Raw genomic sequence first — 72,089 nt, 5'->3', positions numbered from 1 at the left:
GCTAAATATCGCTCCAACGTAAATTCACTTCTTACGTCGCGCTGTGTCGTGTCGGTTCTGTCGCGAAACTTCGACAGGTCATAACTTCTTCGTTATAACTCGGATTTTGGTGTTCTTTATATGCACTGAAACCTCGTGACATATACTACAACTTGGTTAAGATTAATCCTTCTAGATAATCTTCCATCAAAAAGTCATTTTTGACGCTTATTGTCTCTAAATTGACTAGCCCTGATCTACGGGCGTTACAGTAAGCATAACTTACTTAATGGGGGTTTTAGCTAGGAGTCGGGCTCTGCAGGGGCAGAACTTCATCGCTGAATCTTTCAAAGAAAGATTCGTGCAACGCTTCAGCGCTCACCTTACTATACTTGTACTAACCTAATGTCGAAAGAACTCAACATTAGTCTTATAATGACCGCATCGTCGATACCTTTCTAATGATATATACATATGTATATATATGTGTACGTATATATGATTTATACTTTATTTTAATACGTAAATACGCTATTATAATTTTTAACTCGTTCATACGAACTCCGTTTTTGACGTTATTTATATCCACGTGTAGGTGGAGACGTACTCTACAACTTTCGTTTAGACTCCGTCGGCTAATTTTGACTTTATTTTTAAAGTTATATTTTTAACAGGCCGGGACATGATTGGTCCGTTAAAATCTCATAACTTCTTCATCTGATGTCCATTTTCATTTGTCTTTTAATCGTTACACTTTTAATCGGCTAAAAACCGCTCGATCTAATACTCGAACTTCGGGCTGTACACCGCTAAGCTGAAACTTCGAAAAATCATATCTTCCTCATACGAAGGCAGATTTGGGTGTTCTTTTTATGGACGCTCTTAGGTTAGCATATTCTATGACAATCATTTAGATTACTAAGGCTAAAATTCGCTCTATCATAAATTCACTATTTACGTCTTCCCGGTGTCGTGCCGAGTCTGGTCAAAGTTAGGCCATTGACTGGAGTTGACTTTCGTTGACTTTTAGGGTTTGGTCAACATTTGGACATTTGGACCATTGGTGGGGTAAAATGGTCTTTTCCCCTTCTGTGAGATTATAGTAAGGGTTTAGTCCAGCTTCTTGAGGGCTAATATTAATTAGGGATAATTATTATGTGATATGCAGGAGCTAGACCCAGGAGTAGAGATCACGATCCTGATTTCGAGATTTTCATTCATTAGCTTACGAGGTGAGTCTTCTCACGATACTTACCTTATGTGGTAAACCTTAGGTGTGACCAGAGGGTCTTATGTGCATGAACTGTGTAATGAGATATCCTGCTATTTACTTGTGTTATGATTTATGAGTATTATATTGTGATGCTGAGTTGAGGGACTGGAGGGTCCATATGAGTTGTGGGACCAGAGGGTCCCACTGAGACACATCGACCAGAGGTCTAACTGAGTTATAGTCCAGAGTGACTATTGTACTGTGGGTGGTATTTTGGGGAACTCACTAAGCTTTTATGCTTACCGTGTTATGTGTTATGTGTTTCAGGTAGTTCCGAGGATCGCGGCAAGGCACCGACATGATTGTACACACTGGCAGAATATTGTTTTTATGATCATGAGATTGTGTTTTCCTTTTGTTGACATATGAGAAATAAGTGTTTTGAGAATTATGATACAAGTTTTATTGTGTTAAAAATGAAAATTTTGGTTGAAAAATTACGTTGTTAAAAGGTGGTCTCAGAGCCTTGGTTTGAGGGATTCGGATACACCCTCGAGTGTGTTTGGACTCAAACTAGGGATTTGAGAAGGATTTACAAAAAAAGAGATAAATTTTCTAAAAATGAGCAAGAGTCTATGACAACCTGAAATTTCCATTCTGAACAAACCATTTGAAGCCAATAGAAGTAGAACAGTTACAGTGAAAACTCAGATTTCGAGTATAAGTTTGGCAGTTTTCAGGATTTTACACTTAAGGAGATATTAGGAGAGTGGATGCACTAGGGTTTTGTGCAACACTGTTATTCCAATACTCTAGGACATTAGAGTTCGTTCTAGGAATAAAAATATTTTCTGCCAAAAATATCTCAGGACTATAAATAGAATTCTGAACCAAATTGGTTCATTTGTTGAATTCCATTTAGAGAAAAGTCAAAATTCTCTCTCACGGATCTTCGGGTTTTTATCCCAAATTGTGAGTACTTCGATCTAGTTATGTTATATAGCTTAGATTGTGTCTAGAAACATCAACTTCATAACAAAACAACTAGACTCGGGAGTTTACCGCCCAAGAACGTTCTTGGGGAGTAAACTCCAATATATGGCTTAAATGCTACTTAGTCCTTTCCCCGTGATTTGTAACTACCTTAGACTTGTATGCTAGTGTGTATATGACTAGAAAACATCAAAATCGGATTAAGACCCCAAGATTTGGGAGTTTACCGCCTAAGAACACTTGGGGAGTAAACTCCATTTTAAGGTTCTAAAGGGTTCCAATGACCCTCAAAGCCTTAGAACTCAAACTAGAAGCCTTCATTACATATTTAGGACACCAAAATCAATTAGAAACAATGATGAAAGTGAGTTCACGGCCAAGGAGCTTCTTGGGCCATGAACTCCATGTTTAACTGCCAAAATGCTTAGAAACACCTCCTAAGGCTTAGGCTTAAATTAGGAAAAGTACCCTAAAGTGTTTAAAGCCTAGAAAACATAAGGAATCACATGTGTTAAGGAGTTTATGGCCAAGACAAGCTCTTGGGCTGTAAACCCCTATAAAGGGGTCAAATGACACCCTAACTCCTTCCTTATGCCTAGAACCCAACCTAGATCTTAACCTTGAAATGTTAGAGACTTGAAAACACCATAAACACCCTCCCAAGGGAGTTTACGGCCGTAAACTCCAAGGGAATATGGTCCCAGGTCCGTAAACTCCTTAAAGGAGTTAATAGGAAGCCCAAACACTTGATTTAGCCTTGAAACACTTCACCACTAGAGTTGTAGTAATTCTAAGCTTCATTTAGTGACCCTAAGGAGAGTTTACGACCATGAGTTTACTCCCCTGGGCCGTAAACTCCAAAACATATGGTCATTAGACCTTAAACTCCCATTAGAGGCCTTGCACTCCTTTGTTGCAACCCATTAGCCTCCTAGCACTTGACCAAAAGTGTTTTCCTCGCGTTAAAATGTTTATACTTGTATAATTAGTGTTTTAATCACTAATTAATTATATACATATGTCTTCATATGTAATTAGGATCATTGTGTGTGTCTAAAGTCTTCACTTGACATCAAGCACTTGTCCGATCCTTCCTTACGATAACAGTCCGTTCAATTCCAATCAGTTACTGCAGGTGAGTTCATACCCCTTAAATAATGTTTTAAACTATTTTTAAATGTTTTATGGGGGGGGGATACAAGTAGAATCATGCTAGTTATTATATCAATCACATGTGATTAATAAGTAGAATTATGCTAGTTATTATATCAATCACATGTGATTAATATGCAACATTCAAATGATTTACTACAGATTAACCATTTTACCAAACAGTTTCCTTCAAATGATTTTTATAAACATTTTATATGTTTTAAACTCCTTATTACACTGTACATTTTACTCTGTATATTACATTTCAAACTCATTTACAATTGTGTTTCAAACAAATGTTTCCTTATACTTAAACTGTTTTATCAAACCTATGCCTTAAAACTGTTTTATAGATTGACATCAAGTCGATCTTTTCTGAAGATAATAATTCTGTTCAAATGTTTTACAAAACTTATTTATGCTTTTATATTATAAATTGCATGCCTCTATATGTATAGTTATATAAGAAATGTTTAAAAGACTTAGGAAGGCTATCCACCCTATTTCCTTTTCGCGCTTGAGATGTGGTCTGGTGGGATATCGGGTACTCGTCCGAAAGTCGTTTAAATATTAGTTATATATCATGTGTACATATATAGTCATAAAAGGTCCTTCCAGTTCATCCCATGCCCTTGGGTAGCAAGGGTATACATCCATGTTCATACGTACCAGTTAGATTACTAGTAAACTACCATATGGGTAGTTTAGGAAGATACTAGAACGCGATATCATACTATGATTCAGTTCATTCATGAGTCAATACTTACTACTAGAAGAATATATACAACTATACTAGAAAAGAACATATTCAACTATACTAGACAAGAACATATACAACTATACTAGAGAAGAACATATACAACTATACTAGAGAAGAACATATACAACTATACTAGAAAGAGAACATATACAACGATACTAGAACGATTACATTCCTATACTTGCTAGGTAGGGAGCACGTAGATTACAGCTAGAACAGTTCATTACATTACATATACATGAATACGTTAATAATTGTGATCCACTGTATCGGAGCATGCCTTAAATGTCATGGCCCGAGTTGTAGCCAGAATTCTCTTGGAGGGAGAGCGTGAGTTTGCGTATAGATCTATACTGGATTGACTATCCTACACCTTGCTGCTAGCTACAGCCGGACCTGCAAGTCTGCGGGTGCCAAACGTCATTCCGTTATTACGACCATTCTTATGTCGTTGTTACCAGTCGATAGTATGGTGCAATTAATCACATGATGCCTTAATATAAATCCGGTTTAAGGTAGTTAGTACAGCAATAGTTCCTATAATACAACACTACAGTACTACGTTTATTTTCCCTTTACATATATTTAGTGATATTTTCACTTAAACATTTAATGTAAAAACTATATTTTATAAATGATAGTTATACTTGGGAAAATTACACACTTTTACAAGAGACAAACATTGAGAACAGTTAGGTCTTGGTAGAATACGCACTTTATATAATAGTAGGAAATCATAGGGATTTCTAGGGTTTTTCAAACGTTTACAGTTGTTTTACAAACATTTTCATACTTACAGATCATATACATTTTCAATACTTACAATTCATTTACTTACAAATTCTTACATACAAATTAAGACACTAAATACTTATGATCTCACCAGCTTCAAAGCTGATACTCGCTTTCAAAATTACTTGTATCCTCAGGTCATCATAGACAGGTACCGATGTAAGGAGAAAGGAAGATGGAGCTTGTTCAAGACTCATCTTTCATTTTGATATATGCTTTAGTGTTTATCAAAATTTGACAGAACACCTTTGTATAATAATTATATTATTAATGCAATGGATGATGTTGTTGCTTGTTTACTACTCTACATTGTTGTGATATTATACATGACGTCCTCCGCCCCAGAACGTTTCCGCCGTTCTTGGTTTTGGGGTGTGACAGATTGGTATCAGAGCATTGTTTATAGTGAATTAAGTATATCAACCCATAAAAGATATACTAACTATAAATACATAAGGGATTAAAAATACTCTGACCAAGAGTTTATACTTTAAATAATAAAATATTTAAGTAAGTATACGTGCTGCATTCATACTAAAATCAGTGTCACTAGGACAGTACAAAAGAATTACGATTGTTGGGCAACACAAGTGGACTTAGAGACATATGGTCAAAACTGGGAAGATATAGCCTGATCACCTATATTATCTGAGGGTTGACTTGCATGTGCCTAAGTGTAATTGTGTGGTTGCAACAATGCTAAAATCTTACCAACCCTACCACAATGAGAACAGTAGAACATAACATTAAAATTAAAATACTATAGGAGTATTTGGTGTTACTATAAGTACTTTATACTTGAGAACTAAAACAGGATCTTCATTACTAAGTTGATAGTTGCTAAGTGGATACACTAAGGCTATATGTAATTAGGATGTTATAGACTTAGAATCTGTGGAAATTTTACTTCACCCCTATTATGTGTGAATACGGAGTTAAGGTCACTTATTCGAAGGTCTATCCTGTTTAGATTACACATAGCTGGTATGCACTTCACAAATAGCGATGTAACTAATGAAGATTTTCTAAATAATTATCTAGATAGTTCGTCTAATAAATTATTCTCTTACCCTAAATTCTCGCATAGAAAACATAGTTGGACTCCATCCCCTCGGCAACCAGTATCTTCCGAACGTAGTCATAGCTGGTTGGTTTGGAGAAGAACTAGAGAACGATCATCCTATCCCCTTGAATGATCACCATGATGAAGACCTTTCGTATGATGCTAACTCCGAACCAGAGATTGAGAACCTACCCCGAGCAGCTCCCTTTCCAATTCCTAACCCTCGTCTGGCTTTTCATGGCGCGACCCCTGAGTGAGTGGAATGCTTGGAAACATGGAGCCAAGGACAAGATCAGCCCATGCCATTTAATGGATACCGAAGCTTTTACGACTTGAGCAATGGGGGCTCAGCAGATAGAGTCTTGCCAATTTGGTCTGCAGAGTGGCCCGAAATGAGATTCAAGGCAGGACAGCCCTACATCAGATTACCGAAGTTGTCGCTGATGCGAGAATGCATACCCTCCGCACCATTCGTCTAGAAGATGCTCACGAGAGATCAGAGCGAAACCATGAAACCCTGCTGCAAGCACTGGCTGAATCACGAGCTGAAGTCATAGAGCTCCGAGTACGCCAGAGGGTGTATGAAAGACACCTACTTGACTTGGAACATCAACTGGCTGAACTAAGAGTTCACCAGAAGGATGACCGTCGCCGGTGGTAGACACTTTACTTTATTTTCCTTATAAAAAGGAATCGTGTTTTTCTGTCTATGCCCGATGTGGCATTTTCTATGAAATTATCTTGTACCGTAAGTACTTTAGTTAGGTCTTTATGCTGTCAAGAACTATCTTCTCTGGATATGATGTAAGACCTTTACAAGGTCATTTTCCCGAATCTTTACGTCGTGAATATCAAAGATATTGACAGCCGACTAACTTCTGTGTCATTCTTTATTCAAGTACTCTTATCATACCCTCATTGGAGTCTATCTGAAACCTGCTTTAGTCAAGTCATTGGACTATAGCAAGTTAGATCCGGAGACCTTTCCAAGTCTCTTTCAGTGGTTGGATCTTGTTATTCGCCAACCCACGATACCTCGGCTCGAACGACAAACGTCTTGAGACCATTCTACGAACTTACTTCTACTCATTACTAGGACTGCATCATAGGGATGTAGGTCAAACCTTCACGATCATACTTCCATTCCGTACTAGGACTGCATCATAGGGATGTAGGTCAAACTTTCGAGAACATAGTCGTACTCTTTACATGAACAATCTAAGTACATCAAGGGTCAACCAGAATCGCTCCCAAAACCCTTATCTTTCGTGTTACAGAATAATGTCGTCATCCGGAAGCAATCAGTCGATCAGTGAAACCTCCGCTTTTTCCTATGGACGCCGCTACCTTTCAAACAACAGTTACAGCTGCCGTGGTGGCTGCCGTAACCGCGGTCCTTGCGAACCGTGGCGCTATCAGCACAGTCAATGCTGCTGATGGGAATGAAGTTTCCAATCGTGGTATCCATCCAGGAAGTCGCCAAAAAGTGACAGTCACAGGCTCGCAAAGCCGAAAAGCAGAGAACAAGAAACGAAAGCGTCAAGCCCGGAAAGAACGCAAGAGATCCCAAAAGCTGGCTATACAACAGTAGCAAGTGGAAACCCCTGCCGTTCTCGTACCGAGCAGGCCATACTAGGGAAAACTCCCGAAGTGTGATAAGTGTAGTTTCCATCATCATGGGGCTTGCCATGAGATGCAATGTTGCAATTGCCTAAACATAGGGCACCATGCTCGTGGCTGTGGAGAACCGACATGACCCATCACTCAAGTCCCTTTCATCGGGATTGACCCTACACACAAGATTAGTTATAACGCCGAACGATTTAAGAAGCATTTTTCAAAGTGGAGTAACGAGGAAGGCACTCGTGTCCACATAGCACTGGCTAAACACCGAAATCCTGTCACCAAAGCTAGTACTAGCCAGTCATGCCACCAATGCGGGGAGATAGGGCACTTCAAGAAAGATTGCCCGATAGCAAAGAACTTTGGCGCAGATGGGAGAATTCTTAGGATCACAGCTACAGAAGAGCCTACTCTGGAACCCCTCGTTAATGTAATTTAGGAGTGTTGTTGTAACAGACTTATAAACTATCCAGAACTAGTGCAACTAGAGTCTTACTTTTGCGAGATCTTGTCAGTATAGAGATTCTCGTGCTACGTATACTTGTCTTTTGTAGTATACCTTATTCGCAGCAATGGTCTTGTTGTAAGTCTAAAGTATTGTAACTCTGTTGATGGTTGCACGGTTGTGTTTTGTCTGTAAACGTCTTATGATCAAATCTGATGTCTTTAAGTTTCAGTATGATTTCGACATTATCATACGAATCGATTCAATTTGATCCTCACAAAAACAGCTTCATGCGTACGTCTCCTTTTCAGTAAACGCCTTTTCCAGCGAAACCATCATATCAGAACACCTAAGTACTCATGCCAGGAGTACCTCTTAGTTATTTTTCCAAAGAAACCCCCGAAGTACCACTCGTGCAGTACGTCAAGTTTAATCCAAGGATTCATGCGATTGATCTATCACTAAGGAAGGTATACATAAGAGTGATATATAATCAAGCTTCTACAGGTTTAGAATTGATGATTCCACTTTAACTTCTTTTTTCCCGATGGGATGTGAGCTTAAAGAAGAATCAGTTATTCGACTACCTTTTCAATCTTAATTATATGCGACTCGTATACCCGAAATTGTGATTGTGAAACCATGTATGAATTCTAATATGAACACAGGACAGAGAATTGCTTAAGTCTACGAGTAATCATATCATCATGTGAACAAACTTAGACCCCAGTACGATTCACGTAAACAGATCACCCTATAGTTTAAACAGCTACGGAGATACAAGAACAGTCCGGACAACTTAGCGAACTACACAGAAATAGAATTAGAAGACTAGGTTTCTCACCCTAGAGAACCCCGATCATATTCTTCCAGAGATCGACGGATCGCATTGTATGTTCCTCGGTTATCGAGGACTCCGTCAAGATTTTCATTAGAAATCGTTATCTCTGCCTCGCATAGACGAAATGGTTGAGCAAACGCAAGGAAAGAAACTACTTCCAGAAATGGATCTGGGATCCGAATATCACCAGTTCGAGTGTTAGGGAAGGATGTTCGGAAGACTATCTTCCGAACTCGATGCGAACACTTTGAGTCCGTAGTGATACCTTTCGGATAGGACCAATAAGCCCATAGTTTTCATGAGCTAAATGAATAGGGTACGTCTTTCTTACTTGGATCAATTCGTCATTTCTCCATGTAATGACTTACTTATCTACCCTCGTAGTAAGAAGAAAACCCATGGAAACATTTCCTACAGAGGAACTTTAGCGAAGTTCTCTAGGCACGAGTTTTGAAATTGAAGAGTCAAATTTCTATGACACACTGTTGTAATGTGGGAAATTTTGAGTACTCTTTCGATTTGTCAAAGTCGTTGAGTATTTGTCGACACCAGAGACGCCGACAGTTATTCGCCAAACTCTAGGTCTTACCGACCTACCATCTTAGTTCATTCAGAACTCCTCGCAAATTACAGAAACCCGTACGACTTTGACCCAGCAAGGGGTGGCCTTTGACTGGGAAGTTAAGCAAGAAAAGGAACCTTTGGAATTTCAAGTGAGTGACCAAGTTCTTTGGAAGAGCTCACTCTGGGAATGGCTTAATACGATTCGTATCGCGTGGAAAGCTAAATCCAATATAGTTAGGACCTCCAAGATTCTTATCAGGATCAGTCCTGTGCCTCGCACAAACTAGACCTACTCCGCGAACTCAGTAACGTACATCCTAGTCTTCGCGTCTCGATCGTGAAACAATACCTTTCCGATGGGACTCTTGTAAGTCCACTCGTCGAGATCCTCACCTTCGTATTAGGACCGTAGTGACCCTCGACCGAGAGGTCAAGCGGACGAAGCAACGCCGTCGCCAGTTAGTGAAGGTTCGTTGGAATGCCAACCGAGAACCCGATTTCACTTAGGTGCGCTAGAACCAATCGATTAGGAAGTTTCCTCCTCACGACTCGATCATTCGTGCATACTTCCTTGCCTAAATTCTAATTTCGGGACGAAATTCCCTTCAACAGGGGGATGATGTGACAACCTGAAATTTCCATTCTGAACAAACCATTTGAAGCCAATAGAAGTAGAATAGTTACAGTGAAAACTCAGATTTCGAGTATAAGTTTGGCAGTTTTCAGGATTTTACACTTAAGGAGATATTAGGAGAATGGATGCACTAGGGTTTTGTGCAACATTGTTATTCCAATACTCTAGGACATTAGAGTTCGTTCCAGGAATAAAAATATTTTCTGCCAAAAATATCTCAGGACTATAAAGAGAATTCTGAACCAAATTGGTTCATTTGTTGAATTCCATTTAGAGAAAAGTCAAAATTCTCTCTCACGGATCTTCGAGTTTTTATCCCAAATTTTGAGTACTTCGATCTAGTTATGTTATATAGCTTAGATTGTGTTTAGAAACATCAATTTCATAACAAAACAACTAGACTCGGGAGTTTACCGCCCAAGAACGTTCTTGGGGAGTAAACTCCAATATATGGCTTAAATGCTACTTAGTCCTTTCCCCGTGATTTGTAACTACCTTAGACTTGTATGCTAGTGTGTATATGACTAGAAAACATCAAAATCGGATTAAGACCCCAAGATTTGGGATTTTACCGCCCAAGAACACTTGGGGAGTAAACTCCATTTTAAGGTTCTAAAGGGTTCCAATGACCCTCAAAGCCTTAGAACTCAAACTAGAAGCCTTAATTACATATTTAGGACACAAAAATCAATTAGAAACAATGATGAAAGTGAGTTCACGGCCAAGGAGCTTCTTGGGTCGTGAACTCCATGTTTAAGTGCCAAAATGCTTTGAAACACTTCCTAAGGCTTAGGCGTAAATTAGGACAAGTACCCTAAAGTGTTTAAAGCCTAGAAAACATAAGGAATCACATGTGTTAAGGAGTTTACGGCCAAGACAAGCTCTTGGGCCGTAAACCCCTATAAAGGGGTCAAATGACACCCTAACTCCTTCCTTATGCCTAGAACCCAACATAGATCTTAACCTTGAAATGTTAGAGACTTGAAAACACCATAAACACCCTTACAAGGGAGTTTACGGCCGTAAACTCCAATAGAATATGTTCCCAGGGCCGTAAACTCCTTAAAGGAGTTAATAGGAAGCCCAAACACTTGATTTAGCCTTGAAACAATTCACCACTAGAGTTGTAGTAATTCTAAGCTTCATTTAGTGACCCTAAGGAGAGTTTACGGCCAGGAGTTTACTCCCCTGGGCCGTAAACTCCAAAACATATGGTCATTAGACCTTAAACTCCCATTAGAGGCCTTGCACTCCTTTGTTGCAACCCATTAGCCTCCTAGCACTTGACCAAAAATGTTTTCCTCGCGTTAAAATGTTTATACTTGTATAATTAGTGTTTTAATCACTAATTAATTATATACATATGTCTTCATATGTAATTAGGATCATTGTGTGTGTCTAAAGTCTTCACTTGACACCAAGCACTTGTCCGATCCTTCCTTACGATAACAGTCCGTTCAATTCCAGTCACTTACTGCAGGTGAGTTCATACCCCTTAAATAATGTTTTAAACTATTTTTAAATGTTTTATGGGGGGGATACAAGTAGAATCATACTAGTTATTATATCAATCACATGTGATTAAAGTATAATTATGCTAGTTATTATATCAATCACATGTGATTAATATGCAACATTCAAATGATTTACTACACATTAACCATTTTACCAAACAGTTTCCTTCAAATGATTTTTATAAACATTTTATATGTTTTAAACTCCTTATTACACTATACATTTTACTCTGTATATTAGAGTTCAAACTCATTTACAATTGTGTTTCAAACAAATGTTTCCTTATACTTAAACTATTTTATCAAACCTATGCCTTCAAACTGTTTTATAGATTGACATCAAGTCGATCTTTTCTGAAGATAATAATTATGTTCAAATGTTTTACAAAACTTATTTATGCTTTTATATTATAAATTGCATGCCTCTATATATATATTTATATAAGAAATGTTTAAAAGACTTAGGAAGGCTATCCACCCTATTTCCTTTTCGCGCTTGAGACGTGGTCTGGTGGGATATCGAGTACTCGTTCGAAAGTCATTTAAATATTAGTTATATATCATGTGTACATATATAGTCATAAAAGGTCCTTCCAGTTCATCCCATGCCCTTGGGTAGCAAGGGTATACATCCATGTTCATACGTACCAGTTAGATTACTAGTAAACTACCATATGGGTAGTTTAGGAAGATACTAGAACTATTACTAGAACGCAATATCATACTATGAGTCAGTTCATTCATGAGTCAATACTTACTACTAGAAGAATATATACAACTATACTAGAGAAGAACATATACAACTATACTAGACAAGAACATATACAACTATACTAGAGAAGAACATATACAACTATACTAGAGAAAAACATATACAACTATACTAGAAAGAGAACATATACAACGATACTAGAACGATTACATTACTATACTTGCTAGGTAGGGAGCACATACATTACAACTAGAACAGTTCATTACATTACATATACATGAATATGTTAATAATTGTGATCCACTGTATCGGAGCATGCCTTAAATGTCATGGCCCGAGTTGTAGCCAGAATTCTCTTGGAGGGAGAGCGTGAGTTTGCATATAGATCTATATTGGATTGACTATCCTACACCTTGCTGCTAGCTACAGCCAGACCTGCAGGTCTTCGGGTTCCAAACGTCATTCCGTTATTACGACCATTCTTATGTCGTTGTTACCAGTCGATAGTATGGTGCAATTAATCACATGATGCCTTAATATAAATCCAGTTTAAGGTAGTTAGTACAGCAGTAGTTCCTATAATACAACACTACAGTACTACGTTTATTTTCCCGTTACATATATTTAGTGATCTTTTCACTTTAACATTTAATGTAAAAACTATATTTTATAAATGATAGTTATACTTTGGAAAATTACACACTTTTACAAGAGACAAACATTGAGAATAGTTAGGTCTTGGTAGAATACACACTTTATATAATAGTAGGAAATCATAGGGATTTCTAGGGTTTTTCAAACGTTTACAGTTGTTTTACAAACATTTTCATACTTACAGTTCATATACATTTTCAATACTTACAAATTCTTACACACAAATTAAGACACTAAATACTTATGATCTCACCAGCTTCAAAGCTGATACTCGCTTTCAAAGTTACTTGTATCCTCAGGTCATCATAGACAGGTACCGATGCAAGGAGAAAGGAAGATGGAGCTTGTTCAAGACTCATCTTTCATTTTGATATATGCTTTAGTGTTTATCAAAATTTGACAGAACACCTTTGTATAATAATTATATTATTAATGCAATGGATGATGTTGTTGCTTGTTTACTACTTTACATTGTTGTGATATTATACATGACGTCCTCCGCCCCAGAACGTTTCCGTCGTTCTTGGTTTTGGGGTGTGACAGAGTCTAAGAGAAGTCGAGCTGGAGCAGTGTGTACAATCAGCCAGAGCCGAGCGGTGATTTCCCAAAATACCCTCATTTTGTGTTATGAGATATTTTATGTGATATGATGCATGCTAGAGAGTAGGCTAGGTGATTAATAGATTAGGACTAGGGTGGCCTGATTTGTGATGCCTTAGCCTAGGGATTTCTGCTATTAGTGTTTAGCTTGAGTATGAGTACCTAGCAGGTACGAGCCAATGAGAGAACTTCTGTGAAAGTAGATTGTGAGGCATAGACTACTTGTAAATTGGGATCCGAGGAGGAGGACTTGGGGTGAACACTAATGCGGTGTGGAAGGTAGTATTGAGCCCGTACTACTGGAAGCACCGGATCAGTGAGCGGCCCAAGTAAGCATCCTAGGGATGCTAAGGAACAAGTAGGGTCAGGTGATCGAGTGTAAGTATGCTCGAGCAAGTCTCTGATGATATTGTGTTGTGTTTCAAAGACATCATGGTGGGGACTCGCCACAACCCTGGGAGGAGTGGGAGTACCGATGAGGAGATACGGAGGATGATCCACGAGGAGGTGGTTGCAGCTGTCACACCCCAAAACCAGAATGGCGGAAACGTTCTGGGGTGGAGGATGTCATGTATAGCATCACAACCAATGTATAATAGCAATCATAGCAACGCAACCATTACATTAAATACTTAAATAAAAATGTTTACATCGATTTAGAAATTGTCTGAAACTTGTTTGGATTTCATCATACAGAATATATATAGAATATAAACATTAAACTCTTATTGCTCCAACTCCTCAAAAACCCAGTAGGTATCTGTCTACTGATTTCCTGAGAATACAAGCAGTTTAAAATATCAGCATAAAGCTGGTGAGTTCATAAGCAGTAGTTTGTAATCCAAACTGTAGCTAGCAGTTCGGGTGTGGGATTGTCAGTCCCGAATAGATCTATTCACAAATCTTACGCTCTCCCTCCAGGAGACTATGGTTATACTATGATAGGATTTATCCATGTACACCTAAGGGTACCAGTGTTCTAAAAGGCGCACCATGGCGCGCGCCAAGGCGCGCCATGGCGTGAGGCATGGCTCCGCCGTTACGAAAAGCCTCATAACGTTGAGGAGATACGGAGGATGATCCACGAGGAGGTGGCTGCAGCTGTCACACCCTAAAACCAGAATGGCGGAAACGTTCTGGGGTGGAGGATGTCATGTATAGCATCACAACCAATGTATAATAGCAATCATATCAACGCAACCATTACATTGAATACTTAAATAAAAATGTTTACATCAATTTAGTAATTGTCTGAAACTTGTTTGGATTTCATCATACAGAATATATATAGAATATAAACATTAAACTCTTATTGCTCCAACTCCTCAAAAACCCAGCATGTACCTGTCTACTGATTTCCTGAGAATACAAGCAGTTTAAAATATCAGCATAAAGTTGGTGAGTTCATAAGCAGTAGTTTGTAATCCAAACTGTAGCCAGCAGTTCGGGTGTGGGATTGTCAGTCTCGAATAGATCTATTCACAAATCTTACGCTCTCCCTCCAGGAGACTATGGTTATACTATGATAGGATTTATCCATGTACACCTAAGGGTACCAGTGTTCTAAAAGGTGCGCCATGGCGCGTTATGGTGTGTTATGGCGCGTGTTTTTTCGTTTGAGACATGTTTTTTTTCTCTTTGTTATGTCTTTTCTAATCGGAGATACAGGTATTGTGGTTTTCGTTAAATTTTTGTTACTAGTTATTGATCTAACACTTATAAAAAGTAGTTATATTTAATATAAATTTATATTTATGTGGTAATATAATTTTAAATTAATACAAAATCGCCGCCTTACATCACGCCTTGAAAAACGCCATGGCTCGCCATGGCTCGTTAAGATTGAGGCTTGACCATGCCGCCACGCCACGCCTCACGCCATTTAGAACCTTGAAGGGTACAGTAGTGAAGTAGCACCTCACAGTATCATACAATCTAGTTTACATGTAGTGTAGTAGCGTTCTACCGTAGTGAAAATCCGAATGTATATCGTTCGTAGAGATAATTATAGTTATGAAAAACGTGATAGAGTAGTGGTGCAAACTGTAAACTATTCATGTTCTTAATGCATACGTTTAGTAGCGAAAGTTTTTTATGCTTGTTATGTTTAGAAAATCCCAAACTATACCGATTATAGTTTGCATGAGTAACGTAGTGAATAGCGAATCCGGAAAACTATGAAATTTCAGTGAAAAACGACCCTTATGCTCAACATAGTACAAAAGGGTTAAAGTATGAGAATTTCATGAGTTTTGAAAACATTTATGTTTAGCTTGTATCCCCCCCCCCTGAAAACATTAAAAATACGGAAAAATGTAGGGGTATGAACTCACCTCGGGTGATTTGAATGAAGGATCGATACGGAATGCGGGATGTTCAAGTGAAGCCTTGAACAAGATTTGATCGTTTTTGAAGCTTTGGAAGGTTCAAAGTTGGAGAAACTTGAGAGGAAATGATGTTGTGTGCTGCCAAGGTGTTAAAATAATGAAAGGAAGGGGGTTACCCTTTATATAAGGGTAAAGGTGCTGCCCAAAAGTGAGTGTGCTTCCAAGGGAGTGGGTGTGCGGCCGCACACCCGTGTGTACGGCCGTACACTCCTCCAAGAGGTGTGTATGGCCCAATTTTTCACTATTCAACACTCCCACTCATTCCTAAACTCAACCTTGGTTATATATACAAGCTTAGAACACTTAAATGACCCCTTGAATAGCACTAGAAATCGACGAAACAAGTTGAATATTGATTGATTTGATTAATTGTACAAGATTGAAATTTCGGGTTATCACATCATCCCCTCGTTAAAGGGAATTTCGTCCCGAAATTCAAGGATAAAGTACAATCATGAACTTGGAAAGAGAAGGGGGTAGTTATGCTTCATTGAATCCTCACGCTCCTAAGTAAATTCAGGACCCCGCTTGGCATTCCAGCGGACCTTCACTATCGGGATGCGAATCTGTTTTGTACGCTTGACTTCCCGATCCATGATTTCAACAGGTTCTTCCACCAAGTGTAGACCGTCGTCTAATTCGATCTCGTCGAGAGGAATCACAAGTGTCTCATCGACAGACACTTCTTTAGGTTCGACACGTGGAAGACATGATGGATGTTGTTGAGCTCTCGAGGTAACTGGAGTTTGTATGCTATGGGACCGATCCTAGCAAGGATCTCGAATGGTCCAACGTGCCTTGGGTTTAGCTTTCCACATTTTTCGAAATGTATCATGCCTTTCCAGGGCGAGACCTTCAGAAGGACGCGGTCACCGACCTGGAATTCCAAGGGTTTTCGTCTCTTATCGGCGTAGCTCTTTTGACTATCCCGAGATGCTTTCAGTCGCTCTCTGATTTAAACGATCTTTTCTGTTGTCTCTCGGATGATTTCAGGACCCGTGAGAGTGCTGTCAGGGACTTGAACCTTGACTAACTGTGTGTCACCTACTTCAGCCCTGCATAGAGAGGATCTGCACTTGCGGCCGTAGAGGGCTTCAAACGACACAGTCTTGATGCTAGTATGGTAGTTTTTGTTGTAGGAAAATTCGACCAAAGGAAGATGAGTGTCCCACGACGCGCCGAAGTCGATGATGCAGGTTCTCAACATATCTTCCAATGTCTGAATTGTTCTCTCACTTTGTCCATCAGTCTGAGGATGATAAGCAGTGCTCATGTCCAACTTAGTTCCAAGTGCCTTCTGAAGCGATTGCCAGAACCTTGAGGTGAACCTGCTATCTCGGTCAGAGATAATGGATACAGGTACCCCATGAAGGCGAACTATTTCTTGCATGTAGATCCGTGTAAGTCTCTTCATCTTGAAGTTTTCTTTGATTGGCAGGAAGTGGGCGGATTTAGTCAACCGATCGACAATCACCCAGATGGCGTCGTGCCCACTCGGGGATCTAGGTAACTTGGTGATAAAATCCATCACTATCATTTCCCACTTCCACTCAGGTATTTCTGGCTACTGAAGTAAACCCGAGGGCTTATGATATTCCACCTTCACCTTGGCACAAGTCAAGCACTTGCCCACAAAGGTTGCAATCTACGCTTTCATGTTTGGCCACCAATAGAGCTGTTTGAGATCCAGATACATCTTATCTGAACCGGGGTGAACGGAGTATTTCGTCTTGTGAGCCTCATTCATGACAACCTCTCTGTACCCACCGAACTTTGGGATCCAGATCTAGTTCATGAAATAGTACACTCCGTCTCCCTTAACCTCTAAATTCTTGTCTATTCCCCTCAATGCTTCATCTGTCACTTTTTATGGTTTCAAGGCTTCCTGTTGAGCCTCCCTGATTTGTGCGGATAGATGGGAATGAACGGTCATTGTCAATGCCTTCACCTTTCGCCCGGAGTATTCTTTTCAGCTGAGGGCATCTGCTACCACATTTGCCTTGCCGGGATGGTAGCGAATTTCGCACTCATAGTCACTGAGTAGCTCTACCCATCGTCGCTATCTCATGTTTAACTCTTTCTGATCAAGGATGTGTTGCAAGCTCTTATGGTCGGTGAAGATAGTGCACTTGGTTCCATAGAGATAGTGACTCCAGATTTTCAATGCAAAGACAACTGCTCCCAACTCTAGATCGTGAGTTGTGTAATTGACCTCGTGTGTCTTCAACTGCCTCTAGGCATAGGCGATGACCTTTCCTCGCTGCATGAGCACACAGCCTAGGCCCTGATTGGATGCATCGCAATAGACCACGAAGTCTTCCGTCCCTTTGGGCAGGAACAAGATAGGTGTGCTACACAGGGCCTGCTTCAATGTTTGAAATGCATTGTCTTGCCTGACTCCCCAACTAAAGGTTACACCTTTCTGTGTCAGGGTAGTTAAGGGCTTAGCGATTCTGGAGAAGTTCTGAATAAACCTGCGATAATAGCCCGCGAGGCCCAAGAGTTGCCGGATTTCTATGGGTGTTTTAGGTGCAGACCAATTCTCTATCGCTTTGATCTTGGAAGGGTCTACGTGAATACCTTCCTTGCTAACCACGTGCCCAAGGAAATTTACCTTCCTGATCCAAAACTTGCACTTCGAAAACTTCGCGTATAGCTTTTCTGCCCTTAATGTTTCCAACACCTGTCTCAAAGTGGTGTTTATGATCACTCTCACTCTGTGAATAGACAAGTATGTCATCGATGAACACAATCACGAACTTGTCTAGGAAAGGGCGGCACACTCGATTCATCAGGTCCATGAATACGGACGGTGCATTGGTCAGACCAAAGGCCATTGCTACAAATTTGTAGTGTCCATAGCGAGTTCGGAATGTTGTCTTAGGCACATCATTCTCGTGGACTCGCAAATGATGGTAACCTGATATTAGATCTATCTTTGAGAAATAACTGGCTCCCTGAAGTTGGTCAAAGAGATCGTCGATTCTGGGTAAGGGATATCGGTTCTTGATGGTCAGCTTATTCAGCTCTCGGTAGTCAATGCACATCCGAAAGGATCCATCTTTCTTTTTCACGAATAAGATTGGAGCTCCCCAGGGTGAGGAGCTCGGCCTTATGAATCCTTTGCTGATCAGCTCATTGAGCTGGCTGGATAATTCTTGCATCTCTACTGGCACTAAACGGTAGGGATACTTAGCTACAGGAGTAGCTCCGGGGATTAAGTCGATACAAAACTCGGCTTGACATTCGGGAGGAATTCCTAGGAGATCTTCAGGAAAAACATCAGGAAAGTTGCAAACTTCGGGGATGCTCTCGAGGTTTTTAACTTTGTGCGTCCCATCAACAACATGATCTAGAAACACATAGCATTCCTTCCGTAGGTACTTCTGAGCTTTGATGCACAAGATGATACGAAGGTTCGAACTAAGTTTGTCACCATAAATCATGAGGGCTTCGCCAGAGGGAAGGTTGAGGCGAATAGCTTTTTCGAAACAAAGGATATCAGCACGATTGGGGATTAACCAATCCATACCGATAATGACATCGAAACTCTTGATAGATACAGGCATAAGATCGATAGGGAAGGAATGATCGCCTAAGGTAAGAGTACATCCTAGGAATATGTCGTTCACGCTCTTTTTCTCTCTGTTAGCCATCTCGACGGTGAACGTTTCGGTTAAAGGTTGGGATTTACATTTGATTAGATGTTTGAATGCATGACTAACAAAACTCCTTTCCGCACTAGAATCGAAAAGAATGCATGCATGAGAGTTGTCAAGGAGGAACATACCCGTAACAACGGTAGGATCAGCGACCGCTTCATTCTGGCCCATTCCCAAAACTCTCCCTGTATTGCCACCAGTCGTTGCCTTGGGGCAATTTCTCCTGAAATGCCCAACCTCTCCACATCTATAACAAGCTTGACCAGCACCTGCTCCCGCAGTCTGGTTGGTGGGTTGGGCTGGCACCTTGCAGTATCGAGCTGTGTGACCCTTCTTCCCATAGCTGTTGCAGCTCAACTCATGGTAGGGTCCGTGATGATGGAAGTTGCACTTGTTGCACAAAGGTAATTTCCCAGCATAAACACCGGTAGGAGTTTGGGTGGTTGGAACAGTAGCTGGGGCAGCAGTAGGAGCAGTAACAACATGAATTGCCACTGTTTGTTGTTTCTTGGAGGGCCCCTACGAAGACTAACCCTTGCGTTTGTTCCATGATTTCTTCTTTTTCCCACCACTTCCCTTCTGTGGCTCAAAAACAGTTGCCACTTCGTCTATATCAATCCCATTATCGATCAGAATTTGTGTCAGATCCTTGGCGCTCTCAAATGTAGTCGAACTAGTAGCCAAGACATTTCCCTTGGTGGGTTGTGTCAGCCGCCAGATGTACCTCTCGATTTTCTTGCTTTCCGGGGTGACCATTCCCGGACAGAGAAGTGCCAGATCACATAATCTAGTAGTGTAAGCAGCAATGTTAGAATCCTTCATCTTCAAGTTCCAAAGTTCGTGCTCCAACTTTGCACCTCGCCCCTCGGGCAGTATTCAGTCAGCATGAGATCCTTCAGTCTTTCCCAACCCATGACATTAGCTACTGGCAGGGTTAGGGTTTTGACTTGACCATTCCACCAGGTCAAAGCTCTGTCAGTGAAGGTACAGGTGGCGAACTTCACCTTGTTGGCTTTGGAACAAGCGCAAATTTCGAAGATGGATTCGATCTTCTCGAACCATCGATTCAGAGTGATGACTCCTCCGTTTCCGTCGAAGGACTTGGGTTTCACGGTCATGAAGTCCTTGTAGGAACATTCCTTTTGTTGTCCCTGACTTTCGTCTTGTCTTTGTGGGTCGGTTCCACCTCTAGCCCCTCCAGAGTTCACTTGTGCCATTGCTGCCGTCACGGCGGCTGTAACTGTTGCCTGAAACATGACGGGGTCGAACTGAGGGGGTGGTGGTGGTGGCAGAGTGTTGTCGTTTCTTCTGATGGGTCTTGGTCGAGGAGGCATCTTTATATAGAAACAATCATGAAGAAGAGGATGGTAAGTCCTCAAGATATATCAAAATAATATATATCTCATCCTGATAATGATAGTGTTCTACCCTGCGATAAGCACAAAAAGTTTACAAATGTAACTAGGTTATCGCTACAAAATAGATAGGTAGTAACACTAAGAATGAATCTCCTCACTGAATTTGGCTCTTGCGAGATACTCCTATAGTATTTTCTAGTGAATGTTGTTGGTAAGTTTTAGGCCTATTGTTACACCACCGTCACTCCCAAGCACATGTTGGTCATGTTTTGACTGAATATAGTTGATCAGGCTATATTCACCCGATACCTGATTACATAATTGCCCAGGTTTGACCGTAGTGTCCCAACATCCAAATAATTTTTGTGTTGTTCCACTAATGACACGAATTTTGTTAGGTATGCATGCTCGTATACTTTTATAAAAATACTTATATTTTTGAAAGTATATTTTTAGTGTAGAGCACTTAGGCCCCTTTAGTGTTTCTAGTTGTATACCATGTAAGGTTCGGTATACTAGTTCGCTATAAACAAGGGCTTAGATACCAATCTGTCACACCCCAAAACCAGAATGGTGGAAACGTTCTGGGGTGGAGGACGTCATGTATAGCATCACAACCACTGTATAATAGCAATCATAGCAATGCAACCATTACATTGAATACTTAAATAAAAATGTTTACATCAATTTGGAAATTGTCTGAAACTTGTTTGGATTTCATCATACATAATACATATAGAATATAAACATTACACTCTTATTGCTCCAACTCCTCAAAAACCCAGCAGGTGCCTATTTACTGATATCCTGAGAATACAAGCAGTTTAAAATATCAGCAGAAAGTTGGTGACTTCATAAGCAGTAGTTTGTAATGAAACTTATTGATGAGATAGCAGAAATGTTTGTATAGTTTTAAGAAAATTCGATATTTTCTTTAATGAAAATGTAGTGTTATCAGTTCTACAGTAAACCATGAATATCTGTATGTTTCCACGAAAATCCGATATTTTCTTTAGTGAAAATGTAGTGTTATCAGTTCTGTAGTAAATCATGAATATCTGTATGTTTCCAAGAAAATCCGATATTTTCTTTAGTGAAAATGTAGCGTTATCGATTTCGTATAAAACCATGAATGTTCGTTACTGAAAAATGTAGTGATATGCGCAAATACTACCTCATATGACTAGCTAAAGCTAATCATGAAGTATAAGTATTTTGTATGTGAAGCCATTGCATAATTGGTTCTATTTGAAAACCCTGACATTGTCCAGTATACGTAGTGTGTTTTAGTTCTATTTAGTATAAATAAAATCGTTGAAGAGTGTCAGATTGTAAACTAAAGGTGATTTATACATAATGTGAGTCGTATAACCATACTTGATATGACTAGAGACTTTCCAACGTTCTTCAGGTGTCGAGTTAAATGACATTTGTCACCCTGGGCATGCCTGCCCAACTGTAGCAAGCAGTTCGGGAGTGGGATTGTCAGTCACGAATAGATCTATTCACAAATCTTATGCTCTCCCTCCAGGAGACTATGGTTATACTATGATAGGATTTATCCATGTACACCTAAGGGTACAGTAGTAAAGTAGCACCTCACAGTATCATACAATCTAGTTTACATGTAGTGTAGTAGCGTTTTACCGTAGTGAAAATCCGAATGTATATCGTTCGTAGAGATAATTATAGTTATGAAAAACGTGATAGAGTAGTGGTGCAAACTGTAAACTATTCATGTTCTTAGTGCATACGTTTAGTAGTGAAAGTTTTTTATGCTTGTTATGTTTAGAAAATCCCAAACTATACCGATTATAGTTTGCATGAGTAACGTAGTGAATAGCGAATCCGGAAAACTATGAAATTTTAGTGAAAAACGACCCTTATGCTCAACACAGTATAAAAGGGTTAAAGTATGAGAATTTCATGAGTTTTGAAAACATTTATGTTTAGCTTGTATCCCCCCCCCCCCTGAAAACATTAAAAATACGGAAAAATGTAGGGGTATGAACTCACCTCGGGTGATTTGAATGAAGGATCGATACGGAATGCGGGATGTTCAAGTGAGTCCTTGAACAAGATTTGATCGTTTTTGAAGCTTTGGAAGGTTTCAAAGTTGGAGAAACTTGAGAGGAAATGATGTTGTGTGCTGCCAAGGTGCTAAAATAATGAAAGGAATGGGGATACCCTTTATATAGGGGTAAAGGTGCTACCCAAAAGTGAGTGTGCTGCCAAGGGAGTGGGTGTGTGGCCGCACACTCGTCTATACGGCCGTACACTCCTCCAATAGGTGTGTATGGTGCAATTTTTCACTATTCAACACTCCGAATCATTCCTAAACTCAACCTTGGTTATATATACAAGCTTAGAACACTTAAATGACCCCTTGAATAGCACTAGAAATCGACGAAACAAGTTGAATATTGATTGATTTGATTAATTGTACAAGATTGAAATTCCAGGTTATCACATCATCCCCTCGTTAAAGGGAACTTCGTCCCGAAATTCCATGCGAGCTATTTATCAGTAGTTTGGTTACCAATGTTGAGCATCGATTTTGGAAACTCGAGTCATGAAGTTCAATTAAAATGTCTCGAGTGATTTGTCAGGTGGAGGTACACCTGAGCTGATAAGGGATTTGGATGCAATGTAAGAATTCTTGGATTGACCATCCTTATGCTCATGGGATAAATGGGTTTTGTTATGTGTAACATCCGGATTTCCAAGTATCATAATTCAAGTATTTCTTTTGAGTTAAGAAGAGGGACTCGACGAGTTGGCGCCTAAACTCGTCGAGTATGATCGCGACTGATGACTTGGATTAATGAATGGACTCGACAAGCCGGTGAGGCGACTCGATGAGTCCGCGTTGTTGGCAAAAACCCTAAATATTTGGGCCTGAGCCCTATTTGAAGGCATTTATGGCCTTCATTAGCGGCTACCTTCCTATAAGAGAGAACCCTAGCGAGCTTGAGTGTGTTGAGTGAGAGGAAGAGCGATCTTGAGCTTTTTGGTGTCATTTTGCAAGGAAGGAGGAGAGTTCCAGCAAGAGGGATCATGGAGGGTTGTTGTTCTGAGTCATTCAAGCAAGGAGCTTCATTCTGAGGTACAAATCGACCCCCTTTCCTTCCTTATTGTGTAGGGGGTTAGGGCTTGAATCACTTCCTCTTTGGGGTTTTGAATGCCTCAAACCCCTCTTGCTAGTTTGTGTTATAGATCTGGACCCTTCTAGGTCCAGAGAGCCGAGAATATGAAGCTTTAGTTGAGTAAACCTTTGAGTTTGAAGCTAAGAGGCATTTATGGGGTTTTTATGGTATATTATGCAAAATACACCATGCATGAATGCCAAGTTCAGACCTTTACGTGACTTTTGGGTGTTAGAAGGTCATATCTATAAGTTAGAGAAACAGACCTGACCTCAGAAGGTCATTTGAGAATTTCCATGGAGGAAACTCACCGAGTCCATAGAAGGACTCGACGAGTCGAATCGGGTTGCTCCATGTTTCGTGATCAGTGGTAACCTGTCGAGTGAAAGGCCAACTCGACGAGTCAAGTGAGGTCTTAGGAGGATTCAGAGGACACCGCATGGACTCGCCGAGTCACCCGAGTGCACTCAACGAGTCTGGTCAAAGTTGGGTCGTTGACTGGAGTTGACTTTCGTTGACTTTTAGGGTTTGGTCAACATTTGGACAGTTGGACCATTGGAGGGGTAAAATGGACTTTTTCCCTTCTGTGAGATTATAGTAAGGGTTTAGTCCAGCTTCTTGAGGGCTAATATTAATTAGGGATAATTATTATGTGATAGGCCGGAGCTAGACCCGGGAGTAGAGATCACGATCCCGATTTTGAGATTTTCATTCATTACCTTACGAGGTGAGTCTTCTCACTATACTTACCTTGTGTGGTAAACCTTATGTGTAACCAGAGGGTCTTATGTGATTGAGTGTAAGTATGCTCGAGCAAGTCTCTGATGATATTGTGTTGTGTTTCAGAGACATCATGGTGGGGACTCGCCACAACCATGGGAGGAGTGGGAGTAGCGATGAGGAGATACGAAGGATGAACCACGAGGAGGTGGCTGCAGCTATCCGACCAGAGATTCCGGAGATGTTTGGGTCTATCAAGACCACCTTGATTCAGACATTTGACGAGCGTTATGTCGCTATCACTGAGGCTGCTGCCGCCGCAGCCACTGCAGCCCTCGCCACTGCCAGACCACAGGGAGGTGACTTGTTGCTATTCCGAGAGTTCTGCAACACGAAGCCACCAAATTTTGATGGGACGCAAGATCTGATTGCGGCTATGAGGTGGATATCTGATATCGAGGGGTGTTTTTACACGTGCTCCTGTCCCGACCATTTGAGAGTTTTGTTTGCATTGACTCAGCTTCGCTTGGGAGCGAAGGACTGGTGGAAGTTCTCGACAGTTGGCTTTACCATTGCAGATCATGTCGTAGTGACATGGGAGAGATTTGTTCAGATGTTTCGAGACGAGTATGTTCCCCCGGTGGAGAGGGAACGTTTGGCGCAGGAGTTTGTCTCTCAGGCAGAAGACAGAGTCAGTCACTGAAATCTCGAGGATGTTCCATGAGAGGGCGATGTTTTGCCCTAAACATGTGTCCACTCAACAGGCACGTGTGAGCCGATATCTGAGCATACTGAGGAGGGATATACGAGAGTTCGTGGAAAACTCGTCATACCATACATTAGCCGAGCTTTAGGACAATTCCAGGAGGAGGGAGATCGAGCTTGAGTTACAGACCAGGGAGGATGAGGAGGAGTCCCGAGGGAGGGACCGGAGGCCAGTGCAGTCACAGCCGGCGATGAAGTGGGCTAAGCCTACTGATTCCAGAGTTGGGGGCCAGAAGGGTCGCACTTGTGGCAAGTGCGGAAAGAGTCACGAGGGTTCTTACCGAGTGGGGATCTGCTACAAATGCGGCAAGGAGGGGCACATGGCGAAGGATTGCCCCAAGGGATTTTCGGTTTGCTTTCATTGCAACCAGACCGGCCACCGGAAGGCTCAGTGCCCCCAGCTAGTGCAGGGACCAACGCAGGGATCTGCACCTACCTTTGCGCGTGCTTCTGATAGCCGGCCAGTGAAGGCCGAGACGCCGAGGGCTCGTAGGAGAGCCTTTCTGTTGACAGCGGAGGAGGTCCACGTAGCGCCCAATGTTGTGGCTGGTATGTATTCTTTTTTTTACGTATGCTGAGTTTTAAATTCTATGCTTATATTGTGACGTGTCTAGGTACTTTCCTTGTGAATTCTATACCTGCTTTGGTGTTATCTGACTCGGGTGCAAGTCGATCTTTCGTGTCATTAGCCTTTAGTCAGCACATCAGTATCCGACGAGAGGCGTTGAGTCGCCCTTTATGAGTTTCCATAGTTGACGAGCGAGTGGTTGATGCTACTGGTGTGATTCAAGGATGTGTACTCGAGATTTTCGGTGTTGAGTTCCTGGTAGATCTAGTACCGATTGCGATGGGGGATGTCTGTGTCATCATAGGCATGGACTGGTTTTGGGTGTTAGAAGGTCAGATCTACAAGTCAGCTCGGACCCTCTCCGATGTTGCCACTGGACCTGAACCAGGGGCACCTCTTTGTTCCTCAGAACCTTGATCTTATAATCCAAGATCGCGATCGGCTTTCCAATGTAATTCAGGCTCGCATCCACCAGAATATCCTCTAGTGGTACCACTGCCGTCTCATCGGCCACATACTTCCTCAACTGGGATACATGGAAGGTGTTTTGGATCTAACTCAACTCCTCAGGTAACTCCAAACGGGATGCTACCTTGCCCACTCTCGCGGTCACCCTGAATGGACCAATGTATCGAGGCCCCAGCTTTCCCCTCTTCTTGAATCGGATCACTCCTTTCCAAGGAGATACTTTTAGGAGCACAAAGTCTCCAAACTGGAACTCGAGCTCAGACTGTCGCCTATCCGCGTAACTCTTATGGCGGCTCTGGGCTGCCAGTAACCTCTGTCTGACCTGCTATATCTGCTTAGTTTTCTTCAGCACTATCTTCGTGCTTCCCTTCACTCGATGCCCTACCTCTCCCCAACAAATGGGGCTCCGACACCTCCTCCCATATAAAAGCTCAAAGGGAGGCATCCCAGTATTTGAATGGTGGCTGTTGTTCTACGAAAATTCAGCCAAAGGTAGGTATGTGTCCCAACTTCCACCGAAGTCCATAACACATGCTCGAAGCATGTCCTTAAGTGTCTGAATCGTCCGCTCACCCTGTCCGTCTGTCTGGGGGTGGTATGCGGTGTTGAAGGGCACTCTCGTACCCAACTCCTCATGGAACTTCTTCCAGAACCTGGAAGTGAAACGTACATCTCGGTCTAACACAATCGAGATCAGCATTCCATGTCGCAACACCACCTCTCTCACATATACCTCTGCCAGTCTCTCCGCAGAAGAACTCTCACTGATTGCAAGGAAGTGAGCGCTCTTCGTCAACCGATCCACAATCACCCAAATTGCATCGACACCCCTCACGGTCCTCGGCAATTTGGTGATGAAATCCATAGAAATATGTTCCCACTTCCACTGAGGAACCTCTAACGGCTTCAACTTGTCGTGCAGACGCTGGTGTTCGTCCTTGACCCGGCGGCAGGTCAAGCACCTTTCTACAACCCACGCAACATCCCTCTTCATACAGGGCCACCGATAATCTCTCTTCAGATCCAAATACATCTTAGTGGCTTCGGGATGGATCAAGAATCTCGACCTGTGCGCCTCCTCCATCAAAATGCTAAGTGCCCCGCCCATAATCGATACCTAAACCCGACCTTGAAAGGTCATAAGCCCTTGGCTATCAGTAACAAACTCGCTGCCCAATCACCCGCTCTCTCTTGCGGTTCTACAGCCTCACAGCCTCTGCCTGGGCCTCTCAGATGGTATCCAATATCGGAGTCATCACCGTCATCCTCATGCATATATCCCGAATCGGGGTACTCTCCGCCCTGCGGCTCAGAGCATCGGCTCCCACGTTAGCCTTGCCCGGGTGGTATAGGATCTCACAGTCATAGTCCTTTACCAGATCCAACCATCTCCTCTGGCGTATATTCAGGTTGGGTTGATCCATCAGATACTTCAAACTCTTGTGGTCTTATGTGCACGAAAGTACCCACTAATTTTAATATTTATAACCTAACAAACTTAAACTAACTATGCACTTATAGGCAGTGTACCTAGTTAGATTACAGTATAGCTTGGGTAAGTCGAGTGTCGATTACAGGGAACGGTGTTACTAATTAATCTACTTGCTATCATATTAACCTATTTATTAACAAGTTTAGGAAGGGTTTTATCTAATTTTACAAGATCAGACGAACTTAACTCAAATTCAATCAATAAATAAAAACACTCTTGTCTAGTTCGAATCCACTTCCTCCTTATGGCTAGCTAATGATTATGGATTATCAAGTTGGTTTTAATTGTATTAGTAATTTAAGTCTAACTTTACCGATAATTAACAAATTCATGTCAAACTATGTATGGTCACACACAATTAAACACAGAACCAATTATGAATATGAATATGCTATGTAAGATTTATTATGTAAACGCAATTATAGTCACAATCCACGTTCTCTGGCACAACTAAGTTTATTTACTCTAATTACTAACTAAGATTGGTCAATCCTAGCTCTAACAATTTAATGTTCACTAAATCATTAGGTAAACAAGTTCATGCAGTTAATGGTCACTAAGCTACACAGAACATGAAATTAAGCAACTAAAGAAACATACACAAGCATGCTAGGTAACTATAAATCAAACACAAGCAATTTACCAACTAAATAAATCCATAAAAATTAAGCTATTCATAAGTTGGAAGCTTCATCTAGCTAAACAAGAGTAGCTAAATTCAACTGCTCATAATAGCAACTAACACACTAACACAAATCAAAGTATAATGAAACATGTTCCTAAGTAATAAGTAAACTAAATTATGGACCTTCACTCTTTTGGTGTTGAAACCTCTTTCCAGGACTTTTCTTATGCTAACAATCGCCTTCCGGAGTCCCTTTTTCTAGCCAAAAGTCTCTCTAATTCGTAATGACCAAGAGTGCTTAAATATCCTTAAAAATCCCACGCCACGTCGTGATCCTCAAGTTATCCGTATCGGGCAAGGACTCTTTCTTTACGCGATCTTTATCTTCTAGAATACTCATGCCACGTCGTGGGTATCCATGCCACGTCGTGGTTTTAGTAATTTCCATGGATTTCTTCATCTCTTGTGTTTCAAGTCTCCCATGTTCTATAAATTGTCGCTTTTGGTCCCTTTCTTCGAAAATACTTCTAATTGACTGAAAATAACAATTTAAAGTCATAAGTATCATTATTCTAAACATATTATCAACTTATTAATAAAAATGTACTTAAATATTGCCAAAAAATAGGTATAAATATGGCAATATCAAAATACCCCACACTTAGGCTTTGCTTGCCGTCAATCAAATGTAAACTTAACCCTTTATTACTAACATCACATAGAACAATCCAATTCCAACTCAGCCATTATGCCAAGACCTCAACGCATGCATTTGTGTCTAAATTTTGCCTAAAGTACCCCCATACTTTAAATACTCACAATCTTCATAAACACTCGCCCACTTCTTTCGAACAATGCTCATTTTATGCAACCCTCCGAATCCATCCGCAGAAATCTCACTTAACCTCAAAGTATTTTTGGTTGAGCAACCCAAGAATACATAATCTAGAATTACAATTTATGATACCACTATGGAGCTCTTTTGAATTTTTCACTTCTCGATAATTTAATCTTTGATTTCTTTGAATTCACCACCTTGTTTGATTTGATTTCTGGTATCTTCAACTTTTTGAATTTCTTCGGAATTTTGATCTTTTGATCTTCACTTTAGTTGCTCCAAAATTCTTCAAACTTTTCTTGCAATTCTTTCTCTCTTTTTTTTACATGTACCTCTCTTTTTTCACTCAAAACCTACATGCTTAAGCAGGGGCGCTCAACTTCAACCTTTATTGGTTAAGACATAGCTTTCCTAGATATATTTCAGGTTTAGGCTGCTAAACATATTGTATCTCTCAAACCAAGCGGGGTTATGTTTTTGTTCCATGATTTCACTAAAATAAGGGAGGCCATAAATGCACTATAACGTGTATTGGCTCAACTAAACATTTGAACTTTTATCAGATCATCCCATACTAGCAACTACAGTTCAAATTATTATTACCAGATTTAATTATTAAAGATTTCAATTTTCAAATTTTCTAATAATTTACTTTTTCTACCCCTACCCCACACTTATTTCATACAATGCCCTCATTGTATGCATAGAATAAATCAAAATTAAGAAAAAGGGAGAAAAAAGAACAAACTCCCCTGGGATAGTGGTGTGAACATCTCCAAAAGTGTGGAAAACGTGCATCTTGAATATGGACTCTGAGAAATAGAAACTTGGATCCTGAACTCGCGAGATAAGGAGTGTACCGGAAAAACATGAAATCGAGCCTTCAATCGTCTAAAAATGTGGTGGAAATCTTCAAAATAGAACGAACAATGTGGGAAAGCATACGCCACATTGTATAGTAGTGAAAATGAGCCAAAATAATCTCCAGAATAATGACAAGAAGAATGGTATCAACCCATGGAATAATAATATGTCAAGGGCCTTGATCTTGTGAAGAACGCCAATTCACGACGTGAGATAAGAAAAGTCACGACGTGAAGTCGCAATCACGCGTGTTTTGGGAACCCCTGAGAACTGACTCACGACGTGAGTAACAAGAGTTCACGTCGTGAAAACTGGGTAGACAGACAAACATTTAGCCAAATCTTCTTTTAATGTGCACAATTCAACCCAATGTCTTAATGTATTAAGACTCTTCTACATTCACCAGTTTTTGACTCTTTCACTGACTATCCACTCTCTTGACTCACCCCACACTTATTTTAAAATATGGGTCTCGACTCTCGACTTTAAACACTCCCGGCTAAAGACGTACGCACTTATATCTCGATATCCTTTCTAGGCGCTCTTAGCAATTTCTGAGAAATAACAACCAAAGAAGAATAAAAGTAACATAATATCTTAAAAGTTCTTACAATCCCAACAAAATAAAATAAAACACAATAAAAACAAACCAAAACAAACCAAACAAAATAAAAATAAACAAACAATCAATCATCCTCCTCCTCATCATTCGCTCCGCTCGTGCCCGCTCCGTCACCTCCACGTCCGCCATACTCCGTCCATCTCGGGCAAATTGGGTAATGATACCCCAAATGAGGTGGCTGATCCACTCCAAGGTGTCGGACAACATTCTCCATAGTACCTTCGATCCAATTGACACTCAAAGATAACTGGTCAAAATAACCAGCCATGTTACTCCCAAAAGGTGCTCCTACCATAGATGCGGGTGGATGTATTGGCTGCCCGCGTTCTCCCCGTCCTCTCACGTTCCTACGCCTCGGCCGTGGTTGTGGTTCAGGTTGGTTGGCCGGCTCCTCAACATCATCATCATCATCTCGAACAATTCCCCAATGTGTCCCATAGTTTTTGACCACCCTCATTGTTTCCAGATACCTCATAGTAAACTCATTCGCTTCAATACATGTTAGAGAACGAATGATGTCAGGAACAAGGAGGCCATAAGATCGGGCAATCGTGTAACAAAATTCCCTCCACAAATGGGGCTTCTAGGACGATCACTTGTCGCATAATCCGCCAAATACCGGGCCAAGAAATATGGAATATTGCAGCAAACACCCGGTTGTAAGATGCACCACAAAAAGAACAATTTACTTTTAGTAACTTTATCACCGTGACGTTTGTGATGGATGGAGAAAGTGATTAAGCGATGGATGAGGCGGTGTATCGGGCTTTTGATGCTACTCTCGAAGATACACCGAAATTAAACACTCCAACGGCAATGTTGCTCCAAAACTCCGGCCCCGAGACCCCATCCGCATACACCTGCGTGGCGTCCCTCAAAATAAAATAAAATCATGAGTGATGGTCTCATGAGCTTCATACAGCCCCATACGGCGAGAAAACTCCACTAAACTGCACTCCCGATACTCCCCGCCTAAACGAAAGACCAAAGCTCGGGGAAAAGTGGGATCTCTGACATTGTCATGGAATGTCACCGTGGAAAAAAACTCCACGCAAAGCTCCTTATAAACACGCTCCTGGATGTTAAACAAGTTAAACCACCCCTTGCATGTAAATTGAAATCCGTCCCCCAAAAAGATTTTTGTTAGGTATTGGGACATCCTATCAACCAAGCCAACCTCCCTCAACCTTGCCCACTGAAGAGTGGGAGCAACAGCAAACTCCCAGTTGTAAAGCCATCCCAACCGAGTATTCCATCTTGTGTAAACATCCCGGCGTGTAGTGGTTGGAAATTCGTAAAATGGGTGTAAACTCGCAATCCCAAGAGGTAAGTCTCTTCTAGGTGCCATTTCTGCAAAAACAAGGAACAAACACAGCCAAAACAACAACCCGATAGTTTAGACATAAAAGGAACAAAGAGACTGCATAGCCCATAATTCACGTCGTGAATTCTTAAAAATTCACGGCGTGAGTTCGTAGTCAGATTCGAATTTTCGTCTGGTTTCTGTACAAATTGACCATGATAGTGCTGGGGGTTTACTCCTATGACATTTTCAACCAATAGTCAACTACATTCCAAGGGTAATTCACGATTCTTAGGGCATATTTTATACATTTTAACATATGAACAAACCCTAGCCCTAAATTCAACTATTAGAACAAAAATTAAACATAGCAATGAAGAAATATTACCTTTGATGGAAGTATTATGTAAGCACAAAGAAAAATAGAGGAGTTGTCGGCCAAAATCGGAGCAATGGGGGCCAAGGGGGGACCAGATCTCGTTTTCACTTCGTGAGGAATAAACAAAGAGAAAGGGTCAACTGGTTCTCATCCCTTTAAGCTGTGGTCCTGTGTTATTCAAAATTCACGTCGTGAGTTTAGTCTGGGCTAAATTTTGGACCATGCACTCACGGATTGGTCTTGGGCCACTTATAAAATGGGCTAAACTATATTATTGACTTATTATCCGGTTTATTCACGATTCACGTCGTGAATTCTTAAGGATTCACGCCGTGAGTTTTGTCTGGAATTAAAAATTCATACTAAATCAAATTTGACTTTCAATTAAATTCTCAATTATTTCTACTTTCATTTTAGGGTCCCCACATTCAGTGTTTAATTATGTCATAATCGAGTTGGATGATATGATCTATGTTTTTAAAACTAAAACGCAAAAAGAAAAGAAAAAAATTGCAAACCAAACTCGGGTTGCCTCCCGAGAAGCGCTTCTTTTTCTTGGAGTCTTGAGCTGGACTCCGTGCATCCTACGTTGAACCGTCTGAAGAATCCACCACTAGGATCTTTTGTTCCTTGAAACGCCTCTTGTAAGCTTGAAATCGTCTTTTGTACGCCTTCTTCGAATTCTCCTTTTTAGCTTTGACCTCTTCTTCATCAAGCTTGTGTTTGGTCCCTTTAGTTTCCTCCCTGCACTCCATAGCATCCTTCTCCTCTTTCACTACTGGCTTTGTCACCTTTGAAGTAACCTCCTCTTCATCACTTGTCATCTCATCTTCCTTGCTTACCCATGAAGTTGGACTCTTGTAAGCAATGACTTCAACCAAATATGGAACATATGCTCTTGGTTTTGTTCTTTTGACCTAATGAACTGTCTTGATCTCTTCCTCCATAAGCTTTTCTAGTTCTTCTAATTCATTGTCTTCATTAATTGTGAACACCTCTTCTTGAACATGATTCCTTTGGAAGCCATCTTCTATCCCAAAAATTTCTTCTTCATCACCCACCCTCAAGGTGAGCTTGGACCCGCGAATATCAACAAGAGCTCCAGCAGTGTTAAGCAATGGACGACCAAGGATAATTGGAACATCGGGGTCTTCCTTCATATCCAACACTACAAAATCTATTGGTAAAACAAATTTTCCAATTTTTACTAAAATATCCTCCACAATCCCTCGGGGCTGTGTCACTGAACGGTTCGCCATGTGAATAGTCATTCTTGTAGCCTTCATCTTCTGAATTTCCAACTTCTGATAAAATGAATAAGGCATCAAATTAATTCTAGCCCCAGAATCGGCTAAAGCATTAACCTTCATTTTGTTACCAAATTCACACGGAAGAGTGAGGTGTCCAGGATCCCCCATCTTCTCAGGTATCTCTCCCAACATAGTTTTTGAGCTTTGCTCACTTAGAATCACCTTAGAATGCTTCTTTAATTGGTTACGGGTGTCTATTAAGGCTTGCAGTAATCTTTGATACTCGGGAATTTTGGATAAGGACTCGACAAAGGGAGTATTAATCGGGATTCCCTTCACGTGTTTAACAAACTCTAGATTCTCTCTTTCCAGTGGACTAAGGGCAGCTCGGGATGGAAACGGAAAAGGCAGCTGATACATTGGAACGAGATTAGGCACTTTTTGTTCAGACAAGGGCCACGTCGTGGCCAGACAAGCGCCACGTCGTGGCGCAGCTGTTTCAGCAACCCCTTCACTTTCGAACTTTGGCTTCCTTGGTTTTGGATCGGGCTGTTGTGGTTCTTCTTCTAATGCCTCCAGGAACTCAGAGATGGCCTCTTCTTCAGTATCTATGGCCATTACATGATATTGGGTCTTCATTTTAGGATTCTTCGGGGACAGCTTCTCATGAACCAGAGTGGCTAGTTGACCAAGTTGTACTTCAAGGTTATTGATGGAGGCTTGCTGATTCTTTATTAAAGTTTGTTGTTCATTAATAGCAGAATCAGTAGCATCGTGTCTCTTTTCCGAAGCTTCCATAAACTTCATCAACATGGTCTCTAGATTAGGTTTCTTCTCAGCTGGTGGCTGCTCCTTTTGATAGAAGCCTCGACCTGTCTGCCTATACTTCTCTTCTTTTTGCTTCTTATACTCTTCATATGGCAGCCACTCATTCTTTGGTTTCCTCCAGTCTTCATCAAACTTATCTCCACTCGAGTAGCACACTTGAGCTTTTCTGTTCCTAAACTCATCTAAATGGCAGTCCTTGGTCAAGTGTGGATCACTACACCTCTCGCAACCCACTCTTATGGCATGAATTGAGTGGTCCATTTGTGTCGATCTACGGTCCATATTATTTAGCATAGCCATCATGGCTGCTATTTCTTCAGTTTGGGCCCCTCCACCGCCTTTGATTCCATCTTGCCTAGGGTTGTGGTATTCGCGAGAGTGCTTCGCAAATTCTTCAATCAGCTCCTTGACCTCCCTTGGGTTTTTCTTTGTCAAAGGTCCTTGAGAGTCAAGGAGTTGTCTTGTCATAACGTTGACCCCATCATAGAAGACTGACATATCTTGTTGCACATTTAGATCACGTTGAGGGCAATTTCTGAGCAAGCCCTTGTACTGTTCCCATGCTTCGTATAATGACTCCCCCAGCTGTTGCTCAAAGTTGGCTATTGCCTTCTTAAGTTTAGCTATCTTGGATGGTGGGCAAAACTGGTCCAGGAATTGCTCACGCATTTGAGCCCAAGTGGTGATTGTACCCGGTTGAAGTGATTTTAACCACTCTTTAGCAGCTCCCTTGAAAGTAATGGGAAGCATCCTAAGCAAGACGGTGTTTCTGTTGACGTTTGGGACATTGAAGTAATCCGCAATGTCATTGACTTCATCTAGATGCTTAAAAGCATCCTCATGATCTTTCCCAAAAAATGGGATATCCTTCAGTGCAGTCAAGATGTGCCCCTTCAGCTCAAATGTGGCAGTGGCAGGTATTGCGGGTTGGACTAAACCGGGACCCACATCTTCTCGGATCCACTTCTTGTAGGCTCCCATGGACATCTCTTCAATTGCTGCCATCTCGTTCCTTGGCTCATTCTCGGGTTCGCTCGTATGTTCTTCAAATTCGGGCTCGGTATCGTATTCGGATTTGGTTTGGACGGTTATTTGATCCAAGTGTTCAAAATTGCTCTTGTACCTTGAGGATGAACTTGACTCTCCTGTCTTCTTTCCCAACTTTCTTGAAAATGCTGACTTTAATTCTTGCAGTGGCATTTTCTTATCTGTCTTCTTGTGAAGTGCAGCTTCGGGATCTTCTATTGGTGGCACCAAGGTGTGGTAGATCCTCTAGTCATGAACTCCTGTAACTCGATAAAATAAAAACGTGAAACTGAACTAAAATAAGAAAATACTTAAAAACTAAAAACTATAGCTCTCACGTCGTGAGTTTATACAGCTCACGTCGTGAATTCTGTGACAGAAACAAAAATAAAAAAATTTGCTAAAATAATATGCTACTGATATGTGCATATTTAGTGTATATTTAGTATAGTTTTTATTCATATATTAGCTAAATTATCGCATATTATGGAAAAAAGGTACTTAAAAGTGTTAAATTATGTTTTTCAGTCCAAAGATGAAGCTCGGAAGCAAGAGAAGCGGTTAGGAGCTCGAGAGTGGAATGAAGAAGGAAAAAACACTAAAAAAAAGCTTCTACTCGTCGAGTCAGATAGCTACTCGACGAGTCCGGTCGAGGAATCAGAAGGATAATGACTCGGGATCCCAGATAGTTATCGCAATACGGGGAATGTGAGAGGGACTCGACGAGTCACCACTTGACTCGACGAGTCGGACCGCTTATTTAAAGATAATTCCACAGATCGATGAGGAGGAGTTCTGGGACGATTCAGAGAGGTTTTGCTGCGATTGAGAAGCCAGAGGACCCTTAGAGATCATTAAAGCAAGCTAGAGTTCAATTCCGAAGGAGCATTGAGGCAAAATTTATCATACTTCTTAAATCTTTGTGTTTAGCTACTATGTTTGAACATTTAGATTCTGTTTGTTTGCTGAATTTTATTTCAATGATGAGCTAAACCCTTTAAACTTCTATTTGGGGATACGAAATTGTTAGTATGGTTTGATTGATTGGTAGGATTAATTCTATGTTGGTTAATTTAGTTATTTTAGCTTGCTAAAGAACCTTGTGTGTGAATGATAATTGATTTTCTGTTAATAGGGAGATAATTAATTATCATGAACATCTATTAGTTATCAATCTCATATGCTTAGTGAACACTTTTTGTCATATGTCTAGTGTAGTGAACATGAAACTAGGATTGATAAGAAAATCAAGTAAATTTATGTGCAAGCTTGTGAGATGACCATTAAACAAGAAGTTAATTAAAAGGATAAATTAATTAGCTATTGCAAGTCTAACTTAACCCGAATATTATATCTAGTAAATTTAATTGAAATAGACAACTGGCCATTGTTTAAATTAATTTATTTGCTAAGGATTAATGAAGTGAATACGGAATTAATCAATTGAATCGGTAACTATCAAAAGAATTAATCCATTGCACTTTTACCTTGAAATCAACCATAGGATCAATTAAGTTGAACTAAATAGAAGTACTTTTCCGTTATTGAATCTAGTCAAAGTCTTTATTTTCTAGCTTAAATTAATAATAATTAGTAAGTTTCTAGTCTTGTAAAGCTAGAGAACAACTCCTGCTTTTTAATTAACTTAGATTAAATTAGTTTTTAGTTTAATTTGCCGTTCCCTGTGTTCGATACCCTGCTTATTTAGCTATACCACAATTGATAGGTTCACTGCCTTTTGTGTGTTATTTGATAATTAAAAGTAGGTTTAAAACTAGTTGGTTTCACACACATCACTACTAAGCTAATAAACAAAAATAAATAACTAATTAACTTTTTGCAGATTTTATCCCACCAAAGGGTCGATTAATCTAATGCAACTAAATAAACTAATAAACGCGCCGCTCCCCGGCAACGGCACCAAAAACTTGATGTGCATGAAAGTACCCACTAATTTTAATATTTATAACCTAACAAACTTAAACTAACTATGCACTTATAGGCAGTGTACCTAGTCAGATTACAATATAGCTTGGGTAAGTCGGGTATCGATCAGAGGGAACGGTGTTACTAATTAATCTACTTGCTATCAAATTAACCTAATTATTAACAAGTTTATAAAGGGTTTTATCTGATTTTACAAGATCAGACGAACTTAACTCAAATTCAATCAATAAGTAAAAACACTCTTGTCTAGTTCGAATCCACTTCCTCCTTATGGCTAGCTAATGATTATGGATTATCAAGTTGGTTTTAATTGTATTATTAATTTAAGTCTAACTTTACCAATAATTAACAAATTTATGTCAAACTATGTATGGTCACACACAATTAAACACAGAACCAATTATGAATATGAATATGCTATGTAAGATTTATTATGTAAACGCAATTATAGTCACAATCCACGTTCTCTGGCACAACTAAGTTTATTTACTCTAATTACTAACTAAGATTGGTTAATCCTAGCTCTAACAATTTAATGTTCACTAAATCATTAGGTAAACAAGTTCATGCAGTTAATGGTCACTAAGCTACACAGAACATGAAATTAAGCAACTAAAGAAACATACACAAACATGCTAGGTAACTATAAATCAAACACAAGCAATTTACCAACTAAATAAATCCATAAAAATTAAGCTATTCATAAGTTGGAAGCTTCATCTAGCTAAACAAGAGTAGCTAAATTCAGCTGCTCATAATAGCAACTAACACACTAACACAAATCAAAGTATAATGAAACATGTTCCTAAGTAATAAGTAAACTAAATTATGGACCTTCACTCTTTTGGTGTTGAAACCTCTTTCCAGGACTTTTCTTCTGCTAACAATCGCCTTCTGGAATCCCTTTTTCTAGCCAAAATTCTCTCTAATTCGTAATGACCAAGAGTGCTTAAATATCCTTAAAAATCCCGCGCCACGTCGTGATCCTCAAGTTATCCGTATCAGGCAAGGACTCTTTCTTTACGCGATCTTTATCTTCTAGAATACTCATGCCACGTCGTGGGTATCCATGCCACGTCGTGGGTTTAGTAATTTCCGTGGATTTCTTCATCTCTTGTGTTTCAAGTCTCCCATGTTCTATAAATTGTCGCTTTTGGTCCCTCTCTTCGAAAATACTTCTAATTGACTGAAAATAACAATTTAAAGTCATAAGTATCATTATTCTAAACATATTATCAACTTATTAATAAAAATGTACTTAAATATTGCCTAAAAATAAGTATAAATATGGCAATATCATGGTCAGTGTATATGGTACATCGAACCCCATACAAATAATGGCGCCACATCTTGAGGGCGAACACCACTGCCCCCAACTCCAGATCATGGGTAGGATACCTCATCTCATGAGGCTTTAGTTGCCTCGATGCGTATGTTATCACGTGATCTCTCTGCATAACCATCGCACCCAACCCTGATATCGACACATCACAATATACCACGAAATCCTCCATTCCCTCTGGAAGGGCTAACACCAGGGCCTCGCATAATCTCTGGCGAAGAGTCTCAAACGAGTTCTGCTGCTCGAGACCCTAAATAAAAACGCCTTTTCGGGTCAACCAGGTGAGGGGAACGACAATCTTGGAGAAATCCCTGATCAATCTCCGATAGTAGCCGACCAATCCCAGAAAACTCCTGATCTCGGTGGGGGATCTCAGCACCTCCCAACTCATAACAGCCTCAATCTTGGCCGGATCGACCAATATCCCATTCTGATTAACGAGATGTCCCAAAAACTGGACCTCTCGTAACCAGAAATCACACTTGGAGAATTTGGCATAAAGCCTCTCCGATCTCAATACCCCAAGAATCTCTCTCAGGTACTCAGGAAACTCACCAAGTCCATAGAAGGACTCGACGAGTCGGATTGGTTTGCTCTGCGTTTCGTTATCAGTGGTAACCCATCAAGTGAAAGGCCAACTCGACGAGTCGAGTGAGGCCTTAGGAGGATTCAGAGGACACGCATGGACTCGCCGAGTCTGGTCAAAGTTAGGCCATTGAGTGGAGTTGACTTTCGTTGACTTTTAGGGTTTGGTCAACATTTGGACATTTGGACCATTGGTGGGGTAAAATGGTCTTTTCCCCTTCTGTGAGATTATAGTAAGGGTTTAGTCCAGCTTCTTGAGGGCTAATATTAATTAGGGATAATTATTATGTGATATGCAGGAGCTAGACTCGGGAGTAGAGATCACGATCCCGATTTCGAGATTTTCATTCATTAGCTTACGAGGTGAGTCTTCTCACGATACTTACCTTATGTGGTAAACCTTAGGTGTGACCAGAGGGTCTTATGTGCATGAACTGTGTAATGAGATATCCTGCTATTTACTTGTGTTATGCTTTATGAGTATTTTATTGTGATGCTGAGTTGAGGGACTGGAGGGTCCATATGAGTTGTGGGACCAGAGGGTCCCACTGAGACACATCGACCAGAGGGTCTAACTGAGTTATAGTGTAGAGTGACTATTGTGCTTTGGGTGGTATTTTGGGGAACTCACTAAGCTGTTATGCTTACCGTGTTATGTGTTATGTGTTTCAGGTAGTTCTGAGGATCGCAGCAAGGCACCGGCATGATTGTACATACCAGTAGAAGATTGTTTTTATGATTCTGGGATTGTGTTTTCCTTTTGTTGACATTTGAGAAATAAGTGTTTTGAGAATTATGATACATGTTTTATTGTGTTAAAAATGAAAATTTTGGTTGAAAAATTACGTTGTTACATTATGTTAGGAAGCTAAAGTTGGTGTTGGGCTCTATTAAGTCATGTTAGGTCATAAAGTCAGGAACTTTACGACTCTAGACGTCTATTAGGCTTGAACTTGAAGATTTAGACATTTGGTCTTAAAGGAATAAGACCTAAAAATGCAGTTTTGGGTTTTAGCACCGTACGTTGGGTGTATTGGGGTAGTATGCGGGGCGTACATACCAAAGTGCCATAATGGGCCATATTTGGGCCTTGGGTCTTTGGGGTTTTGGGTCATGAGTTGTTGGGTCGGATGTAGGAAGGGTAAAATAGAGTTTTACTCATTGATATGATAGAGTATGAAATGGACCTTGGACTATGGGATATTGCCTTAATTATTGATTAGGAATAATTTGGATGTGTTCAATGTGAAGAGCCCGGTAGCAGCAACGTGTGTGGTTTGGTTATCTCTAGACTAAGATGAGTTTGATCACTATACTGTAGGATACTAGGGTTGTATGTGCTTGTTGTTTGTGTGACTCTTGATGTATGCTTGTATACCTATATGATGTATGTATGTGGGGTGAAATAGACTCGTACAGGTGAAATATACCGATTGAGTGGAAAATAGACTCGGGGGTTAAATAGACTCAGTACAGCCTTGAGTTGTCATGTAAGTTGAAATAGACTCGGGGGTGAAATAGACGCGAAGGTGAAACAGACATGGTTCAGCCTTGAGCTGACATATATGTATGGTATGCAATATTTTGGGGAACTCACTAAGCTTTGTGCTTACGGTTTCATAGTTATGGTTTCAGGTACTTCCAGTTCGAAATGTAAGGACCCGACGTGACTTCACAGCATCCTCCAAAGTTTATTCTGCATTTGATTAATCTTGATTTTTACTTTGATGTTTAAATACTATTTTTCCACATCAAATGATTTTGGAATGGAATGTTATATTAATTAGTGTTATTAAAATGAAAGTTTTACTCTAAATTTTTGGGACATTACACCTTTATACCTGAAATCACCCATTTCTACAAGCCTTTTGCAAGAAAGAACATGATTTAATGGCATATGTAATAAATTATAACTTTGATTACTTCCAACATTGAAAGAACCATTAGCACAAGAATGATTTCTTCTGGAAATCGATTAATACCACTTTCAACAACATGATTAACAACAAGCAATTATACTATGTTAGGATGCATACAATAACAAAACTAAGAAAATATTTGACATCACTATCATCAAGAATCTACATAATTATGTTTGATTTAAGACATTAAAAAGATAAACGTATTTGATTACCGTATAACCTGGACTTCGAATCAACTAACGTAATCTCCCCACAAAAATTGATATCATAGATTATATCTACACCAAAACATATGTAGTTTGGAGCAATTATTGCATAAATCCCTCGATTCATTCCTGTTCTTTTCCATTAGAAATATATACTCTAAAAAATTCTTTATAAGTACTCATCTTTTTAGTATCCAAGGGCTTTATTAGTTTATGCAACAAAAATGGCAATACAAATGCCCTTATATAAACAGCCTCAAACATAACTGTGATCCATAGGTACTCCATGATATACTTTTTCAATGAAAATTATACGAGTGTCAGATTTCGGACAAGATTTTTGCAAATCAAGATCAACTCCAAAATAATCATAAATATTTGAGAATACGGGGTACTTTGAAAATGATATTTATTATTAAAAAATTTTAAATATATATTAAATATTTTATTTATAAAAAGGATATTTATTATTAAAATATATATATATATATATATATATATATATATATATATATATATATATATATTAAATATTTTATTTATAATGGTTAGATTACTTAATTTTTATTATTTAATTTAAAAAGAAAATGAGAAAACCCATATTAAGTATTAACTATTAATATCCTATCCATTGGGTGCCTATTGCTATCTTCAACAGAGCTTAAAATAACTAGGCAGCAATGGAGCTCTGCATTTCGGCTCCTCCAACGTTATCCTATGTGAAGTCTTGTGTTGTTTCTCCACCAATCTCTTCAATTTCTCTCTGCAACTTCTTGAGACCCACCAAACAATTCACTTCTCTTAGAATATCGCGTTCTTCTCCTCACTTCCTCCATTTCCCGAGAAAGATATCAATCTGCGCGAGGGCTGTCGCGCCACCGGCCGTTACCGACACCGTCAAAGACCCTCTGCCCGCTGATCTCATCGTTCAAGAAATCCAGGAACCGAATTGCAGGGTGAGCTCTTCTAGTTTCTTGTAATGTTCAATGTACTTACAATTTCCATTCTTAACTGCCTGGATCCTGTTTTATCTTCTTTCTTTCCTTCCTTTAATCAAGTTAAGGTTTTTTTGTATTGCATAAGAATTTCTTTCTTTTATTAAATTGGATAAAAACCACCATTCTTTCGCTTTCATTAGCAACTCTATATATGCACTTAAAATGTTTGTTAAAAGTCCTCACTGACATTATATTACTACTTCTGCTATTTTGAAACAAACGCTGCAACTATACTAATGTTGGTGTAAAAAACAAGACGAAATATGCTTATGTTCTTGTCAATTCCCTTCTGAATTATAATCTTCAAAATCTGCAGATTCTGTTGAAAGTGGAAGTTCCACCTATCGTATGTGATGATTGTTACAAAAGGGTGATAAATGAGTTTATGAAGAAGGCCAAGGTGCAATTAGATTTCATCATCTCTCGACCTCAACCATTCTTTCATTCAAATTTTATTTTGCATTCTAAAATTTCTTGTTTTCTTCCCATTTTGTTCAGGTTCCTGGATTTCGCCCTGGAAAGAAAGTTCCAGAAAGTATTCTCATAAGTTATATTGGAAAAGATGGTGTCAGAAAAGCAATCGTTGAATCTATTCTCAAAAGAACTCTTCCACATGCCATGTCATCAGTATGTAATCTCTACCTAAAAATAGCAATATATTTTCATTAACTTAAAACCACAAAGCAGTCAACTTTGAAGTTTGACCATATTGATTCACACAGGTAGATGGACGAGCTTTGAAGGACTCAATCCGCATTACATCCACATTTCCTGAAATGGAAAAGACGTATTCTTCTTTAAACATCCTAAAGTATGTCAAAGATTTTACCTTTTTAAGTAAATTCATTATATATTTACATGGGTTTTTGATCTTGATATGTTTTCTGTGCATAGATACGATATTATTGTGGATATAGCACCTGAAGTGAAATGGGTTCCAGAAGATGGTTACAAGAATTTGAAGATAGTGGTTGAGCTTGACAATGAAATAGATGCTAAAACAGCTTGTGAAAGAGAATTAAAAAGGCGTTACAAGTCTTTAAGTACAATGAGAATAGTCACAAATAGAGGACTACAGGTTATTTTGTAGTAATTTTCAACTAATCTTTTCTAATTTTAGTTAAACTATCCAAGATTTTGTTATATAATAAATTGGGTATATACAAATGGCTTCCATAGATTGGTGATGTTGCTGTTTTGGATATATCTGCAACAACAGTGGAACAAGAAGGGTCAGAAGTGAAAAATGTTCCAGCTGCAGAGAGTAAAGGTATGATTGAATGGAATCACAAGGGAATGGAATTAAATTGAATGGAATGGAATGGGTCATTACATTCCATTATAATGTTTGGTTGGATTTGCAGGTTTCCAATTTGATACAGAAGATGGAGATAGAGTTATTCCAGGTTTTCTTGATGCAATAATTGGAGTTCAAGGAGGTGAAACAAAATCTTTCCCACTTACATTTCCAGATTCATGGAAACAAGAAGATCTACGTGGCCTTCCTTGTCAATTTACAGTAAGCCCCCTCCTGTTACAAATTCTGTTAATAATCTACACAAATATTAATTTTCTTGCAAATGTATCAATAGGTTGAATGTAAAGAACTCTTCTATAGAGAATTACCAGAGATGAATGACTCCATTGCTGATAAGCTTCTTCCTGGAAGCACTACTATCGATCAGGTTATTAACTTTGTCTATTCATCATGTTTTGACTTTTTACACAATTTGATTCGTGTTTTTGACTAAATGTTGTTTAATTATGTTTTTTTAGGTTAGGGAGTCATTGTTGGAGAGGTGTGTGGAACTTGAGCAAACAGCTAAAGATCAAGCAACAGATAATGCTATACTTGATCAGCTTCGAAAGGTACTTAGACAGGGGTAAAATGGTAATTTTCCATGGATTTAATGGATGCTCAGTTAAGCTATGCAATAAAGAATCGCTTTAGAGTTTAGATACCGCTTGTGCAACAAATGAAACATCTAGATGAAAATTGTACCTTTTGACAAACCACAGGGACTACAGTTGTAATTTACTTTTTCTTTTTTCTTTTTTGTTTAATCAAAATAATTTATTGAAACTTGTGTACAGATGATTCAAGTTGAAATCCCACAATCTTTGTTTGAAGAACAAGGAAGACAGCTTTATGGAGCTAGACTATTACAAATACAGGTTTAACAACAAATAATATATGTTACACATTTGATTAAATTTGAGATTTTTAATTTTTATAAAGTTTTTAATTAAATATTTAATTTTTTAGGCAAACATGAAACTAAATGAAGAACAGTTGGCTATGCTTTCAAGCCCAAAAGCTGTGAGAGAGTACTTGGAAAATCAAAGGGAGAATATAGAAAATGTAATCAAGCAGAATCTTGCTGTGGGAGACATTTTTAAACGCGAAAATCTAGAGGTACATTTAAAAAAAAAACAATTGTGAAATCATATTATTTTTACATTTACTAAAAAAAAAATATTTTTTACAGTTTTCAACAGATGAGCTTGTGAAAGAGGTTGAGAACTCTGTTGCTGAGTTCAAAAAACACGCGCAAGAGTATGATGAAGAGAGCATTCAAGAGCAGGTATATTCAGAGGTTATCAAACAAGCTCTTAATATCTTCTATTTTACCTTTTTTTTGTTGATAAGTTATATCGGGTTTTGTTTCATTGAATGTTGTTAGGTGCAAGAGGTGCTAGAGGGAGCAAAAGTGCTTGAATGGTTGAGAGAGAACGCAGATATTCAATATATAATCAAATGATAAATATAGAGACACATTTTTGTTGAGTTTAAGCTTAGTTTAAGTTGAATTGATTGTTGCCTAGCCAATTAAAAAAAAAAAGTAATTACAAGAAAATCATGTACTTTGACCACTTTTTAAAAAAAATTGTTTTTTTGCTTTAAAACCGTGTATACTTGTATACGTATACATTAATATAAACACTTATTACCAGTTACCAGATATGTATGCTAGACAATTGATCGCTAGCCTAAGAGAATCTATCCCATTATCTAAAAGATGTTACAGTTACAAAATGTCATGCAAGATTCTAGAACGTTTATGAAGCAAGCATCTCATGCAAGTTCGGATCATTCGGACCTGCTCCAAAGCCGCTCCCTCCCCTTCTAGTAGCCACCATGCTGAAGACACAAACAAAAAAGTTACAAACATATAGATAGTGTTATCCTCCCATTATTTATCTATTTATGAGCAGTGGCAAGTCTAGAACATAACATCACGTGATTCACTATTTAAATGAAATCTATAGAAAGTGAACAAAAAAAAAAGTAAAAAATAAAAAAATACTAGTTGCGGGTCTGGATAAGGTAGAATCGTATAAGAAAAAAAAGAGTTAATGTTCTTATATTATTACTCAATGCGGTCTTATATCTTGATGTATTTTCGCAATTGTATCGTTACTAATATTTTCTAAAATATTTTTGAAATATATGAAATCAAATTATCACCTAAAAATTGATCACCCATTTTATTGTATACATAATTCTTTAGCAACTTAATTGCTGAAAATGTACATTCAATTTATTTTTATTTTATTTTTTAATTTAACTTATATTTGGCTATTCATATTGAATTATACCTTAAAAAAATTTGGCCTTTTAAAATATAGAATATAGGCTACATATTTATATTTTACCAAAAAATATGAAGTTCACTACAAATACATAAGGTAGGTCACATATTTAATTCGATATAACTTGTTACAAGAAGAAAAAAAAAAGATGGGTCAAGTGACCCACATTGCTTAGATATAGTCTCGCCATTGTGTATGAGTTCCTTAGAATCCTTGTGACCCTTTCCAATCCATAGCTAATCGTACTTGTTTCAAGAATTGGCCCAAAGTTTCTAAGTTGCCCCTTACAGCCACTACCAAACGTTTAATCATACATGTATATGCATACACACATACCAATCTTCCTAGATTCTCTAGGATTTCGCTTTGATATCATGTCAGATGAAACTTTCTTCAATATGAACAAGTCGCCTTATGAATCTACCGTTGTACATAGTTAAGAATAAGATAGACATTTAGATAATTGACCCTACCCTAAGGTAACAACCAAACAATGATCATGTAATAAGACCAAATCATAAACTCTAAAGATATTTGATTCTAACTGCATACAACCCTAAAGCATTCACTTAACAACTTATCAATATTAACATAGATTTCAAGTAGCACATAGCGATCAACACATAAGACAAACAAGGCATCTCTCATAGACAGACAATCTAGCATGTAAATCTTGAGTACATCCTTAGCTTATTTTCTAACATGCATATCAATCAGTCGTATAAATAGCATACAAAACAAATATGGGTGTATTGGGAATCACTTTCCTTCTCGAGCTTCAGTTGACTGTACTTATCGCATCATTCCTTCTTTTATAAAAAAAACTTTCCTAAAAAGCTTTTATAAAAAATCCCTCGAGCCTTAGTTTGAGTTTGGACACACACTCGTGTTCATCCAAATCCTTCAAACCGAGACTCTGATACCAACTTGTATCGTACCAAATTTTCAACCAATTTTTTTTGGAATATAAATTAAACAACCCAAATCCATTTTCTTAAACATAAACATAATTATCCATTAAGTTTAAACATCATAAACAAATCATAGAGTCAAGCGTAAGTCTCAAAAACATAATATAGATACGAGTATAGTTACATCGCGCCCTTTCCCTTCTCACTCGAACAACGTGGTTGTAAAAAATTAAATATGACGAGTAAGCACAAAACTTCATGAGTTCCCCAATACATCACATATTCAATTACACATACAATGCATACAACAAAAGACTTACGATCTCGTTATAAAGCCCCCATCATCTCATACATGTAAGCTTGTGGTCCAACATTGTACTGCCATCATCTTATCATCTTATTGGGCATGTAAGCTCTTGCCGCTTCCCATCAAACCTTTAGGCTTTCGCCATCATCCTATCTGATATGTAGGATCACGGTCTAATTTCCTTCCACCATCATCTCATAAGAAAACATATGATCCTATCATATGACCTTCCAGCTACCATACCAAATGACTACTTTAGTATAAATGGTCACATAAACCTTAATAACACATCCATACAATAATAATATACAAGCATTCTACCACAAAAAGGACATATATTGTTATGCATGTATAGTGAGAAAACTCACATGAAGCTAGAAATCCAGGTCTCACACTCAAGTCTCCACAAGTGAATAAACTAGAACAAACCACTAAAGTTCAATATTAGATGAATCTCAGTAACCATTACCAATAGAGATAAACCTCAGTCTAAAACTCCATGTACATCAAAGTTTTACCAAAAGTCAAATTGGTCAAATGATCAATGGTTAACACACCGCAACCAACTCATGGTCGTGTCGTGACAACTACAATCCAAAATAGTTGTGATACTTCCTACGCTTCTGTAACACCTCAAATATTAGACCAATATTTTCCAAAAAGCATAGTTTCACAACAAAATTATCGAATACATGATCATCTTAAAATAACAAGTATCATAATTATCAGAGTTCATAAACATGTCCCAGTAGTAAATTTCCAGTGCGTGTGTACAATCAAATATTCGCCTTCCTGCGGTCTTATGAAATATGTAACACTCGATGGTTCCAAGGTATTATTTATTTATTTAATCATTTATTTTATTATCAAATCATGTAAGTTATGTTGGGCTTAGAGGATTTGGGCCTCTATATGTGGGCTTAAATTAGGTCGTATGTTGGGCGTAATCCTGGTGTATGCGGGGCGTAGAGGGATCACAAGGAAATGCGAAGGCATGCACGTACATGCAACGTACAAGGTTGTACGTGGGCAGCTCAAAACCCTAATTTCTAGGGTTTAAGCCCTATATAATGTGATTAAGTCCCATGACTTAGATTTCTAGTATGTTGCTGTTATGAGTACTGTGATTATGATGCTAGCTTATTTTGGCAAATCCATGATTAAATTTTATGAATTTGAAGGTGATTAGCAAAAAACCCTAATTAGGTGATTTGCTAGATAAGTGAAATCAAGCTCATATCTTAATAGATTAAGACATATGGATGATATATTCGTGAAGCTGAATTAGTTTAAATGATGTTGAAGAATCAACAAAGTTATGAACAAGTGTGGTAAACCCTAGCTAAATGAAATGTTAAGATACTTGAAAGTAAGATTATGTCTTGATGGATTAAGATATATAGACGACTTATTCATGAAAACTAATTGATTTTAGCTATAAAAATTGGGATGGAAATATTTGTATGATTAATCGAGTTATCATGCTAAATGTGGATTGAAAATCAAGCTCTTTATTGAATGGTGTTATTAAGAGGTTAATATATTATTTGAATAAGATTTAAAATAATATCGAACAAATGGTACCAAATTAAGGATAAGAGCCAAAGTGATATTTAATTTTCACTAACTAATAAGATGAGTTTTATGGAGCTTTATAAATAGACATACATGACTTAATGAACTGAGAACTATGTTTTATGACACTCTATGCAAGAGTAAGTATTGATTACGTTTATATGATTTTCAAAAGATGAAACTATGATAAATGATATGTTAATGATCTAAACATTATGAGGATATATTCATATGAACTCTTTTTAAAAAGTATATCAGTGAGTGAATGCTAAGTATTTTGAAACGGATTAAAAGGGAAAAAGTATGTTACAAGCTTTATGATTATGTTTGAATAAATGAATAACAAGCTAGCCACAGTTTTCTCGTGGGGGATGAGCAATAGCAAGACTCTATTTCTATGGTACCTCCTGTTGCTAAGTAGATGTATAGAAAATAGATGATGTGATAAAATGATTTTTTCGTCTACCGTGATAAGTTATAAAGGCTCGTACAATGCGACTAAGTCTTACCGAACCCCATATTCAACATAGTGTTGTGAGTTTGGTTCTATTGGACCTCAAATTCAGCACGTAGTCGTGACTTAAAGAAATAATAAAAGACCCGAGATGGCCTGTAAGTTTGTATGGTGTGAGGACAGGTATTACATAGTCAATGAATTCTTTTAAGTTTTATGAAAGTTAAAAAAGCTTATGAAAGTTTTATAAAAGTTATGAAAGCTTATGAAAGTTTATAAAAGTTATGAAAGCGTATGAAAGTTTTAAGAATTATTTTGAAATCTTTTGAAAGTTTATGAAAACTTATGAAAGGTTATGAAAGTGAAGTATATCAAGTGTTTTGAAGCTTACAAAAGTGTATGAGAGTGAAAAGTTTTATCGAAAGTTGAAAATGTTTTGGGTCTAAATCCATAGGACTCACGATATATTATTGTCTTACGTATTTTTTTTAAATATCATGCATTTGTAACACCCGGATTCCCAGGTATGATGTTTTGTTCTTTATTTTTTTTGGGTGTTGAGGGGAGACTCGGCGAGTTGGCGTCTAGACTCGCCGAGTATGGTCGCGGATTTGTATGCGAGTTCACAGCTGGACTCGACGAGTTCATGAGTGGACCCGGCGAGTCCATGCTGTTTAATGAAACCCTAATTTCCAGGGTTTGAGACCTATTTAAAGGGCCTTATGGCCGTCATTTGCGACCACCAACCCCCAGAGAGAAACCCTAAAGAGATCTAAAGCGTTTGTGAGGAAGGAGAGGCCAATCTTGAACTTTTGTGGGTGTTTTTGCAAGAAGGAAGTGTTCAAGGCAAGAGGAGGCTGAAGGAGGTGCGATTTTGGTGGTCTTTGAGCTCATAGAGACTGCATTGAGGTATTATTCTTGGACCTTCTTCAGTTTTTGGTGTTGATTCTTAGTGTTAAGGTTTTCTAACCCTTTTAGAGGTTGATTAAGTGGAGTAGTTGGTCCCTTCTCGAGTTTGTGTGCTGGATCTGAACCTAAAGAGGTCCGGAGACCTTAACCCTTGGAGCTTTATGAGTCATTTTGGGAGTCTTGAGCTTGATATGTCATTTTTGGGGCTAAATCACTATTTTGGACCATTTAGATGTTATATGTGTGTCAAGGTCCGAACTTTACGTGATTATCATGCTTGGGGAGGCCAGATCTATGATTGTATGGAACAGATCTGACCTCAGAAGTTGTTTTGAGTTTGTGCATGGCATGAACTCGCCGAGTCCGAAGAACAGACTCGACGAGTAGTATGAAGGTTGCCCATTAATCACTCAGTGAATGGACTTGTCGAGTTGGGGGAAATGACTCGGTGAGTCAGGGAGAGTCAGGGATCTGAGTTTAAGCTGGAACTCGCCGAGTTGTTCTTGAGACTCGGCGAGTTGAGTCGGGGTGGCCCCGCGATTCATGCCAGGTGGAACTCGTCGAGTCAAGGGGAGTACTCGACGTGCCAAGAGAGGATCTAAGAGAATCAGTGGACACGTGTAGACTCGCCGAGTCGCCCTGGTGTACTTGACGAGTCGGGTCAAAGTTTGACCATTGACCTTGTTAACTTTTAGGGTTGAGTACAGTTGTATTTATGAGAGTATTACTTTATGTGATTAGGCGGAGGCTAGATCACACTCCTTACGAGTCAGAGATTTACCGAGACATCGAGGTGAGTCTTCTCACTATACATTACCTAGACTAGTATTATGCGATGACCATAGGGTCTTATGTGTTATGTATGAGATTTTATGCTATGTGATGTTTGTATGTTGTATGATGATATAGACCGGACCAGAGGGTCCAACGAGCTATGACCGGACCAGAGGGTCCAACGAGCTACGAGACTGGAGGGTCCCGCTGAGACACATCGACCGGAGGGTCGTATTATAGCCTCGGGTGGCGTATGTGCTGTATGTGGTATGTTGGGGAACTCACTAAGCAATTATACTTACAGATGTTGTGTTATGTGTTTCAGGTACTAGTGATGAGCGCGGGAAGGCGCCGACATGATTCGTACACACACGCATTAGAGTTTTTGTAGAGATTCTGGGCAGATGTTTTGTGACATAACATTTGATACAATGTGTTTGACATTATTTTATGAATGAATGAATGTTTTAAAAATGAAAAATTATTTTGAAAATTTACGTTGTTACAAGTTGGTATCAGAGTCTTGGTTTGAGGGATTCAGATGCATCTTCGGGCGTATCTGAACTCAAACTGAGGATTTGAGGAAATTTTTTGATAATAAAGTAAAACTTTTGAAAAGAGTAAAAAGAGTTTGAGATAAACAGAGCAGAGTCGTGTGTACGATCAGCCAGCGCCCGAACGGTGAATCCCCAAAAGCACCCTTACATTATGTATTATGAGATATGCTATGTTACATTATGCATGCTAGAGTAGGCTAGGTGTTCATATTAGGACTAGAGTGGCCTAATTTGTGATGCCTTAGCCTAGGAGATTTTTGCTGCTGAGATGCTTTAAGAACGAGTTAGGAGCTCATGAGAGGGCTATCAGGGGGTAGCCAATGCATAATGTGAGTAGAGTACTCGTAATCCAGGATCCAAGGAGGAGGACTTGGGGTGAATGCTGATGCGGTGTGGTCAGTAGTATTGGGCCCGTACTACTGAAGACACCGGATCAGTGGGCATTCCAAGTAAGAATCTTTTAGGCAGCGGAGGACGAGTAGGTTTGCGTCATCGAGTGTGAGTATGCTCGATCGAGTATCTGATATTTATTGTTGTATTTCAAAGGCATTATGGTTGGGAATCGACACACACCTGAGATCAGTGGTGTCAGCGACGAGGAGATCCGTCGATTGATTCATGAGGAGGTGGCTGCTGTCATCCGGGCTGAGATTCCTGAGATGTTTGGGGACATCAAGACCACACTGATTGAGACTTTTGATGAGCGGTACGCAACGTTGACTAAGGCTGCTACAGCTGCAGCTACTGCTGTTGTCGCTGCTGCCAGACCTCAGGGAGGTGACTCGTTGTTGTTCCTGGAGTTCAGCAACACGAAGCCACCAGAGTTCGACGGGACGCAGGACCCGATTGCTGCTATGAGATGGATTTCTGACATCGAGGGATGTTTCTATACGTGTTCTTGTCCAGAGCACTTGAGGGTTCGGTTCACCTTGAACCAGCTCCGCCTGGGAGCAAAAGATTGGTGGAAGTTCGTGACGGCGAACTTCACTTTAACTAAGATTTCCGAGGTGACCTGGGAGAGTTTCACCACTATGTTTCGAGAGGAGTATGTTACCCCTGTGGAGAGGGAACGGTTGATTCAGGAGTTCTTGACCCTCAAGCAGGGTACTGATTCTGTGGCAGTCATCACCAGGAAGTTCCATGAGAGGGCGATGTTTTGCCCTGAGCAGGTGTCGACTGAGCAGGCTCGTATGAGCCGTTATCTGAGTGTGCTGAGGAGGGATATTCGGGATTTCGTGGCGAACTCTACTTACCGGACATTTGCTGAGCTCCAGGAAAATGCCCGGAAGAGGGAGATCGAGCTGGAGACTCAGGCCAGGGAGGAGGCCGAGTCTCAGAGGATGGATCGGCGGCCAGCTCAGTCTCAGCCGGCAGCCAAGCGGGCTAGACTCGCTGATTTGAGATCTGGGGGCACGAAGGGCCGCACTTGTGGGAAGTGCGGTAAGAGTCATGAAGGGTCGTGCAGGGCTGGGGTGTGCTACAAGTACGGGAAGGAGGGGCATATCGCAAGAGATTGCCCCAAGGGATTTTCGGTTTGCTTTCATTGCAACTAGACCGGCCATCGGAAGGCCGAGTGCCCGCAGCTTCTTCAGGGATCATCGCAGGGATCTGCGCCTGCCGTCAGGGCTACCGGGGTTCGGCCGGTGAAGGTCGAGGCCCCGAAGGCTCGTGGGAGAGCATTTCAGTTGACCGCGGAGGAGGTCCCCGCGGCGCCAGATGTTGTGGCTGGTATGTATTCTCTTTTTGTCTTTTATTCGAGTTGAGTTTTATGCTTATATGATGTTATGCGTATGTACTTTTCTTGTGAGTTCTGTGCCTGCATTAGTATTATTTGACTCGGGTGCGATTCGGTCGTTTGTTTCCATAGCATTTAGTCAGCATATTAGTGTCCGTCGAAAGGCATTGGATCAACCTCTGTGAGTTTCCATAGCTGATGAGTGAGCAATGTATGCTTCGGATGTGTCCTTGAGATCTTCGGTGTGGAGTTCCCGATAGATCTGGTTCCGATTGCGATGAGGGACGTGTGTGTTATAGTGGGTATGGATTGGATGAGCCAATATGGAGCTGTGATAGACTGCGAGCGTCAATTGGTGACGATTCGAGACCCTAGTGGGGGAGTTCTTATGGTGTACGGCGAGGGTACACGTGCGGGGTCAGCATTTTGTTCGGCCGCCAGAGCGAGACAGAGTCTACAGCAAGGCTGTAGGGGTTTTGTGGCATATGTGATGGATGCGAGGGTTGATTTAGAGAGACCGAAGTCAATTGATGAGGTCCCGATAGTGTGTGAGTTTCCGGATGTATTTCCAGAGGAGTTGTCGGGTGTGCCTCCGGAGAGCGCAGGTAGAGTTCGGTATTGAGTTGGTTCCGGGAGTTGTGCCTATCGCCAAGGCGCCTTATCGCCTTGCGCCTCCGAAGATGCAGGAGTTATCATCGCAGCTCCAGGAGCTGCTAAGGAAGGGATTTATCAGGCCGAGCAGTTCGCCATGGGGGCGCCTATTCTTTTTGTCAAGAAGAAGGATGGTTCGCACCGGATGTGCATTGATTATCGAGAGTTGAATAAGCTAACGGTTAAGAACCGTTACCCTTTGCTGAGGATCGATGATTTGTTCGATCAATTTCAGGGAGCATCTTGGTTCTCCAAGATCGATTTGAGGTCTGGTTATCATCAGGTGAGGGTGCGGGAGGAGGACGTCTAGAAGACAGCATTCCGGACTCGTTATGGGCATTACGAGTTCGTGGTAATGCCTTTCGGACTCACCAACGCACCGGCGGTGTTCATGGATCTCATGATCAGGGTGTGCAGACTGATGTTGGATCGCTCGGTGATCGTGTTCATCGAGGACATATTGGTGTATTCGAGATCCCGAGAGCAGCATGAGGAGCATTTGAGGGAGATCCTCGGAGTTCTGAGATCGGAGAGGCTTTATGCTAAGTTCTCCAAGTGTGAGTTCTGACTACGAGAGGTTCAGTTTCTGGGGCACCTCGTTAACCAGAATGGGATATTGGTCGATCCGACCAAGATCGAGGCGGTCATGAGGTGGGAGGTGCCGACATCACCCACCGAGATCAGGAGTTTTTTGGGTTTGGCCGGCTATTATCGGAGATTTATTAAGGATTTCTCCAAGATCGCTGAACCACTCACCAAGTTGACCCGGAAGGGCGTTGCATTTTCTTGGGGTTCGGAGCAGTAGACCTCGTTCGAGACACTTCGCCAGAGATTATGCGAAGCCCCAGTGTTAGCCCTTCTGGAAGGGATGGAAGATTTTATGGTATATTGTGATGCATCGATATCCGGATTGGGAGCGGTGCTTATGCAGAGGGGGGCATGTGATTGCATATGCATCAAGGCATCTTAATCCTCATGAGTCGAGATATCCCACTCATGATTTGGAGTTGGGAGCGGTAGTGTTCGCTCTCAAAATGTGGCGACATTATCTGTATGGGGTTCGGTGTACGATATACACGGAGCACAAGAGCTTGAAGTATTTGATGGACCAGCCCAACCTGAATATGCGCTAGAGGAGGTGGTTGGACGTGGTCAAGGATTATGATTGTGAGATCCTGTAACACCCGGGCAAGGCTAATGTTGTAGCCGATGCTTTGAGCCGTAGGGCGGAGGGCGTCGCATTTCGAGATGTCTGTTTGAGAATGACAGTGATGACCCCGGTGTTGGATGCTATTCTTGGGGCTCAGGTTGAGGCTGTGAAGCCAGAAAGCTAGAAGAGAGAGCGAGTTGTCGGGTTAGTTTCGGACTTAGTTACCGATAGTCGGCGGCTGATGACATTTCAGGGTCAGATTTGGGTACCGTCCGTGGGCGGCACGCGTATTTTGATGGAAGAGGCTTATCGATCGAAATTCTCGATCCATGCCGGGGCCATTAAGATGTATTTGGACCAGAAAAAGGATTATTGGTGGCCCTGTATGAAGAGGGATGTCACATGGTTTGCAGAGAGGTGCTTGACCTGTCACAGAGTGAAGGCCGAGCACCAGCGCCCACATGGTAAGCTGCAGCCACTAGAAATTCCCGAATGGAAATGGGAATAGATTACCATGGCTTTCATCACCAAATTGCCGAGAACCGTGAGGGGTGTTGATGCAATTTGGGTGATTGTGGACAGATTGACGAAGAGTGCTCACTTCCTGGCCATCAGTGAGAGCTCTTCCGCGGAGAAGTTGGCAGAGATGTACGTGAGAGAGGTGGTATCGCGGCATGGAGTGTCGATCTCGATTGTCTCAGATCGAGATGTACGTTTCACTTCCAGATTCTGGAAGAAGTTTAATGAGGAATTGGGTACGAAACTGCATTTTATTACCACATACCACCCACAGACTGATGGGCAGAGTGAGCGGACGATTCAGACGCTCGAGGACATGCTCCGGGCATGTGTGTTGGATTTTGGCGGGAGTTGGGACACGTATTTGCCCTTGGTGGAGTTTCTTATAACAACAGCCATCATTCGAGCATTGGCATGCCGCCATTTGAGCTGTTGTATGGGAGGAGGTGTCGAACCCTATTTGCTGGGGAGAAGTAGGGCAGCGTGTGATGGGCAGCACCAAGATTGTGCTTCAGATGACAGAGCAGATCCAGCAGGTCAGGCAGAGGTTGTTGATCGCTCAGAGTCGTCAGAAGAGTTATGCGGACAGACGTCGGTCCGAGCTCGAGTTTCAGGTCGGCGACTTCGTGCTCCTGAAGGTCTCTCCTTGGAAAGGAGTGATCCGATTCAGGAAGAGGGGAAAGTTGGGGCTCCGATATATTGGTCCTTTCAGGGTGATCGCTAGGGTAGGCAGGGTAGCCTATCTTTTGGAGTTGCCAGCAGAGTTGGGTCAAATTCATGGCACTTTCCACGTGTCGCAGTTGCGAAAGTGTATAGCCGACGAGTCGACAATGGTGCCATTAGAAGATATTCGGGTGGATGCGAGCCTGAATTATGCTGAGAGACCAGTGGCGATCAGGGATCAGAAGATCAAGGTTCTGAGGAACAAGGAAGTGCCTCTGGTGCAAGTCCAGTGGCAGCATCGGAAAGGGTAAGAGTTGACTTGGGAACCGGAGCGTGAGATGCAGGAGCAGCATTCGGAGTTGTTTGCAGAGTGAGACTTCGAGGACGAAGTCTGGTTCTAGTGGGGGAGAATTGTAACACCCGGATTCCCAGGTATGATGTGTTGTTCTTTATTTTTTTTGGGTGTTGAGGGGAGACTCGGCGAGTTGGCGTCTAGACTCGCCGAGTATGGTCGCGGATTTGTATGCGAGTTCACAGCTGGACTCGACGAGTTCATGAGTGGACCCGGCGAGTCCATGCTGTTTAATGAAACCCTAATTTCCAGGGTTTGAGACCTATTTAAAGGGCCTTATGGCCGTCATTTGCGACCACCAACCCCCAGAGAGAAACCCTAAAGAGATCTAAAGCGTTTGTGAGGAAGGAGAGGCCAATCTTGAACTTTTGTGGGTGTTTTTGCAAGAAAGAAGTGTTCAGGGCAAGAGGAGGCTGAAGGAGGTGCGATTTTGGTGGTCTTTGAGCTCATAGAGACTGCATTGAGGTATTATTCTTGGACCTTCTTCAGTTTTTGGTGTTGATTCTTAGTGTTAAGGTTTTCTAACCCTTTTAGAGGTTGATTAAGTGGAGTAGTTGGTCCCTTCTCGAGTTTGTGTGCTGGATCTGAACCTAAAGAGGTCCGGAGACCTTAACCCTTGGAGCTTTATGAGTCATTTTGGGAGTCTTGAGCTTGATATGTCATTTTTGGGGCTAAATCACTATTTTGGACCATTTAGATGTTATATGTGTGTCAAGGTCCGAACTTTACGTGATTATCATGCTTGGGGAGGCCAGATCTATGATTGTATGGAACAGATCTGACCTCAGAAGTTGTTTTGAGTTTGTGCATGGCATGAACTCGCCGAGTCCGAAGAACAGACTCGACGAGTAGTATGAAGGTTGCCCGTTAATCACTCAGTGAATGGACTTGTCGAGTTGGGGGAAATGACTCGGTGAGTCAGGGAGAGTCAGGGATCTGAGTTTAAGCTGGAACTCGCCGAGTTGTTCTTGAGACTCGGCGAGTTGAGTCGGGGTGGCCCCGCGATTCATGCCAGGTGGAACTCGTCGAGTCAAGGGGAGTACTCGACGTGCCAAGAGAGGATCTAAGAGAATCAGTGGACACGTGTAGACTCGCCGAGTCGCCCTGGTGTACTTGACGAGTCGGGTCAAAGTTTGACCATTGACCTTGTTAACTTTTAGGGTTGAGTACAGTTGTATTTATGAGAGTATTACTTTATGTGATTAGGCGGAGGCTAGATCACACTCCTTACGAGTCAGAGATTTACCGAGACATCGAGGTGAGTCTTCTCACTATACATTACCTAGACTAGTACTATGCGATGACCATAGGGTCTTATGTGTTATGTATGAGATTTTATGCTATGTGATGTTTGTATGTTGTATGATGATATAGACCGGACCGGAGGGTCCAACGAGCTATGACCGGACCAGAGGGTCCAACGAGCTACGGGACTGGAGGGTCCCGCTGAGACACATCGACCGGAGGGTCGTATTATAGCCTCGGGTGGCGTATGTGCTGTATGTGGTATGTTGGGGAACTCACTAAGCAATTATACTTACAGATGTTGTGTTATGTGTTTCAGGTACTAGTGATGAGCGCGGGAAGGCGCCGACATGATTCATACACACACGCATTAGAGTTTTTGTAGAGATTATGGGCAGATGTTTTGTGACATAACATTTGATACAATGTGTTTGACATTATTTTATGAATGAATGAATGTTTTAAAAATGAAAAATTATTTTGAAAATTTACGTTGTTACAGCATTCCAAGTTCATATAAGAAATGTTAGAACAATGTGATTGTACCGATAAGAATGAGCTTTTAAACGATAGAAACTATAAATAGTTTATGTAATGTATAAATATTAAGTGCTTTACTATGGTTGTATCGATTATACACCCGATATATGTTTTTTTTTCTTTTAACTAACAAGTAAATTGTTTTGGTTTTTATGAAACCGCGTTCAGATGATTATGATTTAAATTATAAAAATGTTTTCAAAGCTATAGTATTTTATTATGTAAAAAATGATGGGTATTAATCAAAATACACAAAAAAAACATAAATATAATACTAAAACAAAATTGTAACGCCTCGTTTATTTAAATAAATTAATAAAATGTAATTCCTAGAAAAGTTTGTAAAGAATTTTGGAGATTAAGGGTGGTTTGGTAAATTCTGGATTCGATTTGAAATAAAATCTTGAGGGAAGGGGCTAAAGTGTAAGTTTCGGATGTAATTTGAAAACAATTTTAGAAATGGGGGCTGCTTGGTAATTTTTAGGACCTAAATTGAAAGGACTTGGGAGTGGTAGGGTCATCTTCAGTTGTTGTTGTTGCTTCCATTAGCGAAGTCTCAACCCTTCTTCTCCATTTCTCCGGTGTGGCGTCGTAGTCACGACTGTCGCCGCCCGTAGGGCTTTTTCTTGTTGCTTCGACCTACAGCCACCGCCCCGAGGAAGGTTGCAGTGGACTTTTCAGTTTCTGGGTCGCATGTATGTGTGTAATCTGATGATGTTGTTCGTTTTGTTGGTGTTTTGTGTGGCCAGAAAACCTAGAGGGCCACTGCCACCACCGTGAGGTGGTGGCTATCGCCAAGCGCCACCTCCGACCGCCATGACGTGGCTGTGTGTGTATAGTTAGTGTGTGTGTTATTTTGGATAAAAGCCTTGTAACTGTAATTAGCATTGAACAATGAAAATAATACTAATTACCACCACCGTAAGGTGGTGGCCACCGCCACGAGCCGCCATTGACCACCACTACCCGAGGTGGTAGTGGGTGGTGCCCCACAAGCAAAACCCCTAATGGGCTTAAGGATTAGTTTTGGGCCTATTGGGCCATGTGTAAGTGGAAAACCCTAATTGTGAGTATTTGGGCCTTGGACTTATTTGGACCCACTTTTGATCAATTTGGATTGGATTGTGTAATAAGTCCAATTATCACATACCACTTATCTAGTAGAGTAAATGACTTAATGGATTGAGTCCTTAATGGGTTAAGTGAGAAACATTTAACCCTAATTGTCATTTTATGTGAAACCTTAGTCTCACTTAGACCTTGAGTTGGGCTTTCTATTGGGCTTTGATGATTGGGATGATAATGGGTCATCTAAGAACAAGCAATTGGGCTTAGAATAATTTAATGGGCCTAGAGTAAGACCCATGTGAGGGTTTGGGCCTAATTTTGAAAATTGGGCCATAGTTTGGGCCTTGATGGTTATATGTTATTGGGCCATTAGAATGCCAAATGTTGGACTGAACTAAATGAAATGTTGGACTAGACTAAATGGTTGGGCCTTTGATCAAGACCATGTAGAGACTTGGGCCCAATTAGGAAAATTGGGCCATAGATTGGCCATAGTTGGGACTTGGTCCATTATTAGACTTTTGGGCCTTTTATTGGGCCTTGAGCTTGAATGGGGTAAAGCCGTCTTTTACCCCAAGCATGGACTTTTGGGTGTTATTTTGATATTGACAGACCGGGAATCTGTCATCCAACAGCTATGGTTTTATCAGTGGAACTTCAACATGTGAGGTGAGTTTCCTTCCAGTAGGAGCGGGTCTACGATCATAATGCCGACCCGTTTAGATGATAGTAGTTCCAGACCGTGGTCCGATGCCGGGGTAGTCCCGAGAAGTAGTTTTGTATGCTTGATGTCTTTTGTGATTCATGCATGTATATGTGAGTATGTTATATGTTTACGATCATGTTTATGCTATGTTCATTTTATTCCGAAATTCGGTCCGATGCAGCGGGCAATGCCCTAGTTATTCCGGACTTCGTTCCGATGTAGTGGGTGAGGCCCTAGTTAGTCCAAACTTCGGTCCGATGCAACGGGCAAGGACCTAGTTATTCCGGACTTCGGTCCGATGCAGTGGGCAAGGCCCTAATTATTCTGGACTTCGGTCCGATGTAGTGGGTGAGGCCCTAGTTAGTCCAGACTGCGATCCGATGCAGTGGGCGAGGGCCTAGTTATTCCGAACTTCGGTCCGATGCAGTGGGCGAGGCCCTAATTATTCCGGACTTCGGTCCGATGCAGTGGGCAAGGCCCAGTATTTGCTTTATATGTTATTGTATGATATGTGGTAGTTTGGGGGAGCTCACTAAGCTTCGTGCTTACAGTTTCAGTTTTGGTTTCAGGTACTTAGTTTTCAAAAGAGGAGCTCGGGAAGATTGCAATGCACACACCATTTGTTCAGCCTGGGATGTTTATACTCTGATATTTTGACAATTGTTACGATATTTTAAGATACACTGTTTATGGTTTTTATATGATGTTTGATGACTATGGTTTTATTATTAAATTAAAACGAAATTTTTAGACTGTATTTCTGGGATGTTTCAAAAATATAGTCTTAGATAAATACAAGGTATTAAGATGAAACACCATCACGAGTTTTGATTCATTAGAGTATTAAATGGATGAATCTCATGGCCGCTTAATAAATAAAATTCACTATCAACTTCATCCTTCTACAAAACATTGCCTCTTTTTCTTCAAAACTGATTCACTAGCAGTTTTTAATGTTTCAGTCTGCTTAACCATGTTTTTGTAAAAACCGTCTACTTCGTTTCAGTCCATAAATAAACACTAAATTGATGCTAGTTGAACCACTTTCTTTTAAAGGTGGCAATTGTGTCGTGTTGTGACAGGTTCGTGTTGTGTCGAAACACTAAACAGGTTGAAAGTGTTTGACCATAACCCAACTCATTTAATTAACGTGTCGTGTCGTGTCAACCCGTTTATTTTCGTATCGAATTCGTGTCGGGTTTCGTGTTAGAGGTATACATTGAAATATTTCGTGTCAAGTGAGGTTAAAAGATTAAGCATTTTAAAAAATTAGGAGTTTGGTAGGCGGAAAGGAAAAACTAATAGTTTAGATGAAGTTATAGCAAGTTCAAACGACAAAATTAAAAGAGTATGAGTTGAGGAGGTGGACAAGATCATGAGGATGAGAGAGTGATTAAAATGACTAAATAGTTTGGGAGAGAATAAAAAAACTGAAATGATGTCTTGATCTAGATGAATAAGTCATTTCAACATTACAAAATAACTCGATCTAAATGTTTTCTTTTACTTATTGTTTTAGTTTTGTATCTTTCTATTTTATTTAAAGCGTTTAAAAACCTTGCATATAAATAAACAAACCATTTTTCAAGTCATATTCGAGTTGAAATTCTTAACCCTAACCTTACCTATTTAGTTTTCGTGTCGTGTCGTGTCAACCCATTTATTTAAACGAATTGAGATATCTTATCCAAACTCGTTTATGTCGTGTCGGGTTGCGTATCCTATCAATTTTTGTCACCTCTGCTTTCTTTCCCATGTCCCAATCCAACCGATTTGACCGACCGATTCAATCCATTTTTAAGATATTACATGATAGTCTAAAAAACGCATTGTATTACTTAATATGATTTTTTCTATGAAAACATATATTGATTCGGTCTGAAATAAGTAGAGACACATTTAAACATTAAGGTTTTTTTATTTGAGGAATTCATATTATCATTTTGTGAATTTAGGAATTTTTATACTTGCCTTGCTTCTACTTGAAGGCGCAAACACATAAAAAGTTTGATCTTGGTTTTATGTTCTTCAACTTTGAAATACGAATAAGCTACAAATATAAAGTCAGTTTTTGTTTTAAGTAATATTTTTAAGCGTAAAATAACAATCGTAGGTTATCATTTGCTTAAAACTATAGGCAAAACCACAAAACTATTGGGATGAGAATAATTATAGTACAATACACCAATTTAAATACATAAAAGTTGGCGGACAAAAAACTTATGCTATTTTGTATAGAATAAAGATAACGGTCTTAAAATAAGGAACAAATTAATTAATAATATTATTTTTAGTAAAAGATATATATTACCAAAAAAAATATACTGTTATTGCAGCTATTCAAACCCAAAATTAATGGAAAGAAATCAAAGAATCCCAATTCATTGCAATTATTTAAATTTTTTTTAAAAGAAGTAAAAACCAATTTAGGACAACTTTTATTGCTCAACGACTGTATTTTTGACACGCTCCATTTCTTTCGTTTTTTCTCTCTTTCGTTTCGAACAAAAAAAGAAAAGAAAAGAGAGGGAGACCAGAAGAACTCTGCAGGCAAAACCTCACGAAAACCCTAATCCAGTGTCCGATTGCTGTAAGTGTTTTTATTTTTTGCTTCATCATCGGTACAAATAAGCTAGTTTGTTGCTCAATTTTGATTTAATTGTGCATTTTGAGTACATTCTGTTCGTTTTTTTTTTTTTTTTTTTTTTTTTTTTTTTTTTTTTGTTTCTGCTTGAATTCGGTGCTCTTTTTGAGATCTGTGACGTTTGAAGTTCGTAAAAACGCTTGATTCGTTGGAAATGTAGCGTTGTTTAGTGTTACATTGACGTACATTTTTGTGTAGCCACGACATGTTCAGAGAAGGGAATTGTGTATGTGTGTTGTTTCAAGGTTCTGGTTCTTGTATGAGGAATGTGAACATATTTTTCGAAGTGGTAATAGTAATTACAAGATTGGGTCACGATCGAGTTTTTGGAGTTGGTAACATCAATGCCGAATGTAGGGTTTTATAGATTTTGTTCATACATGCCTATATCTGGGTTGGTTGTTTAATTTTCTTGCCGATGCAATGTATTTTATGAAATTTAAATACACAAGTCACTTTTATTGTCTGAATTTAGTTATAGCTTGAACCTAATAGTTAAACTTTTGTTATATTCTGATCGAAAAACATGATATTGCATTCAAGTGGTACCAATTGAAACAAACTCGCTTATTACTTTTAGCAATGTTTTCTCATTAGTTGTCATGCACATTCATAGTAGCTGTCTTATTAAAGCTTTGTTAGTCCAGTTTGCAGGGATACCAAATGGCAGGGGTTGATGCTCAAAATCCTCTTCTTGGAGAAACAACTTGTGGCTCTTTGCTGCTTCAGTTGCAGGTAAAATACATTTGAGCTACTTGCTAATTTCATCTTTAATCATTTATTAGTTTCACTACCTTTCACAAAAGCTTCTCTGATAAAGGGTTTGATATCTTAATTGATTGGGTAAGTGGATTCTTTGTGGTAATGCAGAAAATTTGGGATGAAGTAGGTGAAAGTGATGTGGAAAGAGATAAGATGCTTCTTCAATTAGAGCAAGAATGCTTGAATGTGTATAAGAGAAAAGTGGAACAAGCTGCAAAATCAAGGGCACACCTTCTTCAAGCACTTGCAGATGCTAAACTTGAACTCTCCACTCTTCTTGCATCCCTTGGAGAGAAATCATTCATTGGCATTGTAAGTAACAGACTATATCCCATTTTGGAACTCATTTTTTTTCTTCTGTTATAGTATTTATGGTTTTTTGTTCTTTTGTGGATTAATTTGCAGCCTGTGAAGACTTCTGGAAGCATTAAGGAACAACTAGCTGCCATTGCACCAGCTCTAGAACAATTATGGAAGCAGAAAGAGGAGAGAGTAAAGAAGTATGCAAATGTCCTGACACAAATACAAAAGATCCGTGGAGAAATTTCAGGGACTAATGAACAAACAGGAAGCTTTACAGTTGATGAATCCGACTTATCTGTAAAAAAGTTAGATGAATTTCATGATCATCTTCAAGAACTTGAGAAAGAAAAGGTAAGCAATAAGCACTTCACCTCATCTCTAAAAGAGGTGAAAATTTTGACACATTTGCCTAAAACTGTGATGACTAATGTCAAACTCATGTTTTGCAGAGTGAGAGATTGAACAAGGTTCTTGAATTTGTGAACATCATACATGATATTTGTGGTGTTCTTGGGATTGATTTTTATGCTACAGTCACAGAAGTTCACCCTAGTTTGAATGACACCACTGATACTCAATCTAAAAGCATAAGTAATGACACACTTGCCAGGCTGGCAAAGACTGTTTTATCATTAAAAGAAGCCAAGAAGCAAAGGTTACAAAAGGTAAACACACTTTCACACCTTCACTTCTTATAGCCTTTTACATACTAAAAAAGGGTAAAAATATCTCAATGATTTGAGGTGACAAATTTCTTGTCTTTTCAGCTTCAAGATTTGGCAGCTGAGCTAAATAAACTTTGGAATTTGATGGATACATCTGAAGAAGAAAGGAGCTTGTTTGATCATGTTACATGTAAAATATCCTCTACAGTTGATGAAGTGACTCTCCCTGGGGCTCTTGCTCTTGATTTAATTGAACAGGTACTCAAAATTTAATGTTACAAAATTCAGCCCCATTTTTGGAACATGGATCAAAATGTTAGAAAAACTTCAAATAAGTGCCAAACTGTAAGGCAACTTTTTGGGACCAAAATTGCAAAAATCAGCTAAAATCATTGACCATTTTTTAAATAGGGACCAAAATGTTACAAAAACTTGAATTAAGGGCCAAAATTGCAAAAATTAGCTAAACTTAGGGATCATTTTTGAAATACAGATCAAAAAGTCACAAAACCCCGACTTTAGGGGCAAAATTACAAAAACCAGGTAAACTTAGGGACCAAAATGTTACAAAAACCTCATGTAAGGGCCAAAATTGCAAAACTAGCTGAACATAGGGTTCATTTTTGAAATACAGTTCAAAAAGTTACAAAATTCTGAATTTAGGGACAAAATTGCAAAAACCAGCTAAACTTAGGGACCACAATGTTACAAAAACCTCATGTAAGGGCCGAAATTGCAAAACTAGCCGAACTTAGGGATCATTTTTGAAATACAGTTCAAAAAGTTACAAAACCCTGAATTTAGGGACAAAATTGTAAAAACCAGCTAAACTTAGGGACCAAAATGTTACAAAAACCTCATGTAAGGGCCAAAATTGCAAAACTAGCTAAACTTAAGGGCTGTTTCTGGAACAAGCACAAAAATTGTATAAAACCATCTAAACTCAGGGACCATTTTTGTAATTTACGTTAGATATATTATATAAATTCTTGATGTTACATTGTTACAATGTTAAGGCTGAGGTGGAAGTTGAAAGATTGGATGAATTAAAAGGTAGCAGAATGAAAGAAATCGCTTTAAAGAAGCAAGGGGAGCTTGAAGAGATATTTGCACGTGCACACATAGAGATTGACACACAGTCTGCAAGGGAGAAAATTTTGGGTTTAATTGATTCTGGACACGTGGAGCCTTCTGATTTGGTAGCTGACATGGATGCTCAAATCATTAAAGCAAAAGAAGAAGCCCTCAGCAGAAAAGATATTTTGGATAAAGTTGAAAAGTGGATGTCAGCTTGCGAAGAAGAGAGCTGGCTCGAGGATTACAATAGGGTCAGTTTTATAAATTAAATAATTTTATTTTACATTTTTAATTTTTAATTTTTAATTTCATTGTGACAGGATGATAACAGGTATAGTGGAAGCAGAGGGGCCCATTTGAATCTTAAACGAGCTGAAAAGGCCAGAATTTTGGTTAGCAAAATCCCAGGTAACAAAATTCCAGAATTTTAGTCCTACTAAAGTAACCAAGGGCAGATTCGTAATTTGTATTGTATTGGTGCAGGTCTTGTTGACACATTGGTTGCTAAAACTCGAACATGGGAAGAAGAACATGGATTTACTTTTGCTTATGATGGTGTTCCACTACTTGCCATGTTGGACGAATATGCAGTGCTGAGGCATGATAGAGAAGAAGAAAAAAGAAGGATGAGGGTTAGTTTTGTAATTTCACTTAATGTTTGTAGGGCTAAAACTTATTTAAATAGATAAATGTATTTGTATGTAACAGGATCAGAAGAAATTCCATGAACAACTGAACACAGAGCAAGAAGCCATGTTTGGTTCAAAGCCAAGCCCTGCACGCCCGCTAAGTAGCACGAAGAAGGTGGTGGGCCCGGGGTCACGAGGTCTTAATAGACGGTTGTCTTTGAATCAAAATGGGGGCGGGGGTAAATCGGTAAATAGAGATGTCAAAAGGGATGTCCCGAGGCCCGTAGCACCTTTGAACTATGTTGCTATATCAAAAGAGGATCCTGGTCTATTTACACCTTGAAGGTTGTTTAAATAAGTGAAATAGGAATATATATTAAAAAAAAATTATATATACATGATTTAATCTGGGTATATTTATGATGTAAGTTATTGGGGGGTTTATGTGGTTGATGCTTTAATATTCGTTCATAGTTCTGATTAGCAAAGACAATGGTGTCCATTGGATTTTTGTAGTGATGATATCAAATTTTTTAGATGAAAAAACCAAATCAATTAATATTTATATCATAATATCATTATGCCAAAAATTAATCTTTTTTAACGACATCAACTGCGCCCGTGGCATGAACTTTTCTTCTGGTTCGGTGATTTTGTCCATCTTTATCGTTATATTGTTTCAACATATGAAAATTCGTCGTAGAGACTAGATACTATATCTAATATACTAAAATATCATGAATTTTATCAACTAAACATTAAATATTATATATGTCATCGTTTAATTGGATAAGAACAAATAATAAGACACAATTCAATTTCTAAGGGTAGAAAAATTAAAAGTTAAAAATTTAGTATAAACACTCTTTGATAAGATGGTTTCGATATGACATCAACAACACTGCATCGATCATTAAATAGATAATTAGATAAATTGTTAAATACCAGTATATTGATCAAGAACACTTGTCATCTGAATTATTCTATTATTTTTTTATTTATAGAAAAGGATTCTTTTTTTTTTTTAATGTAAAAAAATTATTGTTTTTCCCATCTTTGTGAGAGGCCACTTTCACATTATTTTATTACAAAATTCAACTCGTGGCCCTCGTCCATGATTTATCATTTGGTTATCTTCAACATATGCAATTATTTTGTCAGAAAAAGAAGCAATATAAGAGTTCTTATTAGAGTAAATTACATGAATGGTCTCCATGGTTTAGGGTAAATTGTACGTTTAATCCCTAAATTTTTCATGAAACATCCTTAAAATACGAACCAAAATTTTTATTTTTAAATTCATTACCAAAACATAAAACTCATCACCATAGTATAAAAACCATAAAACATGTACCGTATATCCCAAAACACCATGTCAAATAATGTAATCAAAACATATAATAAAAACAACAGAGTGATCTCCCAAGCCAAAGACTTTGGTGTGTGTCATGCTATCAACCCGAGCCCTTCCCTTTGCTAGTTGAAGTACCTAAAACCAAAACTGAAAACTGTCAGCACGAAGCTTAGTGAGCTTCCCCAAACTACCACATACCATACACATAACATATATCAATCCATAACTCCGGGACTACTCCCAACTGCATCGGGACGAATACCGACATCGGCTTACCTGGCATCAGACTCCTGCCCGGCATCAGGCTCACCCCGGCATCCGATCGCATCGGGCATCGAGGTCACCCCGGCATCGGGCTTGCCCCGACATCGGGTTTATGCCGGCACATACATATCATAGCATATAACATAACATGTAACATGAACACATAATTTGCATCGGGCTTGCCCTGGCATCGAACTGAAGCCCATAACATATATCATACAACCTATAAACTAGCATACATCGGGTTAAAGCCTGGAATACATAACACACAACAATAACATGCATGAATCACAAAGACATCAAGCATACATAGCTACTTCTCGGGACCGCCCCGGCATCGGACCGAGGTCCGGAAACATATAAACTGCAACGGCTACCCCCGGCATCGGGTTTACCCCGACATACTATACTACTTAAACGAGCCGACATTGGTGCCTTAGACCCGTTCCTACTGAAGGAAAACTCACCTCGTGTGACTGACTGCTGAAACTATGAGTGAGGAAATCTCCGTTTGCTGCTCCGACGACTCTCCTGCTATAATTTCCATAAGGGCACTTAGTAAAAACCTGATAACTATTCTTAGGGTAAAATGACCATTTTACCCCTGGCCAAAGTCAACATCGTGGTCAAAGTCAACCTCCAGTTGACTTGACTCGCCGAGTTGGTCCATCAACTTATCGAGTCCCTAGTCATTCAAATGATACAACCCCCGACTCTACTTGTTGAGTCTAGCATGAACTCGACGAGTTCTCCTTCAATCATAACATCAGGCTATCTTCAACCGACTCACCGAGTTCTTCCTTGAACTCGTCGAGTTCATCTTCATCGTATGAATGTGTCCAGTTTATGACTCGCCGAGTTATATGAACAACTCGTCGAGTCTGTCTTCATGGGTTGGGAGATTGCCTTGGACTCGCCAAGTTTGTTCATACACTCGCCGAGTCCCATGATTTCTAGGTCCATAATCACGTCCATCTTGTTGAGTCCCCTTTCTAGGCTCAACCAGATTCTTCAGAAACAGAAAAGGTTGGGGAACCAATACCCGACTCGTCGAGTCCCAGAACGACTCGACGAGTCCCCCAAAGTCCATGTCTATAAACTCGATTTTTGTTGGGCTCATCTCATCCAAAGGGTAGATTTGACCTCCTAGGGTCGATATAACACGTAAAGTCACGAACTTTATGTCCATGCATGGGTCTTTAAGCTCAAAAGACCCAAAAATGAGGTCTACAAGATGCATGGGGCGCTCATGGCCATAAAGTTGGCACCTTTATGCCATGAGAACCCTCCAAGGTTCAAGATATAAACCTTTACTCTACATTACACTCTAAAACCCGGAAATGGCTTAGAAATGCCCCAAATATCACAACATTCAAGCCAGGAAGGAGATTTAAATGAATAACAGCCAATGTATGAGCTTTATACCTTTAAGAAGACAGAACTAAGCACTTATCTCTGGATCTCCAACCTTCCTTCTGAAACTCCAATCTTTTGCTTCCTTTTTCAAGCTTTAGATTACAAAATGGAAAGAACTTGCTCAAAATTACACAAGACTAAGTAGGTTTTCGAGAGTGAGTTGTGGAGGTGATGGGGGCTGGGGTGGAGACCCATAATGATGCTTAATTAGGGTGCAAACTCTAAAGGTTAGGGTTTGCCCCTGACTGGCCTACTCGTCGAGTCAAGGCTTCGACTCGCCGAGTAGATCACTTAATACTCGCGTCCAAGTCTGGCATCTACTCGACGAGTTAGGGATTCTACTCGTCGAGTAGCTTTTATAAAATGAACATATAACTACTCAAAACCGTACCGGGAACGTGGCGTTACAACTCTCCCCCATTTATCTTAGACTTCGTCCTCGAAGTCTACTGAATTTGAAAACAACTATGGGTAGTGCTCCCTCATCTCCTCTTCAGGTTCACACGTCCACTTCGAACCCTTACGGTGCTGCCACTGCACCTTCACTAGCTCGACCCATTTGTTCCTCAGCTCCTTCACCTTGCGATCTAAGATCGCCTCTGGTTTCTCTATGTAATTTAGGCTGTCATCAACCTGAATATCCTCCATGGGTACCACTGCTGTATTATCCACCAAGCACTTGTGCAACTGGGAAATGTGGAACATGCTGTGAATCTGACTGAGCTCCGCTGGAAGGTCTAACCGGTAAGCAACCGGACCCACCCGGGCCAAAACCCTAAACGGACCAATGAATCTGACACCCTTCTAGGGTGACACCTTCAGGAGGACCATGTCGCCCACCTGAAACTCCAAATCCGAACGCCGCTTATCGGCGTAGCTCTTCTGTCGGCTCTGAGCAGTCTGAAGCCTGCTCCGAACCTGCTGGATCTGCTCCGTAGTATTGAGTACTACCTCCGTAATCCCCATGACCCTCTGACTGACCTCGCCCCAACAGATTGGGGTCCTACACTTCCTCCCATAAAGCATCTCGAAGGGAGGCCGATCTATACTGGAGTGGTAGCTGTTGTTATATGAAAATTACGCCAACGGAAGATACGTATCTCAACTGGCACCGAAATCTAGCACACATGCTCGAAGCATGTATTTGAGAGTCTGAATCGTCCTCTCGTTCTGCCCGTCCGTCTGGGGGTGGAAAACAATGCTGAAATGGAGATGAGTACCCATCTCGTCGTGAAACCGCTTCCAAAATCTGGAAGTGAAACGGACATCTCGGTCTGACACCACCGAGACAGGCACTCCATGACGTGCTACTATCTCTCGCACATAAATCTCGGTCAGCCTCTCGACCTAGATGCTCTTCGGGATCGGTATGAAATAGGCGCTCTTGGTTAACTGATCCATGATGACCCATATCGAATCGACCCCACGCGCGGTCTTGGGAAGCTTAGTGATAAAATCCATAGTAATATCCTCCCACTTCCACACGAGGATGTCCAATGGATGCATTTTGCCATGTGGCCTCTGGTGCTCCGCCTTGACCTTCTTGCAGGTCAGGCACCTCTCTACGTACCACGCAACGTATCGCTTCATGCCAGGCAACCAGTAGTCTGGGCGAAGATCCTGATACATCTTCGTCGCTCCTGGATGGATGGAGAACCTAGACTTGTGGGCCTCATCCATCAATACTTGCCGTACTCCTCCCCAGTACGGCACCCAGAATCTCCCATGCAGGGTCAACAATCCTCGGATGCCATAGTCAAAAGAGGCCACCTGAACTGTAATCCTCTCGCACTTCCGGCGCTCCTCCTTCAGACCCTCAACTTGTGCCTCACGGATCTGCTCCATCAGTGGAGTAATCACTATCATCCTCAGACAGATATCTCAGATCGGAGCCGCTACTGCCTTGCGGCTCAGGGCGTCGACCACTATGTTGGCCTTGCCCGGGTGGTAAAGGATCTCACAGTCGTGTCCTTAACCACGTCTATGTTGGATAAGGTGTCTAAGTCCATAACTTATTTGGTATATACTTGACCCGACCCGGCATGGTCCATTTGGGTTACACTTCACCCGAACAATTTATGTGGATAATATTGTGAGAATAGTATGTTTATGATTTATTAATATATTATAAGTTATAATATATTAATATGAAGCCATGTTATTTAAATAGTTTTAGTCTTAAATTAATTATGAATTAATTTAGTGATTAAAAGGAAGACTAATTAAATCATGGGCTAGTATATTTATATGGTGTGGGCTAATACTCATTTGTTAATGGGCTAAGCTTATATGGAAGTCCATGGATGATCCATGGAGCTTTTAACCCATGGATCATTGGAAAGGAAAATACATGGGTTATTAGGGTTTCACCCTAATCATGCACACTATATAAAGAAGCTTATGATGCATGAAATGTGACACTAGT

At 40.0% G+C, this 72,089-nt stretch overlaps 2 protein-coding genes and 1 non-coding gene across 4 annotated transcripts; all 3 read left to right on the top strand.

The window, feature by feature from the left end:
• The first annotated feature begins 35,328 nt into the window (after window positions 1-35,328).
• LOC145077549 (small nucleolar RNA R71) lies at window positions 35,329-35,435 on the top strand. The gene has a single exon (XR_013693291.1). It is a non-coding gene; the product is annotated as a small nucleolar RNA R71 (small nucleolar RNA).
• Window positions 35,436-42,475: 7,040 nt separating this feature from the next.
• LOC145073641 (trigger factor type chaperone family protein) lies at window positions 42,476-45,747 on the top strand. The gene is made up of 13 exons (XM_079020167.1): window positions 42,476-42,798; window positions 43,157-43,240; window positions 43,339-43,467; window positions 43,563-43,651; window positions 43,735-43,918; window positions 44,020-44,110; window positions 44,205-44,359; window positions 44,433-44,525; window positions 44,617-44,709; window positions 44,935-45,015; window positions 45,107-45,256; window positions 45,330-45,425; window positions 45,525-45,747. Exons 1-13 carry the CDS (start codon window positions 42,523-42,525, stop codon window positions 45,600-45,602), a joined length of 1,599 nt encoding a protein of 532 aa, XP_078876293.1. The 5' UTR covers window positions 42,476-42,522; the 3' UTR covers window positions 45,603-45,747.
• A 17,259-nt stretch (window positions 45,748-63,006) lies between these two features.
• LOC145074765 (65-kDa microtubule-associated protein 1-like) lies at window positions 63,007-67,091 on the top strand. Of its 2 annotated transcripts, none has more exons than XM_079021096.1 (10): window positions 63,007-63,140; window positions 63,842-63,929; window positions 64,065-64,268; window positions 64,362-64,610; window positions 64,709-64,924; window positions 65,027-65,182; window positions 65,941-66,252; window positions 66,322-66,409; window positions 66,485-66,633; window positions 66,710-67,091. In XM_079021096.1, the coding sequence occupies exons 2-10, from the start codon at window positions 63,858-63,860 to the stop codon at window positions 66,971-66,973; spliced, it is 1,710 nt and encodes a 569-aa protein (XP_078877222.1). In that variant the 5' UTR covers window positions 63,007-63,140; window positions 63,842-63,857; the 3' UTR covers window positions 66,974-67,091. The 2 variants fall into 2 exon arrangements, with proteins under 2 accessions (XP_078877222.1, XP_078877223.1); XM_079021097.1 differs by having other exon boundaries at window positions 63,837-63,929.
• The last annotated feature ends 4,998 nt before the right edge of the window (window positions 67,092-72,089 follow it).

The sequence above is a fragment of the Lactuca serriola genome, chromosome 9, assembly GCF_051521515.1.
Source record: "Lactuca serriola cultivar US96UC23 chromosome 9, Lser_US96UC23_V15, whole genome shotgun sequence".
Taxonomy (NCBI): Eukaryota; Viridiplantae; Streptophyta; class Magnoliopsida; order Asterales; family Asteraceae; genus Lactuca; species Lactuca serriola.
The sequence above is the reverse complement of the archived record's forward strand: the minus strand, read 5'-3'. Positions and strand labels throughout refer to the sequence as shown.

Bases quoted from the DNA above. Each gene is read 5' to 3' on its own strand.
- LOC145074765 (XM_079021096.1), top strand. From the start codon at position 63,858: ATGGCAGGGGTTGATGCTCAAAATCCTCTTCTTGGAGAAACAACTTGT. The intron at 63,930-64,064 runs GTAAAATACATT...GTGGTAATGCAG, and splicing joins CTTTGCTGCTTCAGTTGCAG to AAAATTTGGGATGAAGTAGG. The intron at 64,611-64,708 runs GTAAGCAATAAG...CATGTTTTGCAG, and splicing joins AAGAACTTGAGAAAGAAAAG to AGTGAGAGATTGAACAAGGT.
- LOC145073641 (XM_079020167.1), top strand. From the start codon at position 42,523: ATGGAGCTCTGCATTTCGGCTCCTCCAACGTTATCCTATGTGAAGTCT. The intron at 42,799-43,156 runs GTGAGCTCTTCT...CAAAATCTGCAG, and splicing joins TCCAGGAACCGAATTGCAGG to ATTCTGTTGAAAGTGGAAGT. The intron at 43,919-44,019 runs GTTATTTTGTAG...TGGCTTCCATAG, and splicing joins TCACAAATAGAGGACTACAG to ATTGGTGATGTTGCTGTTTT.